This window comes from Lotus japonicus, chromosome 1, assembly GCF_012489685.1.
Source record: "Lotus japonicus ecotype B-129 chromosome 1, LjGifu_v1.2".
NCBI lineage: Eukaryota > Viridiplantae > Streptophyta > Magnoliopsida > Fabales > Fabaceae > Lotus > Lotus japonicus.
Genome location: NC_080041.1, coordinates 21,222,213 through 21,294,301, shown reverse-complemented (window position 1 = coordinate 21,294,301; position 72,089 = coordinate 21,222,213). Strand labels below are relative to the sequence as shown.

At 40.4% G+C, this 72,089-nt stretch overlaps 1 protein-coding gene and 1 long non-coding RNA gene across 4 annotated transcripts; both read right to left on the bottom strand.

Moving 5' to 3' along the window:
• Positions 1-21,809: 21,809 nt before the first annotated feature.
• On the bottom strand, positions 21,810-24,803 carry LOC130734105 (uncharacterized). 3 transcript variants are annotated; one of them, XR_009017758.1, is made up of 5 exons: positions 24,202-24,803; positions 23,932-24,013; positions 22,907-23,849; positions 22,624-22,771; positions 21,810-22,089 (listed from the first exon to the last, which is right to left on the bottom strand). It is a non-coding gene; the product is annotated as an uncharacterized LOC130734105 (long non-coding RNA). The 3 variants fall into 3 exon arrangements; XR_009017757.1 differs by having other exon boundaries at positions 23,932-24,016; positions 24,202-24,802; XR_009017755.1 differs by having other exon boundaries at positions 23,932-24,801.
• A 27,533-nt stretch (positions 24,804-52,336) lies between these two features.
• Positions 52,337-56,409, bottom strand: LOC130729776 (uncharacterized). The gene is made up of 3 exons (XM_057581616.1): positions 54,975-56,409; positions 53,327-54,878; positions 52,337-53,225 (listed from the first exon to the last, which is right to left on the bottom strand). Exons 1-3 carry the CDS (start codon positions 56,407-56,409, stop codon positions 52,337-52,339), a joined length of 3,876 nt encoding a protein of 1,291 aa, XP_057437599.1.
• Positions 56,410-72,089: the final 15,680 nt, after the last annotated feature.

Here is a 72,089-nt window from a genome sequence, read left to right as displayed (position 1 = left end):
TTCCGGTTTTCACTCTCGCACTCTCTGCTTTTCAAAACCGCCTTTTTCTTGATTTCTCTCTCGATCTCTCTTCATCCTTCAAACTTCATCTTCTACCTCAAACCTTCAACCTCTTCAAAATGGTGAGACAAACCAGAAGATCTACTGCAGATGCACCTCAGTTCCCTCACATGGTAGTCGGTTTGGCAACGGGTCAAAGGGGCTATGAGAACCCAGCACAAGAACAAGCTCAAGCTCAAGAGGAGGTTGTTCCTATTGCAGAACGGGGCTGTGCCGTTCACTGTGTATTTCCTCCTGAGGAACTCCAAGTCCTGGCAGAATGGAGATTCAACCTCGATAACTTGGCTGCAAATGGGTTTGATCTTCGTCCTGAAGTCCAAGCTCAAGGTTGGGGAAACTACTTCAATCGACTTCGAGGACCGGTGTATGAGAAATTGGTCAAGGAATTCTGGAAGCACGCAGACTGCGATGACACTCAGGTGGTCTCTCATATTCTTGGCAGGAAGATCATCATCACGGAGAAGTCATTCGTGAATCTGCTAGGAGCAGAAACTGCTTATGGGTATCGGTTCCAACTGACGGAATCGAAGCTGAAACCCAGCACCAAGGACATCGTCAACAAGGCCCTGTACACCACCTTCAAACCGGGCAAGACGAGTTACAAGGTGATGGACCTTCACCCCAAACTCAGAATCTGGCATAAGATCCTGCTCAACTGCATCAATCAGAGACCGAAGGGCAGTTCTCCAGATTACATCAACTTCAACCAGAAGGCGATGCTGTTTTTCATTCAAGACAAGGAGAAGATCTGCCTTCCCTACTTCCTGTTCTCCTATTTGAAGGAATGCATCCGGAAGTCTCGCACCACCGCCTCCATCAAGTCTGCAATCAAATATATCCCTTTTGGGAGGCTGCTCTCAGACTTTCTCATTGAAAGCAACTTGGTGCAAGATTTGATCAATGCTGGTTGCACAGAGGACTTGAGCACAATTGTCAGTGATGTCTTCACTGCCAACTCTCTGAAGAAAATGGGCTTAATCCAGAAGAAGATTGCTCCTGCTCATGAAGACACATCTTCTGAGATCAGAGGAAGAAGAATGCCTCTGAATGACTACCCTCTGTGGACTCAAGCAGACCATCCTGACGCCATCAGATGCTATGTTGAAGACCTCAGGGCTCAAGGATTCGAGATTGACCTTGATGAGTGGAACAATTTGAGCACTTGGCTAGTGGCTCAGTTTCCAATCATGATGCAGCTCCTGCATGCAGAGGGAAGTCAGGGGATTGAGGCTGCAAAGCAAAGGTTTGCTAGACGGGTGGCTCTTCATGAACTAGAACAGAGAAATAAGCTTCTTGAAGCTATTGAAGAAGCCAAGCGAAAGAAAGAGCAAGCAGCAGAAGCTGCACGTCAAGCAGCAACTCAGGCTGAACAAGCCAGACTTGAGGCAGAGCGTCTTGAAGCTGAGGCTGAGGCAGAGCGACTTGCACCAGTTATGTTTACTCCTGCTGCTTCTGCTTCCATTCCAGAACCTCAAGCTGCTCAGAACGTTCCTTCCAGCTCTACTCAGACAAGCTCATCCAGACTCGACATCATGGAACAACGTCTTGATACTCATGAATCCATGCTGATTGAGATGAAGCAAATGATGATGGAACTTCTGCGACGCACTGACAAACCTTAGTCTTAGGATCTCTTCTTTTTCATCTTTCGTTTACTTTGTTTTCCTTTTTGTTAAACTCTGTTTCTTTTTTATTTACTTATTTTAATTTGTTCGTTTGTGATTCTATATGCATATATCTATATATATTTGTGTCACATATGTTTGCAAAACTTGTTTTATTCATAATTGTTCTATGTTTACATCACATTCTTTACATCATATAACTCTAGAATGGAGGATCCTTCCTCATTCTTCTGCACTCCTGGCGCTGCTCTGACCTATTTTTCTCCAGACGTTCCAGTACATGCTGGATGTTGTTGAGTCTGACCTCTAGCTCCTCTTTCTCCAGAATCTCTTCTGAAGTCCTGAGCTTCTCTTCCAAGATTTCTTTTTCTTCCAGCAGCTTGAGTTCAAGCCGGCTGAGTTCTTGCACCTCCTCCACGAAGGCAAGAAATTCCTTCAGGTCCCTCTCCAACTCTGGACGCAGGTCCTCTTCCAGCAGTGTCCGTGTCAGCTCCGCGATGGTAGTTTCACCCTCTGGATGCCTGATGTTCAGGAACAAGTCCTCTTCAAAGGCCTTCTTCCTCAGTTCTTCTAGTGCTACGTTGTATGATGCCATTTTTTTTTCTTCTGAAAATTATTCGAGGTGTGAAGCTTACCTTTCTCTCCAACGCTTTTTATAGGCTTCACTTTCTCTCTGAAAGTTAATGCTCTTACAGTTTCTCGAGGTTAAGTTCTTGGTAACTGACCCTTCTATTTACTCACTTGACCGGTGGTAAACGCTCATCCCTTGCATTAACTCTTCTATTTATTTTCGCCTAACTCTGATTCTTCCATCGTTTTCTTTTTCTTTTAAACTTAGACCTTCTCTAAGGGGGAGTACCTTGTACTTCAAGCTGAGTTTTTCACACCCCAAGCTTTTTGCTTATGACAAAAAGGGGGAGTACACCCAGTTTTTGATGTGTAAGATGTGTTAGTGTGACTTATTTTTCTTTTGGAGATTTTAAGAGTTCCACCTTCATGACCATAGATGTGTCACTGGGCAAATACAAGGAATACATTTCACTTCTTCTGAAGTGATTCTAAGTAGACTCTGATACCCAAGACTCTGATACCTTGTCCATGACTCTGATCACTTATGCGCTCTGATTATTCGTTTTTTCATCTATGTCATAAGCTTTTCACTCTGAACTCTTATATTTTTAGCTCAGAATCTAGACTTTACTAACGTTTTCATCAAGTATTAGATTCAGGGGGAGCTAAGCTCAGAATCAAGCAGTGACTTGAATTCAGTATGAGCAAGATAAACTATTCACATCAGGATAAGTCTTATTCTATATCTCTAAACTCTGAGTGAATTCAGTTTAATGTTTAAGAATTGTTCATCAAAAATCTTAGTTTTGTCATCATCAAAAAGGGGGAGATTGTAAGATCAAGTTTTGATCTAGTAGTACAACTCTATGTTTTGATGATTACAAGTTAACCTTTTGATATGAACAATTGTGGTACTCTAACGTGTTTTTCTGAGTGTGCTATTTACAGGCTCTGACCTCAACTCAATCTCACACAAATCAGAAGCACTGTGTATAAAGGGTAACCCAAGCAACGCTTTCGCATTCACCATGTTCAGTATGAACAGTGGAAAAGCTTCAGAAGTTCTGAAGCTATACAAACTCTGATGTGGACTCAGTCGCTAGAAGCTCTGAAGATCCAGAAGTTCTGATAACCAAGAAACACTGAAGGTTCAGATGTTCTGATGGTGCAGAAGACTCTGAAGATCCAGAAGCTGAATAGTGGAAACTCTGAAGTCCAGAAGCAAGAAACTCTGAAGGCCATGTTCTTCCCTCTGAGTTCAGAATCAGAAGATACAATGGTCAGAGGATCTGTGCTTTCCCTCTGACTCTGATCAACCGGATTCACAAGTTCCAATATGAAGTATTCCCCTGATCAGAAGTCTCCTAGGTTAAAAGGTCAAGTCGCTATCCAAGTACAAAAGCAAGTGTACCTTCCTGACGACCTACCTAACGTTCTCAGCCACAGCAGAAGCTGGATTTTCCAGAACTGCCCTCCAACGGTAGCATTTCCCATGCAACGCTCAACCCTAATCCTTGGAGTATATATAGAGGCTGAAGATTGAAAGAAGCGGCTAGAAGCAACACACACGCGCAAGATATTAAAAATATTCTAAGCTTTCTTTCATCTGAAATTCATTGTGTTTACTATTAGCTTTTTAGAAGCAAATCTCTTGTAAACATTTCTTTGATAAACAGTTTGTTTAGTTCCTTTAGGAGATCAAGGTTGATCGGATCCTAGAGAAGACTAAGAGAGTGAATCTTAGTGTGAGCTAAGTCAGTGTAATTGTTAGTCACTTGTAGGTTTCAAGTGCAGTTGTAACTCTTACCTGATTAGTGGATTGCCTTCATTCTAAGAAGGAAGAAATCACCTTAACGGGTGGACTGGAGTAGCTTGAGTGATTTATCAAGTGAACCAGGATAAAATCCTTGTGTGCTTTTCTATCTCTTATCTTTAGCACTTAAGTTCTCGAAAGATTTGTCAAAATCTTTAAGGTGGTAGTTTTGTACTGAAAACGTTATTCAAACCCCCCTTTCTACCGTTTTTCATACCTTCAAATAAAAGAAAGCTTACGGAGATAACAAAGAAGAAGACGTATTCAGAAATTCATTCACTTAATCCTCTAATTGCTTTGAACATAAACACTTATGTAAAGGTTCATTTTACTTACGATGTCGAGAGCTATCCACCTAATTATCCCTAGCCTAGGTGAATCTATCAATTGGAATTCCTAGACGTAATCCCTTACCATCTAGAAAACCAAAAGGAACACTAAAGCTCAAATTCTCTCTCAAAGACATTCCCAATAACCAAATTATCCTAAGACAAGGTATCCAAGGCTTGCGAATCTCCGTTGTCACCCCGAAAACTCATGTTAGAACTCAAAACCCCACCTTTCACGTGGAAGCTCACTATTGTTCCTACCTAAGTTAATCTCACCCTAAGACAACTAGTTCATTGAGTGGTTTCTCTCTTGAACCGGACCCGCAATTATCTCCCGATCTCATGTTAGTCCATAGAAATCTAACACAAATCAATGATACTTGAAGTGTAGAAAGAATAACTTTAACAAATGGCGTGACCTAAGACATAGGCGTTCTACTTTCTTTGTTCTAAGCATACACCAACTGATATCAACCTCTCAATCTATTTATAAATTAGTGAAACTCTTTTGATTTTCAATTCATTGGTTAGAAGCATGAAGCATAGAAAGAAACACCATACATAAAATATTTCCATTTACATCAACAAATGAATTTACAACAAGCAAAGAACTAAGCTATAACATTCTAGATACAAAAATAGAAAATAACATATACAAGAGATAAGAAAGGAAGAGATGAAACCCGAAGAACGGAGACGAATTCACGGCGATGGAAACTTTCTCAAGCTTTCCATAGGCTCCAAGAGGTTGTCACCATGCTCCAAAGCTCCACTCCATCAATTCCTAGCCCAGGGACCCTTCCTTCATGAAGCCCAGCCTCCTCTGAGTGTTTTAGGGAGGAAAAAATGGTGAAGAATGGAAGAGATTCGAGAAAAATCGTGTTATGGCCTTTTATAACGGTCCAAGGTGGTTTGGCTCAAGCTCGCTTAAGCGAGAGATTTTTCTTAACACTGAAGTACTCTGCTCACTTAAGCAAGCATAAGTCTCGCTTAAGCGAAGGTTCACTTTCCTTCTATGCCACTGAATGCTTCGCTTAAGCGATAAAGAATTCGGCTTAAGCGAGATTGTCTTCCAGAATTGATACCCTCTGCCATATAATTTCCCTTAAGCGAGTAACATTTGGCTTAAGCGAGATTCTTCATTTCTGGGCCTTTTGACATCTTGTGGCACAGATCTTCATAGATTTTCACCTATCATTAAAACAAAAGATTAAATGTGAAAAATATAATAATCAACAATGCAAGCATACAAGTTAAATCAGTGCTTAAAATGATATTTAAAAACACGTAAAGTTGGCACTTATCACTTGCGAGTTAAAACAGGTTGGTGGTTTAGAAACTCAAAGCATCGTCCTCATTTTCGCAGGTTAGCAAATCGGTCAAACTCATTTTTCCACCTTTTTTTCTTGATGTATTATATAGCATGTTCCGCTCGCTTAATTTATTTATTTTCAATCTTTCCTTTCTATAGGTGTTCACAACCTATTTAACAAGAACAATTTGGTCAGAATATAAATTATCTTAGGAGTTCCTAAGTTTCTATAGGTGTTGGTGCGGTGGTATGTCGTTGGGCCTTCGTGATCTTCTGGTCTTTAGTTTTCTGATCTTTTAGTTTTTAGGTTGACTTACTTTATGGTGGTCGTTCCTTACTTTTTGGTTGGTTGTAGGGTTTTTGTCTGATGTATAGCTTTATGGGCTCTTTTCTTTGGGGACTATCTTTCACTGTGGGTGATTAGCTTTTTGATGTTACTAATCACATTGCCCTGCTTTGTCTCCTTTTTAGCTTTATTTTCAAAGCTACGATTAATATATTATTCTGCATTCTAATTTTTTTTAATGTAATGAACAATTTCAAAACTTATGTAAATAGATGTACCAATATATGAGATATGGACCCAATAAGTTGGGGTTGCCTTAGCTCAGCTTCGATGGGGCTCATCTATTGTCATCGACTATTAGGTTGATAGAACGTTTGTCGTGCTCCATCATCAAGTTGAATGCACTACAGAAGTACCTGTAAAAGACACTTCGACGCCAAGTCAGGTAAGATTCTTAGCAAGGCAAAGGTAAGGTCAAATGTGCATACATATTGAACAGTACTGTGCACTATATACATAGTGAGGTTGACTGTCAATCACCTAGTGTACTGCTAACGTTTCCTAACAGGTGTAGCATAGAAAATTCTCGATTGTGCCTCGTTGGGCGACCCTGATAGACTCCTTGGCTGGTATTTATCCGTTTCTCACTGTCACATCCAAGGTTCTAAACTTTTCACACGTAAGTATCTTCATTGAGGCTAGTGCGTTTATTCTGGATCCTTCAATTCTACTGAGATATTATAAGGAGATATTTGTAGCGAGGTGTGATTCACATTACAGACTCGGACTGTGGCCATCATACTTGGTAGGCTTCAACCACTTAGGTCAGCAAATGCTATGAAATGTACCCTTTGATGACCAATTGATGATGGACTGAACCATTGAGACCCATGTCGGAATAGGTGCTAAAATTGATTATGAAATAATCGAAGCTAGTCCAAACAAGTTGTTATTAAGATTGCAATTCAAATTCCTGCATGTGCGTCCAACTTTGAATAATTTATATCTTCACACCTTAAAAATGAGGTGTGGAGATGTGAAAGAGAAGAGAGAGATAAGAAGAAATGAGTGAGAAAATAAAAATGTGATAGGTGATTTGATTGATAAAAAAAAAAAAAATTGGAAAAGAGGTGGAGGTGTGTATATATCAAAACTCGTCCAACTTCTATGACTTATTGAAAGGTTAAATTAAAACCTACAATCCTAACCAGAAAAAAGAGTGAAGTGACAAGCTCAGTTCCTTACAAACTGTACCAATAATTAATTCAACTCCCCTTCAAAGTTACATTGTCCAATAGCGATAACTATAGTCATAGCATATTTTCTATGTGTCAGTCCTTTAATGCATGTGGCGGTGGAGGATGAAAATGGTCCAGCATCACCGTACCCGTGCAAGTAAGAAAAGTGAGGGGAGGGAGGGGGACCCTATTTGGAAACTAAGAATAAAACCCATTACGGCACTGCTACTATTCATCTTGTGTTATTGTTCTGTCAAATGTTATTATGCAATTACAAGACCACATGATATTGGCATCTTCTAGAACTTAATAAGTGTTCTTGTTATCTTCTTTGTTGGTCCTTGTACAATTGAATGATTATTCATTCTAGAGGTTCTTCTGGTCAGCACGACATATATACTTGCTTCGACTAACATGTCACATTCATAAATCAAAAGCTAAGTTTTGATGCATAACTTCATGAATTCTCTATAATTTGGAAGACCTAACATCATGGACATGAAGCGTGGAGGTCAATGATCATAACTATATCCATGTCCATCATGAGATATCTTTTATAGGGCACTCCATGTCACCAAAGAATAAATTAGAACAGCTTAGATACAACATCAATCAATATATATATATATATTAGAAAAGAAGAACTTCCATCAGGGTAATTTGATGAGGTGTCACTCCCAGATTATTCTCAGGCCAATTTGATGAGGTGTCATTCCCAAATTAATTCTCAGACCAATTTAATATTAAAAATATTTAAAAAAAAGCATATATGTACATTTTTATAAAAAAATAAAAGAAAAACAAATCCGTGAAAAAAAGCATATATAAAAAAATATTTTTTTAAAATTTTATTTTGTTTTTATTGTTATTTGTTAGATTAGTTTATTATTAGTCTTATCTCATCGATATATAGTTTATATTTGTTTCTCTATTTTAGATTAGTCTCTACTTATATAGTTAAATAGAGATAGGTTTAGATAGATTTAGTTTCTTTTTATCTCTTTGTAAGATTAATAATAAACTAAAGCTTAACAGATATTCAACAGAGTCCTTATAGAGATAGGTTTAGATTTGTTTCTCTGCATTTTTAGGACTTTCTTATTTCTCATCTTCTCTATTCGTACAACATGCTTTGTCCCCTAATTCAAGCTGAATAAATTTTAATAAGATGTCACAATTTTACAATGTAACTTCATATTAAACATGTTCTACATAATCTTTCAAAAAAAAAACATGTTCTACATAATAATATAGTATATTTTTATTTTATTTTGTTCAAATTACAGGACAAAAAACTCCTACGGGAAAGAACATTTTAGCATGGAAATGCTTTAATGTCAAACATAATAAGAAAATTACATTTCATATATGATTTAACTAAATTGTTCATACAATTTCTAATGACTTTAGGAGTAAATATACATAAAAATTATGTGAGATTTCACGAGGTCTGTGGTATTTCATTTGTGTTGTGGAGTTGTTTTATTAAATAGTTATCTTTGTTAGTTTTCTTAATTCCATCAGGTAAGAATCTCAACAAATAATGTTTTTAGCATGTCAAATTTGTATAAACCAAGATATTGATCCATGCCTCAAACACAAGAGCAAATTTCACCGTAAAAACACTAGAAATATTTGTTATGGAGATGCACACAATTTTATACTGCTTATCCTTCTGAAACCTAAAAGCGGCCGTTGTTTGTATTTGCATATAATTTTCAATTGATATGTTTTAGTTTTAAACTACTATAATGCTACCTACGTGAGATTTTATTTTATATAAAAGTACCACTATACTTTTTTATACAATCATTATATTCTAAACTAATTGATTGATATTTTTTAATAGAAAAATTTAATATAATTAATTTTAGTATTGTTTTCAAAATTTTAAGAGTGTATATTTATATATGTATATAACTATAATAATTGGATAGTAAGAAAAGTACGAGGAATAAAAAATATTAATACATATGTACTATAAAATTATGACCTAAATTTATTAGTGCTAACAAATTGGAGTTATGAGATCTCACGGGGAAGAACATTTTATATGTAAAATGAAAATTTGTACGAGTTTAAAAAAATAAAAATTCATTTTTTCTATAACTTAAGTGTATTTTTAATAATTTAAAAAATAATTATATATTTATGTATTGTTACATATTTAAACCACAAAAGCATTACCCTTTATGCAACACGAGTATACATCTTCACAAACAAAATTCAGTTATACCTCACATATGCAAAACTTAAAGCTTTTGACTGATTAACTTCTGTGTTTTTCAAAATCTTTATATTAGTTAATCCATTGTATGCATACAAAACACTAAAATTGAGTGTATGAATTTGTGCTTTTTAAATATCTCGATCTTTATTATGAATGTTGTTCCTTTGTTGTCATACATTTTGTTAAAAACAACTTGATGTCCTAGCCGATGTTGTGACATTTGCTTTTGTGAAGGCCAGGACATTTGTCCTTACTGGCGTGCAATGTGGGTCCCTTTGTTATTATTTTAGAGGATGTGATTTGTTATTACTTGAGATTTAAGTAACTTATTAAAGGGAGATATACGCGGGTTGTTTATTGTTGGAACAAATCAGTGATTGGAGATTTGTTTCTATTCTTAAGTCGTTAATCACTCATACCATATCTTGGAAGATTCTGTGCTGATATGAGTGGGATTAGATTTGTTCTTCAGCCTAAGAAACCCTAGTGCCGCCTCTGCTGAAGTATAAAAGGACAAAGAACTGAAGCTTGAAGACGCGGAGAATTATATTGAAGATTGAGTGTTTTTGAGAGTGTAAGTTGTTCTTTGTCGTTGTTGATTGTGAACAAGTCTTACTCATTGATTCTATAAAGTAAGACCTTGTTCTGTGTTGCGTTTGAGTGTCAAACAAACTTTGAGTAATTGTTGTTACCAATCACTGAGGCAGTGATTGAGGAAAAGTGAGAGGGGCTCTCATACTTAGGCTGTGGTTCTAAGTAGAAGACCACTTGGTAGATTAGGTTAAGAACAATGAACTTGATGTGTTCATGTGCGTCTGTAATATCTAGATCTTGAGATAGTGAAATTCCTTTTTTTGGGCGAAAGCTAACCAGACATAGGTGAAGTTTCACCGAACTGGGTTAACAACTTGCTGTGTCTTGTTCTTTTTATTTGTACCTGTGTTTGTGCGTTTTCAGTCATATTGTTCTAATCGATTGTCCCAGCATCGTGCAGGACATCTGTTCTAAGGGATCTAGAATTTCAATTGGTATCAGAGCAGGCACCCCTGTTCTGTTTGGGTGAGCTCCAGGGAAATACTTTCTTGATCTCATGGACAGTAAGGAGGAAGGATCGATTAACATGCCACCAATCTTGGATGGCTCCAATTATTATTACTGGAAGGTTCGCATGACAGATTTTTTCAAGTCTATTGACAACAAAACATGGACGGTTGTGGTCAAAGGTTGGAAACATCCTGCCAAAGCTCAAGCTGAGGGAAGCACATCTATTCCTGAAGAAAAACCTGAGGATGAGTGGACAAGTGCTGAAGAAGAAGCTTCTCTGGCAAACTCAAAAGCAATGAATGCAATCTTTAATGTTGTTGACAAAAACATGTTTAGATTGATTAATACTTGCACTGTGGCCAAAGATGCTTGGGATATTTTGAAAACTGCTCATGAAGGCACAACCAGGGTAAGGATGTCTAGACTCCAGATGCTTACCACTCGATTTGAGAACTTGGCAATGACAGAAGATGAGACAATTTCTGAATATCACATGTGTGTTTGTGATCTGTCAAATGCTTCATTTGCTCTGGGAGAACCCATGTCAGATGAAAAGCTTGTAAGGAAAATCTTGAGGTCTGTAACCAGCAAGTTTGCAATGAAGGTCACTACTATTGAAGAAGCTCAAGATATCAGCAGTTTGAAAGTGGATGAGCTGATTGGTTCCTTGCAGACGTATGAGTTGAAAGTGGGTGAGAAACCTGAGAAGAAGACCAAAAGTATTGCCTTTGTATCCAACACTGTTGAAGGAGATGATGCTGACAGTGAAAGTGAGAATTTATCAGAAGCATTGGCTCTTCTTGCTAGAAAATTCAATAGAGCTCTAAGGAAGATAGACAGAAGAAATAAGCCTAATGTCCAGGAAATTAAGTCAGACAACTCCAAATCCTTCACTTCCCAGCGAAAGGCCAAAGAGGAAGACAAATCAGGCCAAGGCAAGGGTGTTCAGTGTCATGAATGTGAGGGGTATGGTCACATTAGATCTGAGTGTGCAACCTATTTGAAGAAACAGAAGAAATGAATGGTAGTTACATGGTCAGATGAGGATACTGAGGATGAGGAAGAATTATCTTCCAACAAAGTAAATGCTTTTTCAGGAGCTGTTAATGACTCAGATTCCAGTGGGGATGAGATGACATATGAAGAGCTAGAGGAGACCTACAGGCTATTGCACATCAAATGGAAAGAAAATTATAAGAGGTTGAAGGAGCAAGGGGATGAGGTAGAACTACTCAAGACTGAAAATGAAAACTTGAGGGGAACCATTGATAAATTAGAGGATGATCTTGAGGAATGGAATACAAAACTGAAAGATGTTGAAACTGTAGAAAAGGCCAAACTTCTCCTAACAATTGCTGAGCTTCAAGAAAAGGTGTCCACTCTGATAGGAAAACTTGAAACTACATATAAATCAGTGCGTATGCTGAACAGTGGATCCAACATGCTAGAAGAGATCTTGGAAGAAACTAGCAAGCAAGGAAGAAGTGTGAAAGGCATTGGTTTCAGTTACAAGTATAAGAATAAGGGAAATCAGAAAGCATCAAAGAAGTTTGTGAGTGCTAAAGAAAACTCTGAGTTCAAAAATCCGGTTAACTATCGGATGTCAAACCCGATGTCACAACATGTGCCTCAGCATACAAATACTCAGAAGTTTACTGCACCAACTCCTTGGATATGTCATTAATGTGGTAGGTTTGGTCACATTAAGCCTTACTGCTTCATGCTATATGGATATCCCCAGATTCAGAAGGTCCTCAAATCATCCAAGAAGGCTTGGATACCCAAAGGTGAAGTCTCTTTCCTCATAGCCCACTCATCTTTCAGAGTTTCATCAAGTGAAGACTGGTATTTTGATAGTGGTTGCTCAAAACACATGACTAGAAACAAGGAGTATCTGGAAAATCTTAAAGAATACTCCAGTAAATATGTTACCTTTGGAGATGGTGCTAAAGGAAAAATCAAAGGCATTGGAAAGCTGGTAAACTCTGGATCTCCAGATCTGAATAATGTTCTACTAGTCAATGGATTGGCTGCAAACCTAATCAGTATAAGTCAATTGTGTGATCAAGATCTAACTGTGTTGTTTAGCAAGACAGAATGTATGGTTACTACTAGTAATCATAAGGTTGTGATGAGAGGTGTCAGGTCTAAAGACAATTGCTACATGTGGATTCCACAAGAGAAAGCACAAGTGTCTAGATGCTTGATATCAAAGGTGGATGAATTGAATCTTTGGCACCAACGTCTAGGTCACATCAATCTCAAGAGTATGCAGAAAGTTATCTCTGAAGAGGCTATTCGAGGTCTACCAAAGTTAAAAATAGATGAAGGTAAAATATGTGGAGAATGCAAGATTGGGAAGCTGACCAAAATGTCTCATGCAAAGCTCCAACATCCAACTACAACAAAAGTCCTTGAACTACTTCACATGGATCTAATGGGGCCCATGCAAGTTGAAAGCTTGGGAGGTAAGAAATATGTGTATGTGTGTGTTGATGATATTTCCAAGTACACTTGGATTGACTTCATGAGAGAGAAATCTGAAACATTTGACATATTCAAGAAGTTATGTCTAAAGCTTCAAACTGAAAAGAAATGTGTCATAGTAAGGATCAGAAGTGACCATGGAAGAGAATTTGAGAACTCTAAATTCTCCGACTTTTGTGATTCAGAAGTTATAAGTCATGAATTCTCAGCTCCCATCACTCCTCAACAGAATTGGATTGTTGAAAGGAAAAATAGGACTCTTCAAGAATCTACCAGAGTAATGCTGCATGCAAGGAAAATCTCCAACAGATTCTGGGCTGAAGCTATGAGCACTGCATGCTACATCCATAATAGAGTAACCATTAGAGCAGGAACTGCAGTCACACTATATGAACTCTGGAAAGGAAGGAAGCCAACAGTGAAACACTTTCACATTTTTTGTAGCAAATGTTACATTTTGGCTGATCGTGATCAAAGAAGAAAGCTGGATCCTAAGAGTGATGAGGGAATCTTCATGGGGTATTCTACAAACAGCAAGGCCTACAGAGTGTACAACTCTCGAACAGAGGTCATAATGGAATCAGTAAATGTCTCTATTGATGATCAACCAAGTGGAAGGGAGGACACTACTGCAACAGAAGATGAGGATGGTCCACATGTCCAAGCCAATGTCCCAACAGTTGACCTCGACATCGAGTCAGATGTAAGCTCAGATGAACAAGAAGAAAAGATGACCACTGCCAATAAAGGTCCTTCCATCAGAATCCAAAAGAATCACCCTCAAGAAAATATTATAGGTGATCCTAAAGAAGGTGTTACCACCAGGGCCAGAAGCTACATTACTCATGAATGTTTCATCTCCAAGATGGAACCAAAGAATGTCAAGGAGGCCCTAATAGATGAGTACTGGATAAATGCAATGCAAGAGAAACTTGACCAGTTTAGAAGAAATGAAGTGTGGGATCTCATTCCTAGACCTGAAGGAATAAATGTCATAAGCACTAAGTGGATCTTCAAAAACAAGTCAGATGAGAAGGGTGTTGTGACTAGGAACAAAGCAAGACTTGTTGCTCAAGGATACACTCAGATAGAAGGGGTAGACTTTGAAGAAACTTTTGCTCATGTGGCTAGGCTGGAATCCATTAGGCTCTTGTTGGGAGTTGCCTGTCTTCTGAAATTCAGATTATTCCAAATGGATGTCAAAAGTGATTTTCTGAATGGATATCTGAATGAGGAGGTGTATGTTGAACAGCCAAAAGGATTTATAGATCCACATCATCCTGATCATGTCTACAAACTCAAGAAAGCCTTGTATGGATTAAAACAGGCTCCTAGAGCATGGTATGAACGACTCACATATTTCCTGGTTAAGAATGGCTATTGCAAAGGAGGAATTGATAATACATTGTTTGTGAAGAATGAAAGATAAAAACTCATGATAGCTCAGATATATGTCGATGATATTGTTTTTGGTGGGATGTCGAACCTGATGGTGGAACATTTCGTCCAACAGATGAAGTCAGAATTTGAGATGAGTTTAGTTGGTGAGTTAAATTACTTTCTGGGACTTCAGATCAAGCAAATGGAAGACTCCATGTTCATCTCTCAAAGTAAGTATGCCAGAGGTATTGTTAAGAAGTTTGGTCTTGATAAATCTGGGCATAAAAGGTCTCCTGCTGCTACTCATATCAAGTTGACAAAAGATAATCGGGGAGAGGATGTTGACCAAAGCTTGTATAGAAGCATGATTGGAAGCCTCTTGTACCTCACTGCTAGTAGAACAGATATTACCTTTGTTGTGGGTGCCTGTGCAAGATATCAAGCTGTACCAAAGACAAGTCATCTCTTACAAGTGAAAAGAATTATCAAATACATGTGACTATGACATTCTTTACACACATGATACAAATTCTTCTCTTGTAGGGTATTGTGATGCAGATTGGGCAGGGCGTGCTGATGATATGAAGAGTACATCTGGAGGTTGCTTCTTCCTTGGGAACAATCTGATTTCATGGTTCAGTAAGAAGCAAAATTGTGTCTCTCTATCCACAGCTGAAGCAGAATACATTGCAGCGGGGAGTAGTTGCACTCAACTTGTTTGGATGAAGCAAATGTTGAAGGAGTATGAAGTCAAGCAAGATGTCATGACATTGTATTGTGACAATTTAAGTGCCATTAACATTGCAAAGAATCTCATTCAACATAGCAGAACCAAGCACATAGATATCAGACATCATTTCATCAGGAAGTTGGTTGAGGACAAAATTGTCAGCTTCTGGAACTAAGAGTGTTCTTTCTGAATTGGAAGATATTTCTAAGGAGTTGCAAGAAACCATCAGGGTTGCTGTTGCAAGGAAGCTTAAGGTGGATGCGTTGATTCAAAGTCTCAAGGAGGAAGTTGGTCAAGAGGGTGAGCCTGCAGCTACTGCTGAGAAGGAAGGATCTGCAGACAATGAAGAGGAGCATTCTTCTTCTTCTGATGTTTAGTACTTGTCCTAGTAGTTGTAATAGTTGACTCTTATTTGGCTGTGCTTTAATTCCTTCGATCTTTGCCAAATTTGTGCTAAAAAGGGGGTGTAGTGTTGTTGTTGTCGTTTTTGTTGGTTGGTTTGTCGTTATTTCATTTTGCTTTGAAGACTTGGTATTCTGGTTCTGTTCTGTAATAACCATGAAGACTTATTCAAGACCGGTTATGTACTAGTTCTTCAAGCTGTTTGTTCAAGTATTCTACTGGTTCTGTTCAAGCATTATTTGGTGTGTCAGTTTGTGTGTGTGTTGCTATGCATATGGTATTTATACTTCAAGCAGTCTACATGGATGCATCATTTGAGGGGGAGTTCCTCTCTGGTTGGCTACAAAGATGCATTGTTTTGAGGGGGAGTTTTTTTTTTCCGCTGCTGACTCTATGTGGTTTACCCTCTCTGGTTGTGAAGTTGTTTTTAGACAAAATTTGACAAAGGGGGAGATTGTTGTTCCTTTGTTGTCATACATTTTGTTAAAAATAACCTGATGTCCTAGCCGATGTTGTAACATCTGCTTTTGTGAAGGCCAGGACATTTGTCCTTACTGGCGTGCAATGTGGGTCCCTTTGTTATTAGTTTAGAGGATGTGATTTGTTATTACTTGAGATTTAAGTAACTTATTAAAGGGAGATATACGCGGGTTGTTTATTGTTGGAACAAATCAGTGATTGGAGATTTGTTTCTATTCTTAAGTCGTTAATCACTCATACCATATCTTGGAAGATTCTGTGCTGATATGAGTGGGATTAGATTTGTTCTTCAGCCCAAGAAACCCTAGTGCCGCCTCTGCTGAAGTATAAAAGGACAAAGAACTGAAGCTTGAAGACGCGGAGAATTATATTGAAGATTGAGTGTTTTTGAGAGTGTAAGTTGTTCTTTGTCGTTGTTGATTGTGAACAAGTCTTACTCATTGATTCTATAAAGTAAGACCTTGTTCTGTGTTGCGTTTGAGTGTCAAACAAACTTTGAGTAATTGTTGTTACCAATCACTGAGGCAGTGATTGAGGAAAAGTGAGAGGGGCTCTCATACTTAGGCTGTGGTTCTAAGTAGAAGACCACTGGGTAGATTAGGTTAAGAACAATGAACTTGATGTGTTATGTGTGTCTGTAACACCTAGATCGTGAGATAGTGAAATTCCTTTTCTTTGGGCGAAAGCTAACCATGCGTAGGCAAAGTTTCACCGAACTGGGTTAACAACTTGCTGTGTCTTGTTCTTTTTATTTGTACCTGTGTTTGTGCGTTTTCAATCATATTGTTCTAATTGATTGTCCCAGCATCGTGCAGGACATCTGTTATAAGGGATCTAGAATTTCAATGAATGTTCTTACATTCTTAGCATCTTAAATATTTTATAATTTAAAATATTAATCGATGTATCAAATACAATAAACAAATTCTCCGTGCAACGCGCGGGTAAAAAACACTAGTATATTAGAATTTGGGAGGCCTAACTTCTGATGCCTCATAGATACCTCAAAATTCACTTGATTGTTTCCTACTAAGCTTTTCCTGAATTTTCCATAAAGGCTTAAAAGCACATTTGGTCCCCCACGTTTCACCTTCGTGCAAAAGTGATCCTTAAACTATTTTTATAGCATTCCTCGTCCCCCACGTTTTCTCCCGTTACTACAGTGGGTCCTTCTGTTAGATTTTTAACAGTTTTTGCTTAGGTGGATTATTTTAACTGATTTGGAAGAGAGAGAAGGTTAGTATGAGAGAGGGCATGCATGTAAAAATATTCATCATCTTCAAATGTTTTTCCATCATCTTCATAATTGTCTCCAGAAAACCCACAAAAAAAAATTATGATCAGAAAATATAATTTATTATCAGATTTATTCTCAACTGTTTTTTTTAAGGAAAAGATGAAACTCCATTGGATTGCAAAACATGAGAACAAATTGTAGCAACAGTGCTTCCCCTGCAAATGCAAGGAAATCTGTGTGCTGCTACCACCAAAGCTACAAGGCCTATACTCACACATCCCAACTTCTTCACCCAGATCTGCACTAGCAAGAAAACTTGTTGCGACATCAAACCCGCAAGGAAACATGCCCCGATCTCAAATCCAAGACAACAGTCACCAACACCCAATCCTATTATCCTTTTACCCACAGTGCACATATCACCAACGCACAATATCAGTTCAATAGCAGTTCAAAAATTTCTCTCCACCACATCTGATTCTTCTCCGAACAAGAAGGAAAACAACTCATATTTCCCTTCTCCAAACAAACCCACATGAGGGTAAACCCAGATTGTAAACTAAGATCCAGGCACACCTAGATCCATCAAAGCAGATCTCTCATCATCTTCAAAAATTTCAGATCTGAAAGCAAGTTCTCAGACCACCATAGCCAACATGCCCAAACCCATATGTGATTTCTCACGATTTCTTCTTCACCTCCTTCCATTTTTCCATCTCGAGTCAGTCTCCACCGCACCAAACCACCACAGCCACCGCTCCAGGTCGAACCTCCACCGTTAGCACCGTGAAGCTATTTCCATGTCTCAATCTCTCTACTTCTTGAAATTGTTCCTCGCCTTTTGCTATGTGAAACAGCTTCTCCTCTTTCTCTTTGAACGCGTGTGTGTGTGGGTGATTGAAAAGGGGAGAGGAGAAAGGGAGTAAGGTGGGTGTTGGGTTGGAAAGACAGTGTGAAGATGATGGTGAACACGAAGTTGATGGTGGTGGGCGGAGAAGTTAGGGTTTAAAGTTGAAGGCTGAAGGTTTGGATGGTGGTGGGTCAGGAATTGCAGACGATGAAGGTTCTGGAAAGTTGGGACTTGGGAGAGGTTAGGTTTTTTATTTTTAATTAAATATTAGATTTATCAAATAAAGTAAAAAAAAAAAAAAGAATTCTGATATATTTGTAAATTTTAAACTTCTTCTCTCTTACTAACCTTCTTCTCTCTCCTCCACGTCATTTAAAATAGTCCACCTAAGCAAAAACCGTTTAAAATCTAACAGAAGGACCAACTGTAGTAACGGGAGAAAACGTGGGGGTGAGAAATGCTATAAAAATAGTTTAGGGACTACTTTTGCACGAAGGTGAAACGTGAGGGACCAAATGTGCTTTTAAGCCTTCCATAAACTTGCTTACAACTCTCGTTGCATGGCCAAAGTTGGTATAATACAGACCATTGTATGTGTTTTTTTTTATAAGCAAAGAAAATATATTGAATGAAGTACAAGGGGTACTTCAACCCAATACAAAGATGAAGTGTGAAAAAGAAGAAGCAATGGAAAACCTAAGAAAGGAACTAATATACAAGGAAGAAATATCTCAGAACCTAAAGACCCCCTGCCCAATGGAGGCACAGCTTAATAAAATATGCCTCATTAAAACCTTACCAGGAAAACCCCCTTGGAAAAAACCTGGAGAAGGAAAAAGAGATCTTAGTCTTGAAGTCTCCTTCTTTCAATGTCTTATGCTTTGCAAATTTTCAACATGGGCAGGCCAGTCATTTTCGACTATCCAAGGTTTAATACCCTACTACGCGCATACCTACAATCTTAAATAATTGCTCGTTAACAAGGTAAATATTAACAAGGTTTTTAAGAACATAATTCTTAAAAAAATCTTTATGTGAAGGGACATCAAAACATATATGTTCTCTTGTTAGAAGAAAAAAACATCATTTAATACTCTCTTAAAGTGCTAAGTGTACAGATATATAGAAACAATATTTTTCTTTTTTTCTTGAAAGTTAACAGTTAATAAGAAACTGAGGTAGTATTGAATATAAATCGACCTCATGCATGCACATAAGTTGAAAAGATAGATTATTGACATACACTTTCTATCACACATCAAAATCTTGGGTTTCTTTATTGAGTGTCTCATCTCTAATTTCCTGGTAGCGCTGAGCAAAACTTTGACTAGCAGCATCCATCACCATTGTCTCGTAAGAATTCAAATTCTCCCTATGAGCAGTTTGTTCTTGATCCAAAATTGGAACCGGTTCTTGTGGAGGTGCCATAGGAGTTTGTTCAGGAAATTCTTCACCATGTGACGTCCAATAGAAATACTTTGGCCTAAACCCTTTCCTATATAAATGAACCCTCACTTCTTCTGCCGTTTGCATTTTTCGACAACGGGCATCTAATTGTTCCTTCACTCATAAATTGATCTAATCCACAAGCATGTGAAATAAAAGTTTTAACACCCACATAAAAAGCATCTGAAAGCCCTGCTCGATTAGGTAGAACCCTATTATACATCCATTCTCTATATGCAGGCCCTTTCATCGTCTATAAACAAGACACATGTTTTATTTTAGTTTAATCACCAAACCTTTAAAAAATTACATTTCAGCACTACATGTAACTAAGCGAGTAAATCACACGATTAAAGAAAGTTAATAAAACATCAAGACACAAACATTTTATATTTTAGATTAATCATTAATAGTGATTAAAAGTAAATTACAAGGACTAAATATGATGTGAAAAAATCAACGTGGACATCCTCAACTGACTAGGTTCGCCACTAGACCATTGACTAGTCAAAATTGAGCGAAATGACTTAATTTGATTAAAAAAATATTTCAGGGATAACATTTGATGCAAAAAATTCCAGGGACCCAATTTAATTCTCTTTACAATTTCAGGGATCAAAAGCTTATTTAAGCCTTACAATTAAGTATAGTTTTTTGAAAGCTCAATTAAGTACATATTTCTAGTATTTTAAAATATATTAAATGATATATTAATATATAGTATTAACAAAATAAATCAAATTAGATTTTAAATTTACATAAAATGATCATTATGTATGTCTTACTAGTACTTTTACCCGTGCGATGCACGGGGGATTTTCAATTTAGTTTATCGTGTGAATTTTTTTAAAATATGTGTTGTTTTTATTATGTATTTTTTGGTACATAGGAAATATTAATTGCACCCCCATGAGATCGGTCTCTGGACCTCACCCACTCAACTCATATGTCCCCTAGCTCTTACATCTTGAACTATCATTCCAGAACAAATTTTATTATATTTATTGAAAGATAATTTAAGAATTTAAAGAAAAAATTAATTCTATATGTAAACAAAATTAATTTTAGATATAAGGAAACATAAATTTGTAAATAATTTTGTTTTGTTTTGTTTTGTCAAATTTGTTTTATTTAGTTTTGATTTTTTTCATTTGTTATCTTAATGTTGCATTATTTAATTTTTTTTATATATCAATTTAATATTTTATTGCAGAGAGATGAAGTAACATTTATGAGTTAATAAAAGAAACTTAGAAAATCTTCATTTAATTTGAAAATGGAATAATTACATAGAAAATAAAACTGAGAATAATGATTTTTTTTGAAAAGGAGAATAATGATTAGCTTGATGAATTTCTTGAAATAAAACGAAATAAATAAGGATTAATAATAGCTAGTTTAATGGGGTTCATTGTTTTAAAAATTCATTATTTTAAGTGAAATTTTAATACAATAATTTCATGTATGACGAAACATCTGGTTGGTATTATTGTTTCACATTTCCTTAAAATAAAAAATACTTATATATGAGTAGAATTTTGAATTGGCTTGCGCGACTCGGTGCCCATTCTCCTCCCCCTCGGGTTTGAGTGTTGGGTGTTTCTAATGTTGAGTTAGAGACCCTTTTGTTGAGGGATTCTTTTTTGTTTCTTAATTTTCTTTGCCTGTGTTTTGTTTTCCAATACATAAAAAAAATGAATCGAAACATAAAAACTTATTTATGAATTCTAAAAATAACTTATATAATTTAATATTTCGCAATCTCTAAAAGTATATTGATATATTTTTCCAAAAATAATTAAAATCTTACTATACTCAAGTGCAAAATGTTTATTTTTGTGCAACATATTTCCACTCCTAGGTTATTATTATTTTGTAAATTAATACTGATAAATTTTTAAAATAACTATATAAAATTACATAAAATAGTAATTTTATTATAATAGTTTAAATGTTAATAAACCTTTCCTAGTAAAATCATGTTTTTAATATGTAATTTTTAATTTTCCAAATTATATATAGATAAGAATAGAAAAGAAAGAATAATTAGACAAAATGAAGATACATGGATATGGATTTTGAACAGAGTTTTTTTTTTTTTTGACAGCTGAACAGAGTTAATATCTATAGTTGACGATAATGTGATTACCACATTTCAAATGAAGCTCCTCCTTTTTCAATGTAGACATCTGAGTCATAAAGAATTTTTGGTTAGAATTTTTCGTGTCACGCTGATTCATATATTTGCAATTCACTACTAACACTAACAAATGTTTATACATAGAAAAAGGGAAAAAAAGAGGATTTTAATTTTATAGAAAAAACTATCAATGTAAAAAATGTAAAATTAAAACAGACAATTTCATTCCTTGAGTTTTCTATAAATTGGAAAATATCCAAATCAAATGTGGACACATTAGTGATTGAAAACAACCCATATCTCATAAGCCGCCACCAAACATTCCCATCATGTCCTTAGTACATCCGATCTGCTTTTTCAAGCTCTTCAATCCACCCATACCCAATTCAAACTTGAAGTGGAGCAAGTTCTCTTCATTTCAACTCATATTCTGTCATGCAAATTAAACCAATTTCAGTAAGGGCTGCAACCCAGAAAAAATACATAAGATCAATCCATTAAATATATCTTAGCCATCTATTCTGTGATAGTAAATGAGAAATCCTATTATTTTGCCACACATCCTGCACTTGCTACATGAGATGCTGCTCCATTTATTAAAGAGTAATTCATAACTAATACGCGCGATCAATTAAAAATACTAAATAGACATAAAGCTAATGCTTAGCGGTTACACAAAAAATGATGGCCCTTAAACACACTTAATTCTCCTTAATGCATAATAACTAATAACCATTCATTTTTTAACCGTGAAACCTTTATTTTCTAATTAAAAGTCATTTTACTTCTAATAGTAACTCCATTTTTAATCTTCCGCCACTCCATTCTCTCTCTTTTTAGCACTAAAAGAGAAAACTAAATCTACAAAAAAACCAAGAACAATTTCAAACCCAGTGGAAGATTGTACATTAATAGAGAAGTAAGATGCAAATAATAAAGAGCTATAACTAAAAAGCTAAATCACCTCAGGTATAAAAAGAGACAGGAAAACACAATTACATAACAAAGTTGAGGGCACCTCCATGTAATGGCTATTACTTTGGTGACAACCACAAACGTTCAAATATTGAAGTTAACAACCCTCGAAAGCAATAAGGGCCTGATCTCCCACCCTAGTAATTTAACAAAGAGATTAAAGGTAGACACAATCCATGTAAACAATATAGAATATATTCATATCTAATCTAGAGTATGCAAATTGAGTCAAAAAGACACTACAGAAGAAAATATATAATCCTGGAGCATACCTCCAATAACTGATTGAATGGTCCCCCAAATTGCATATTCTCCATGATTATGTTGCAGGTTGCTTGTCGTAGACTTTCTCATCTAATGCTTCCACTTGTTGTTTCAACATCCCCAGTAGTAAGAAGATTCGTGCCAATAGTTTCTCTCAAGATACAGGGGCATGAAAGATAAGAACTTAAATTTCTCAATTCTAAATCCCCCAAAAAACAACTTAAAATAACAAAACTCTACGCATTTCAAAGGGTAGTAAGAAAATTCATGCCAATAGTTCCTAAGAAGAAAAAGGGGCATGAAAGATAAGAACCTAAATTTCTCAATTCTAAATCCCCCAAAAAACAACTTAAAATTACAAAAACATGTGCATTTTGAAGGGTAGTAAGAAGACTCATGCCAATAGTTCCTTTCAAGAAAAAGGGGCATGAAAGATAAGAACTTATATTTCTCAATTCTAAATCCTCCAAAAAAACAACTTACAATAACAAAAACCTATGCATTTCGAAGATGTCATTGTGAATCAAAACTCCAAATCCTTGTCTAGTGTGTATACCTCCATGACAATGATTACACCAAATATGACCATGAGTAAACCAAATAATTCAAATAATCCAGACAGCCATACTTTCAAGACAAATTGTTGACACATACCACCACAAAGTACTGCAAAATAGTTACAGCCAGAGAAGTTCAAACTTATTGGAATAATACCAGTATACCACACCATATTCCAACATCAAAAGGGAAAAGCCCCCAATCAACAACCCGCTATGAGATCCAGCTAATCTTTCAGATAACTTGAAACAATGATTTTAGCCAATCCATCTCCTGACAGAAACGTTATGCCCACATAGTCATGTGTAATTGATAAAATCATCTTTATATTTCAGGGTCACTGTGACCAAGATCATCATAGTCATGTGTAGTGTTTCCTCTAATCATGGACACCTACATTAAATGTAACTATTGATCTAAACAATACAAATGATTTAGAAGAAAATAACATTGAAAGATCGAAGAGGCAACTTACTCATAAGCAACCTTTTTCAAAGGATAAACCTTTTTCTCCAAATTCACCACCATTGCTGAGATGATAGGCTTCCATATCCCCTCTTCTACAAAGAGAGAAAATCAGTATATATATAGCCCCTAAACTTTTGCCTAACCACATCAACAATCAAATCAACTTGATTCTAAACTTTTCCTTAAAAATTTAATAGAAACTAAAGAGAATGAAGAAGAATATGATAAATCACTGACATATATCAGAAAAAGAACATAAGTGCAGAATTAGAAATACCTGAAGAATCCATCTCATTGTTCCTTAAGTTACAAATTTTAAGAAGAACACAGTAAGCTCCATGACCCAAAGATATTAAAGTCTTAAATCTTAATACTTGAATCAAGTATATAAACTAACACCAAAATCTGGTATTTAATCAACTAACACCAAAATGAACCCTTTTTCTCACTAAACATGAACAACGGAATGAGAAAATCTGTTTTGCGGTTTGCAATTGGCCCCTTCATTATACGCCTTATTTCTGCAATTTGAGCTCGATCATATTTGGCCATCGATTTTTCTCAGTATTTCATTTCAGATCCTGCAAGATTATCTCTCTCGGGCACAAATCATATTTTATAAGGAAATAATTGAGAAGCGGAGCAGAAGAACGGCGCATGGCGGAGTCTGTGAGCGAGACTGCTCAGGGGGAGACAGGGAATAAAAAGGCGCTCAGCAACAAAGGTGAAGCATCTGAAACGTTAAGAGAGTACAGAGCACAAAACGGCTCATAGTGGAAGCTACAACAACAGAAACCGTAGATACCAAGAGTCTGCGACAGAAATGATCGAAGGGAATGAGCACAAAAGAATGAATGGTCTAGATCAAAACCAATGGATGGCCATGATTGATCTCCCATGAAATGAAATAATATACCCAATTCCAAAAAAATCCATGGTAAAATATATATCAATGAGCCATGCTTTGTTGAATGACTGTTTTATCCTTCAAGCTTGCAAAACTTCTCCTTTATAGATAGTATAGATAGATAGATAGATAGGAGTATAATGAAAAACTCTAAATAACAAAAAATATGTCTGCTTTTCTAACTTGGAATTTAACCTCTTATTTGAACAAATTATTTTTATTGAATTTAAAACAAAGATAATAAAAGAAATTTGTAAAATCAATTCCGGTCTGTTCTATAGGGCAATTTTGTCTTGGTTTCAAACATTTCTTTACCAATTCTCAAAAGAGATTAATTTTTATGCACTGAGTGTAAATAAGTTTTACACAGTCATTCAATCACAACCTTCCATTTCCTATTTTAAATATTATTAAATTCAACATTAATCATGAACTAGCAAAATGGAGGATGTAATTGAATGATTGTGTAAAACTTATTTACACTTTCAGTGCATAACAAATAATTTCTTTTAAAAATGCCGCCTATCTGTACCTTTTTCGTTTCCCTATAAAATTTTCTCATCAATTTTAGGTCCAACCGGTTGATTTTGGGTTTATGGTTATTATGACCATAAATAAAGCAACATTGTGATTTATATAATATTTATATTTATAATAAGTTTAACTGAAAATTTTGAACTGGAAGAATAGTAATTTAAATAATATGATAAGGAAAATGCTGTGGGGCACGACCTTAGGCCTCGTGCACCACGCACGAAGCAATTTCTGATGGTTTTAAACTGCCAGAAACCGTAGCTTTTCTTTTTATTTTGACAGTTGTAATTTTGTGGCGGTTTTAAACCGCCAGAAACCGTAGCTTTGCTTTTCTTTTTTAACAGTTGTAATTTTGTGGCGGTTTAAAACCGCCACTAAATTACACTCGTGCACTAGTCGTACATATTCTCTCGTACCATATAGCATTACTCATATGATAAAGATTTTATTTGTGATACTATTGAAATATAGACATATATTTAACTGTGAGGATTTATTCTTCAAAAACATTATTCCGGGAGAAAGAAAGTTATTATGGGCGAATTTCTTCATGATATAGAAAAGAACGATCGTGGGGTTATCAGAAAAGTAAAAGTGCATTGATCTTTGTTCTTTATGCGCATATCAAGAGGAAACAATACATCTCTTGTGAAAACCATGTCACATTACATGCTGTAAGATCAAGTTTTGATCTAGTAGTACAACTCTATGTTTTGATGATTACAAGTTAACCTTTTGATATGAACAATTGTGGTACTCTAACGTGTTTTTCTGAGTGTGCTATTTACAGGCTCTGACCCTGACTCAATTTCACACAAATCAGAAGCACTGTGTATAAAGGGTAACCCAAGCAACGCTTTCGCATTCACCATGTTCAGTATGAACAGTGGAAAAGCTTCAGAAGATCTGAAGCTATACAAACTCTGATGAGGACTCAGTCGCTAGAAGCTCTGATGATCCAGAAGTTCTGACAACCAAGAAACACTGAAGGTTCAGATGTTCCGATGGTGTAGAAGACTCTGAAGATCCAGAAGCTGAATAGTGGAAACTCTGAAGTCCAGAAGCAAGAAACTCTGAAGGCCATGTTCTTCCCTCTGAGTTCAGAATCAGAAGATACAATGGTCAGAGGATCTGTGCTTTCCCTCTGACTCTGATCAACCTGCTTCACAAGTTCCAATACGAAGCATTCCTCTGATCAGAAGTCTCCTAGGTTAAAAGGTCAAGTCGCTATCCAAGTACAAAAGCAAGTGTACCTTCCTGACGACCTACCTAACGTTCTCAGCCACAGCAGAAGCTGGATTTTCCAGAACTGCCCTCCAACGGTAGCATTTCCATGCAACGCTCAACCCTAATCCTTGGAGTATATATAGAGGCTGAAGATTGAAAGAAGCGGCTAGAAGAAGAAACAATTATACAAGAAGCAATACACACGCGCAAGATATATTCTAAGCTTTCTTTCATCTTGTAATTTATTTTAGTTTACACTCAGCTTATTCAGAAGCAAACCCTTGTAAACACCAACCTCAAACAGTTGTTTGATTTTCCTTTAGGAGATCAAGGTTGATCGGATCCTAGAGAAGACTAAGAGAGTGAATCTTAGTGTGAGCTAAGTCAGTGTAATTGTTAGTCACTTGTAGGTTTCAAGTGCAGTTGTAACTCTTACCTGATTAGTGGATTGCCTTCATTCTAAGAAGGAAGAAATCACCTTAACGGGTGGACTGGAGTAGCTTGAGTGATTTATCAAGTGAACCAGGATAAAATCCTTGTGTGCTTTTCTATCTCTATCTTTTGCACTTAGTTCTCGAAAAGATTTGTTAAAATCTTTAAGGTGGTAGTTTTGTACTGAAAACGTTATTCAAACCCCCCCTTTCTACCGTTTTTCATACCTTCAATTGGTATCAGAGCGCAAGTTCTGATTACCACACCTAACAGTGTTCAGTGATCCGGGCCGGTGTGAAAAACAATGGCTGCCACCACCAGTGAAACTCAAAGAGATGGTTACAACGCAAAGCCTCCTATGTTCGATGGTCAAAGGTTCGAATATTGGAAAGATAGACTGGAAAGTTTCTTTCTGGGTTTCGATGCAGATCTCTGGGATATTATTGTGGATGGCTATGAGCGTCCAGTTGATGCAGATGGCAAAAAGATCCCAAGGTCAGAGATGTCTGCAGATCAAAAGAAGCTGTACTCACAACATCATAAAGCAAGAGCAATTCTTCTAAGTGCTATCTCCTATGAGGAGTACCAGAAGATTACAGATCGTGAATTTGCTAAAGGCATTTTTGATTCTCTGAAGATGTCTCATGAAGGAAACAAGAAAGTCAAAGAATCAAAGGCATTGTCTTTGATCCAAAAGTATGAATCCTTCATCATGGAGCCAAATGAGTCCATTGAAGAAATGTTCTCCAGATTTCAACTGCTTGTAGCTGGCATACGTCCTCTCAACAAGAGCTACACAACAAAAGATCACGTCATAAGGGTCATCAGGTGTCTTCCTGAAAGTTGGATGCCTTTGGTAACTTCAATAGAGCTCACGAGAGATGTTGAGAATATGAGTTTAGAAGAACTCATCAGCATTTTGAAATGCCATGAGCTGAAGCGCTCAGAGATGCAAGATCTGAGGAAAAAGTCCATAGCCTTGAAATCCAAATCTGAAAAGGCTAAGGTTGAGAAGTCAAAGGCTCTTCAAGCTGAAGAAGAAGAATCTGAAGAAGCATCAGAAGATTCTGATGAAGATGAGCTGACTCTGATCTCCAAGAGACTCAACCGCATCTGGAAGCACAGGCAGAGCAAGTTCAAAGGCTCTGGAAAGGCAAGAGGAAAGTCTGAATCCTCAGGTCAGAAGAAGTCATCAATCAAGGAAGTCACTTGCTTTGAGTGCAAAGAATCAGGGCACTACAAAAGTGACTGTCCAAAATTGAAGAAGGACAAGAAGCCAAAGAAGCACTTCAAGACCAAGAAGAGTCTGATGGTGACATTCGATGAATCAGAGTCAGAGGATGTTGACTCTGATGGTGAAGTCCAAGGACTCATGGCTATTGTCAAAGACAAAGGAACAGAGTCAAAGGAAGCTGTTGACTCTGACTCAGAATCAGAAGGAGATCCAGACTCTGACGATGAAAATGAGGTATTTGCTTCCTTCTCTACCTCTGAACTGAAACATGCTTTGTCTGATATCATGGATAAGTATAACTCCTTGTTGTCTAAGCATAAGAAGCTGAAAAAGAACTTATCTGCTGTTTCTAAAACTCCTTCTGAACATGAGAAAATCATATCTGATTTGAAAAATGATAACCATGCTTTAGTTAATTCTAACTCTGTGCTTAAGAATCAAATTGCAAAGTTAGAAGAAGTTATTGCCTGCGATGCCTCTGATAGTAAGCATGAATCTAAGTATGAAAAATCTTTTCAAAGATTCCTGGCTAAAAGCGTAGATAGAAGCTTAATGGCTTCAATGATCTATGGTGTAAGCAGAAATGGAATGCATGGCATTGGCTATTCTAAACCAATTAGAAATGAGCCTTCTGTGTCTAAAGCTAAATCCTTGTATGAATGCTTTGTTCCCTCTGGTACCATATTGCCTGATTCTGTACCTGCTGAAGTTGCTAAAAACCCTCTTAAAAAGGGATCTTTCTCTATGACTAAATATCATGCAAATATTCCTTTAAAATATCATGTTGAGACACCCAAGGTGATCAGAACCCTTGGGGTAACTAACAAAAGAGGACCCAGAAAGTGGGTACCTAAGGACAAGATTATCTATGTTGCAGATATCCTTGATAGCTCCACTGAAACACCAATCATGGTATCTGGACAGTGGATGCTCGCGTCACATGACGGGAGAAAAGCGTATGTTCCGAGAGCTGAAACTTAAGCCTGGAGGCGAAGTTGGCTTTGGAGGAAATGAAAAGGGTAAAATTATTGGTACTGGTACTATTTGTGTAGATAGTAGTCCATGCATTGATAATGTTTTATTGGTAGACGGCTTAACACATAACTTATTGTCTATAAGTCAATTAGCTGACAAGGGTTATGATGTTATATTCAATCAAAAGTCCTGCCGAGCTGTAAGTCAGATCGATGGCTCTGTTCTGTTTAACAGCAAGAGGAAGAACAACATTTATAAGATCAGATTATCTGAGTTGGAGGCTCAGAATGTGAAGTGCCTTCTGTCTGTTAATGAAGAGCAGTGGGTATGGCATAGACGGTTAGGGCATGCCAGTATGAGAAAGATTTCTCAGCTGAGCAAGCTAAACCTTGTCAGGGGCTTACCCAATCTGAAGTTCGCTTCAGACGCTCTTTGTGAAGCATGTCAGAAAGGCAAATTCACAAAAGTCCCTTTCAAGGCAAAGAATGTTGTCTCAACCTCAAGGCCGTTAGAACTTCTGCATATCGACCTGTTTGGACCAGTGAAAACTGAGTCTATAGGTGGCAAGAGATATGGGATGGTTATCGTTGATGACTATAGCCGCTGGACATGGGTAAAGTTTCTAACCCGCAAGGATGAGTCTCATGCTGTGTTCTCTACCTTCATTGCTCAAGTGCAAAACGAGAAGGCTTGTAGAATTGTGCGTGTCAGAAGTGACCATGGTGGAGAGTTTGAGAATGACAAGTTTGAGAGTCTGTTTGATTCCTATGGAATTACACATGATTTCTCTTGTCCCAGAACTCCTCAACAAAATGGTGTTGTTGAGAGGAAGAATAGAACTCTTCAGGAGATGGCTAGAACCATGCTCCAAGAAACTGGCATGGCTAAGCACTTTTGGGCAGAGGCAGTAAATACAGCATGTTACATTCAGAACAGAATCTCTGTGAGACCAATTCTGAAAAAGACTCCTTATGAATTGTGGAAGAACATAAAACCCAACATTTCTTATTTTCATCCTTTTGGCTGTGTTTGTTATGTTCTCAATACTAAGGATAGATTGCATAAATTTGATGCTAAATCTTCTAAGTGTCTATTACTTGGTTATTCTGATAGATCTAAAGGTTTTAGATTTTATAATACTGATGCTAAGACTATTGAAGAATCTATTCATGTTAGATTTGATGATAAGCTTGACTCTGACCAGTCAAAGCTAGTTGAAAAGTTTGCAGATTTAAGCATTAATGTTTCTGACAAAGGCAAAGCTCCAGAGGAAGTTGAGCCAGAGGAAGATGAACCAGAGGAAGAAGCTGGTCCCTCTAACTCACAAACTCTGAAGAAGAGCAGAATCACTGCAGCTCATCCTAAGGAATTGATTCTGGGCAACAAAGATGAACCAGTCAGAACCAGATCTGCCTTCAGACCCTCTGAAGAGACCTTGCTGAGTCTGAAAGGATTGGTGTCCTTAATTGAACCCAAGTCCATAGATGAAGCTCTTCAGGACAAGGATTGGATTCTGGCCATGGAAGAAGAATTGAATCAATTCTCCAAGAACGATGTTTGGAGCTTAGTGAAGAAGCCTGAGAATGTCCATGTTATTGGAACGAAGTGGGTATTCAGAAACAAGCTAAATGAGAAAGGAGATGTAGTCAGAAACAAGGCAAGGCTAGTTGCTCAAGGCTACAGCCAGCAGGAAGGAATAGACTACACTGAAACATTTGCTCCAGTAGCAAGACTGGAAGCAATCAGACTATTGATTTCTTTCTCAGTAAATCACAACATAGTTCTACATCAGATGGACGTAAAGAGTGCCTTCCTAAATGGTTATATCTCAGAGGAAGTCTATGTTCATCAACCCCCAGGTTTTGAAGATGAAAAGAAACCAGACCATGTGTTCAAATTGAAGAAATCACTCTACGGTCTGAAGCAAGCTCCCAGAGCATGGTATGAGAGACTTAGCTCATTCCTTCTGGAGAATGAGTTTGTAAGGGGTAAAGTAGATACAACTCTCTTTTGCAAGACTTATAAAGATGATATCTTAATTGTGCAAATTTATGTTGATGATATTATATTTGGTTCTGCTAATCAATCTCTATGCAAAGAATTTTCTGAGATGATGCAGGCTGAATTTGAGATGAGTATGATGGGAGAATTAAAGTACTTTCTGGGAATACAAGTTGATCAAACACCAGAAGGAACATATATCCATCAGAGCAAGTACACTAAAGAACTTCTGAAGAAGTTCAATATGCTGGAATCTACAGTGGCCAAGACTCCAATGCATCCAACATGCATTCTGGAAAAAGAAGATATAAGTGGTAAAGTATGTCAGAAGCTCTATCGTGGCATGATAGGTTCACTTCTGTACTTAACTGCATCTAGGCCAGACATATTATTTAGTGTTCATTTATGTGCTCGTTTCCAATCAGATCCAAGGGAAACCCACTTAACTGCTGTTAAGAGGATCCTAAGGTATCTGAAAGGCACCACTAACCTTGGCTTGATGTATAAGAAAACATCAGAGTATAAGCTTTCAGGTTATTGTGATGCTGATTATGCTGGAGATAGAACAGAGAGAAAAAGTACTTCTGGAAATTGTCAATTTCTGGGAAGCAATCTAGTCTCATGGGCAAGCAAGAGGCAATCAACCATTGCTCTATCAACTGCAGAGGCAGAATATATCTCAGCAGCAATATGCAGCACTCAGATGCTCTGGATGAAACATCAGCTGGAGGATTATCAGATCCTTGAGAGCAATATCCCAATCTATTGTGATAACACTGCTGCAATTTCGTTGAGCAAGAATCCTATCTTGCATTCAAGGGCAAAGCACATTGAGGTAAAGTATCACTTCATTAGAGATTATGTGCAGAAGGGCGTACTTCTTCTGAAGTTTGTTGATACTGACCATCAATGGGCAGATATCTTTACAAAGCCCTTAGCTGAAGATAGATTTAATTTTATTCTGAAAAATCTAAACATGGACTTTTGTCCAGAGTGAAGATAGATCAGAACCTCTGACTATGATACTTCTTGATCAGAAGATGTCTAGTCCAGAAGGTAACTCAATCAGAGTGTGTGTGCCCACTGGTACTGACTCTGAAGCTGAGACAACAACACGTGCGTCAGAATTTCTGATGCATAGTTCCTTGTGCCCGTGTGACAGTCTGTTGTGATTGCGTGTAGATATGCTTATCTTCTGTGTGTGATTGTGTATTTTACTGTTACTGTCTATCTTTAATTTTCAACCGTTGATCTTAAAGTGCTTTTTGAATCAACAACGGTTATTTGATAAAACCCACTATACACACACGTTCTCTCTCACTTCCGGTTTTCACTCTCGCACTCCCTGCTTTTCAAAACCGCCTCCTTCGTGATTTCTCTCTCGATCTCTCTTCATCCTTCAAACTTCATCTTCTACCTCAAACCTTCAACCTCTTCAAAATGGTGAGACAAACCAGAAGATCTACTGCAGATGCACCTCAGTTCCCTCACATGGTAGTCGGGTTGGCAACGGGTCAACGGGGCTCTGAGAACCCAGCACAAGAACAAGCTCAAGCTCAAGAGGAGATTGTTCCTATTGCAGAACGGGGCTGTGCCGTTCACTGTGTATTTCCTCCTGAGGAACTCCAAGTCCTTGCAGAATGGAGATTCAACCTCGACAACTTGGCTGCAAATGGGTTTGATCTCCGTCCTGAAGTCCAAGCTCAAGGTTGGGGAAACTACTTCAATCGACTTCGAGGACCGGTGTATGAGAAGCTGGTAAAGGAATTCTGGAAGCACGCTGATTGTGATGACACTCAGGTGGTCTCTTACATACTGGGTAGGAAGATCATCATCACGGAGAAGTCATTCGTGAATCTGCTAGGTGCAGAAACTGCTCATGGGTATCGGTTCTCACTGACGGAATCGAAGCTGAAACCCAGAACCAAGGACATCGTCAACAAGGCCCTGTACACCACCTTCAAACCGGGCAAGACGAGCTACAAAGTGATGGACCTTCAACCCAAACTCAGGGTCTGGCACAAGATCCTGCTCAACTGCATCAATCAACGACCAAAGGGCAGTTCTCCAGACTACATCAACTTCAATCAGAAGGCGATGCTGTTCTTCATTCAAGACAAGGAGAAGATCTGCCTTCCCTACTTCCTGTTCTCTTATTTGAAGGAATGCATCCGGAAGTCTCGCACCACCTCCTCCATCAAGTCAGCCATCAAATATATCCCTTTTGGGAGGCTGATCTCAGACTTTCTCATTGAAAGCAACTTGGTGCAAGATTTGATCAATGCTGGTTGCACAGAGGATTTGAGCACAATTGTTAGCGATGTCTTCACTGCCAACTCTCTGAAGAAGATGGGTTTGGTCCAGAAGAAGATTGCTCCTGCTCATGAGGACACATCTTCTGAGATCAGAGGAAGAAGAATGCCTCTGAATGACTACCCTCTGTGGACTCAAGCAGACCATCCTGAAGCCATCAGATGCTATGTTGAAGACCTCAGGGCTCAAGGATTCGAGATTGACCTTGATGATTTCGTCAGCAGACTTCCACCAGCTCCAGAGTTTCCTTCTCCCCCCAAGAAGAAAACCAAGAGGAAGATGGTTCTGGACGAATCCTCAGAGGAATCTGATGTCCCTCTGGTCAAGAAGGCGAAGAGCAAGCCTGATGATGATGATGGTGATGATAGTGAGGATGGTCCTCCAAAGAAGAAGCAGAAGAAAGTCAGAATTGTGGTGAAGCCTACTCGGGTGGAACCAGCTGCTGCAGAGGTCAGAAGGACTGAACCTCCTGCCAGAGTGACTCGATCATCAGCACATACAAGTAAGCCTGCACTTACCTCTGATGATGATTTGAATTTATTTGATGCACTCCCAATTTCTGCCTTACTCCAACACTCTTCAAATCCCCTCACTCCTATTCATGAATCCCAGCCAGCCGCACAAACCACCTCTCCACCACATTCCCCAAGATCTTCATTCTTTCAACCTTCTCCTACTGAAGCACCACTCTGGAATTTGCTTCAGAACCAACCCTCTAGGTCAGAAGATCCAACCTCTCTCCTTACCATTCCATACGACCCATTAACTTCTGAACCCATCATCCCCAACCAACCAGAACCCAAACCAACAGAACCACAACCCAGAACGTCTGATCACTCTGCTCCCAGAGCATCAGCACGTCCTGCTGTCAGAACCACGGATACAGACTCTTCATCAGCCTTCACACCTGTATCCTTCCCCATCAATGTCTTTGACTCTCCTCCCTCCAATACCTCTGAATCACTTAGAAAATTCATGGAGGTTAGGAAAGAGAAGGTATCTGCCTTGGAAGAATATTACCTTACCTGTCCAAGCCCTAGGCAATATCCTGGCCCTAGACCTGAACGTCTAGTTGACCCAGATGAACCTATCTTGGCCAATCCTATCCAAGAGGCAGACCCCTTAGTCCAACAGGCTCACCCTGTCCCTGACCAACAAGAGCCAATTCAACCAGACCCTGAACCTGAACAATCAGTATCTAACCAATCCTCGGTTAGATCACCTCACCCTCTGGTTGAAACTTCAGACCCTCACCGTGGAACCTCTGAACCCAATGCTCCCATAATTAACATTGGTTCTCCACAAGGTGCCTCTGAAGCTCATAGCAGCAATCACCCAGCCTCTCCTGCACCCAACCTCTCCATCATTCCCTATACTCACCTTCAACCCACATCTCTCTCTGAGTGCATCAATATTTTCAATCATGAAGCCTCCTTGAGGCTCCGCAATGTGCACGGTCAGACTGACCTCAGTGAGAATGCTGAAAATGTGGCTGATGAGTGGAACAATTTGAGCACTTGGCTGGTGGCTCAGTTTCCCGTTATGCTGCAGCTCCTGCATGCAGAGGGAAGTCAGAGCATTGAGGCTGCAAAGCAAAGGTTTGCTAGGAGGGTGGCTCTTCATGAACTCGAACAGAGAACCAAGCTTCTTGAAGCCATTGAAGAAGCCAAGAGACAGCAAGAACAAGAAGAAGAAGCTGCCCGTCAAGCAGCAGCTCAGGCTGAACAAGCCAGACTTGAGGCCGAACGTCTTGAAGCTGAGGCTGAGGCAGAGCGACTTGCACCAGTTCTGTTTACTCCTGCTGCTTCTGCTTCCATTCCAGAACCTCAAGCTGCTCAGAACGTTCCTTCCAGCTCTACTCCGACAAGCTCATCCAGACTCGACATCATGGAACAACGTCTTGACACTCATGAATCCATGCTGATTGAGATGAAGCACATGATGATGGAACTTCTGCGCCGTACTGACAAATCTTAGTTTTTTAGGATCTCTTCTTTTTCTTCCTTTTCCTTTTTATTTAACGTTGTTTTATTTAAACTCTGCTTATTTACTTACTTTAATTTGTTCATTTGTGATTCTATATGCATATATCTATATATATTTGTGGCACATATGTTTGCAAAACCTGTTTTATTCATCATTGTTCTATGTTTACATCATACATTATTCCCTATATCTAGAATGGAGGATCCTTCCTCATTCTTCTGCATTCTTGGCGCTGCTCCACTCTTTCCTTCTCTAGACGATCCAATGCATACTCTATGTTGCCAAGTTTGATGCTCAGATCATCTTTTTCTAGACTATCTTCTGTCGTCTTGAGTCTCTTTTCCACAGTCTCCTTCTCTTCCAGCAGATTCAGCTCCCGCTGGCAAAGCTCCTGAATCTCTTCCACGAAGCAGAGGAACTCCTTCAGATCTTTCTCCATCGCTGGACCAAGATCTTCTTCAAGCAGTGTCTTCGTCAGCTCTTGTATGGTCTTTGTACCATCGGGATGCCTAATATTGAGGAACATATCTTCCTCAAACGCCTTCCTTCTGAGCTCTTCTAATGCCATTCTGTATGATGCCATTTTTTTTCTGAATATTATTCGAGGTGTGAAGCTTACCTTTCTCTCCAACGTTTTTATAGGCTTCACTTTCTCTCTGAAAGTTAATGCTCTTACAGTTTCTCGAGGTTAAGTACTTGGTAACTGACCCTTCTATTTCCTCACTTGACCGGTGGTAAACGTTCATCCCTTGCATTAACTCTTCTATTTATTATCGCCTCACTCTGATTCTTACATCGTCTTCATTTTCTTTCAACTTAGACCTTCTCTAAGGGGGAAGTACCTTGTACTTCAAGCTAAGTTTTTCACACCCCAAGCTTTTTGCTTATGACAAAAAGGGGGAGTAAACCCAGTTTTTGATGTGTAAGATGTGTTAGTGTGACTTATTTTTCTTTTGGAGATTTTAAGAGTTCCACCTTCATGACCATAGATGTGTCACTGGGCAAATACAAGGAATACATTTCACTTCTTCTGAAGTGATTCTAAGTTGACTCTGATACCCAAGACTCTGATACCTTGTCCATGACTCTGATCACTTATGCGCTCTGATTATTCGTTTTTCATCTATGTCATAAGCTTTTCACTCTGAACTCTTATATGATTTAGCTCAGAATCTAGACTTTACTAACGTTTTCATCAAGTATTAGATTCAGGGGGAGCTAAGCTCAGAATCAAGCAGTGACTTGAATTCAGAATGAGCAAGATAAACTATTCACATCAGGATAAGTCTTATTCTATATCTCTAAACTCTGAGTGAACTCAGTTTAATGTTTAAGAATTGTTCATCAAAAAATCTTAGTTTTGTCATCATCAAAAAGGGGGAGATTGTAAGATCAAGTTTTGATCTAGTAGTACAACTCTATGTTTTGATGATTACAAGTTAACCTTTTGATATGAACAATTGTGGTACTCTAACGTGTTTTTCTGAGTGTGCTATTTACAGGCTCTGACCCTGACTCAATTTCACACAAATCAGAAGCACTGTGTATAAAGGGTAACCCAAGCAACGCTTTCGCATTCACCATGTTCAGTATGAACAGTGGAAAAGCTTCAGAAGATCTGAAGCTATACAAACTCTGATGAGGACTCAGTCGCTAGAAGCTCTGATGATCCAGAAGTTCTGACAACCAAGAAACACTGAAGGTTCAGATGTTCCGATGGTGTAGAAGACTCTGAAGATCCAGAAGCTGAATAGTGGAAACTCTGAAGTCCAGAAGCAAGAAACTCTGAAGGCCATGTTCTTCCCTCTGAGTTCAGAATCAGAAGATACAATGGTCAGAGGATCTGTGCTTTCCCTCTGACTCTGATCAACCTGCTTCACAAGTTCCAATACGAAGCATTCCTCTGATCAGAAGTCTCCTAGGTTAAAAGGTCAAGTCGCTATCCAAGTACAAAAGCAAGTGTACCTTCCTGACGACCTACCTAACGTTCTCAGCCACAGCAGAAGCTGGATTTTCCAGAACTGCCCTCCAACGGTAGCATTTCCATGCAACGCTCAACCCTAATCCTTGGAGTATATATAGAGGCTGAAGATTGAAAGAAGCGGCTAGAAGAAGAAACAATTATACAAGAAGCAATACACACGCGCAAGATATATTCTAAGCTTTCTTTCATCTTGTAATTTATTTTAGTTTACACTCAGCTTATTCAGAAGCAAACCCTTGTAAACACCAACCTCAAACAGTTGTTTGATTTTCCTTTAGGAGATCAAGGTTGATCGGATCCTAGAGAAGACTAAGAGAGTGAATCTTAGTGTGAGCTAAGTCAGTGTAATTGTTAGTCACTTGTAGGTTTCAAGTGCAGTTGTAACTCTTACCTGATTAGTGGATTGCCTTCATTCTAAGAAGGAAGAAATCACCTTAACGGGTGGACTGGAGTAGCTTGAGTGATTTATCAAGTGAACCAGGATAAAATCCTTGTGTGCTTTTCTATCTCTATCTTTTGCACTTAGTTCTCGAAAAGATTTGTTAAAATCTTTAAGGTGGTAGTTTTGTACTGAAAACGTTATTCAAACCCCCCCTTTCTACCGTTTTTCATACCTTCACATGCCTCTCTCTTCTTTTTGACAATCTATATCAAATAAGATTTGTCTTGTAAAATTCTCAATATTTTCAAGAGTTAGAATATGTCAATCCCACTTTAAGAGAAGTAGGTAACATTGTTTCAAAAAATAAAGTAGGTACATATCCTTTGAATAAATGATTCTTGTAATATGACTACAGTTCTTACTGGTACAAGCAATCAATCAAAAGTTGTAATAATTAATATTAAAGTTCTTTCTTTCAAAAAAAAAAATATTAAAATAACTTTTTCTTATTGTTCCTGTCTAAGGTATGGCAATGATAATAAAGTACCATTGAAAAACCCTAGCAGAACTAAAAGAGGTAAGTAATACGTAAATAAGGAAATAATCTCATTAATGATAAAAAAGGTCTCTAGTACAAGGTGAGGACATCCTTTTTATAGTAGGAATGATCCTTATCTAGAATGTTCATGGATTTGGGCCTTACATGCAGGACCCAAATCCCTATGTTGAGTAAAACAAATGCATGTGTACAATATAACAAGACAAAACAACTCGGGCCCACATCCTCCAGCTGGGGTCCATGTCCTAATCACCTTTCTGCTGGCCTTATCGGGCGGGTCAGTGGACTTATAACGACCCGCCCGGCCCATAAGCCCACAAGACATGAAGCTCCATCTTTTCTGGAACTGAAATGTCTTAGTCAAGATTGAAATGTTCCTGCCGCCTTTCCCGTGGTAAGCTCGCCTTGTCTGACCTAGCCCACAAGACAAAAGACCATTTCTTTTGGGAGTCTGCTTGTCTTATGAAATTCACGCCTGGTCGCCCATACTGCTTGACTCGTGCCGTTTCTTCTACCATTGCACCGTTACCAAAAAATTGCCATCATTATCTCTCAACAGCCGCAGTCTTTTCACGCGGAATTCGAGGGATTGCCTCGATTTGTGAAAACATTTTAAAATGGTCGCGTCTTTTCCACTTTCCTTCTCTCTCCTTACTTGGCTTCCCTATATAAAACCCCAAATCTTCACATTTTCCTTCTTTTACTTCTCCTTACTTTCAACCCTTGCATTCGTTGAAGTTCTCTGCCCTCAACAGCCGCTTGCTACTCCGGTGACCTTTCAGTGTTCCGACCACCATTGCTCGCTGCGTTCCCATTACCTCACTTATCTTTGGTCAGTTTCTCTCTTTTCTCTTTACTTTTCTTGTTGTTTTTCCATTCCTCTCCCTTTTCTGAAGCTTCTCCAAAATGTCTGCCAAAAACCCCTCTTGTTCTTCTCCTTCTCTTGATCCTGTTTCTGGTGATGACAAAATTTTTAGAAACCAAAAGGTTATTACGGTTGAATCTGATTCTGAGTCCCACACCTCGCCCTCTTCCTCGGAACCCGCCCAAGAAAGAACGCCCTCTATAACCTCTCACCTTTCCACCGATAACCCCTCAACTTCTGAAAGTTGGCGCACTAGTGACAAGTGTATTGATGACAAGTGTCTCCTCCGTTCCGTTTGGAACAGTGTTCAAGCACTGAATAACAATCGCCTTAACGCCCGAGGTTTTACCAGGGTGAACCCCGAGACCGGCCATAATGACGACCTATCCTTGAACGTCGCCCCTTGCGATGACAGTGAAGTCGTAACACTTAAACCTAATGGAGCCAACGGAGAGCCCGTCTGGTTCTGTCTTCATGGGTATATTTTTACCGAGCTTTTCATGAAGCTTCCTTTTTCCAGCTTTATCTGTGATATGCTTACTTTCCTAAATGTCGCCCCCTGCCAGCTTCTACCGAACGCCTGGGGCTTCATTTGTTGTTTTGAATTATCGTGTGAGCAGCTAAACGTTGTCCCCACTTACCCTTTATTTTTCTTTTTCTATAAAACTAGCATCGCCAAACCTTCCTGCGTGTCTTTTGTTCCTTTATCGGCCCGTCCTAACATGTCCATTTTCAAACCCTTGAAGAGTAACTTCAAACATTGGCAAAAAAAGTTTTTTAAGATCGTTCATTCGCCTGACATTCCGAACCTCATCCTTGACCAAAAAGACCGCCCCCTGTTTCCTCTTCACTGGACCGTGAACCCTCGGCGAGACATCACTGTCGTGCTTGAGGCGCTGACCAAAGAGGAGAGAGAGGTCGCCTTTTACATCCTTACCCTCCCTCAAATTTCCTGTTCCGACCTTATTCAGGCTGCCAAAGATGAGAAACTTCCGCAATTTTTTTGTAAGTTTGAATTCATTATGCATGCCTTGTAATGAGCTTTTCTTGGTCGCCCATTGCTAACCCTTTTTTTTTTTTTTTACTGTTTTCAGCTGAAATGGGCAAGGCCAAAGGCAGTGTTAGTGCTGACAGCATGCAAGCCTTGATCGCCAGTCAAGTCGATGCTGCTAAGGGGCAAAGGAAGAATGAAAAGAAAGACTTGAAGAGTGACAAGAAACATAAGTCACCCTTGATTGATGAGCGCGACCCCAAGCGCCAAAAACCTGGCGGTTCTTCCAAGAGTGACCCCAAGTAGCCAACATTGAATGATGCCTTATCCAAGGTTTCAAAAGACTGGAGGTCTTCCAGCAATATTCCCCCGCCCCCACTTCACACTCCTGGCGCCTTTGCCAACCTGATAGCTGCCGCCAGCCCTGCCCCTCAATCATCTCGGGACGCAGTACCTGGCAGCGACACCGGCGCTCTTCACAGCGTCTTTGATCCCAAATTCAATGGCCTTAACTTTATAGAGAGGAATTTTAACACTCAAATTCCGCATGATGTGGCCGCTAAGGGCGTTCGATCTGCTATGACCCTCGTCGTGAACCAAGCGCTTGCCGCTGCCAGCTGTGCCGCCGGTCTTCTTTCTCATTTGAAGAATATCGAATCTGACAAGGTCCGCGCCCAGAAAAAATTTGAAGATGCTAAGGTGGCCTATGCACAATTGAAAACTGAGTCGGACACCGCCGCCAAGCGCGCTGAACTGCCAAAAAGCAAACTGAAGATGCTTTGGCCGGCGTCTGCCGTCAGCTTCAGGGGGCGACTGAGGATCTTGCTAAGGAGAGGGCTACCAAGGGGACTCTTGAAACCAAACTTCACTCTGCTGAAGAAGAAATTAACAAGCTAAAGGCAGAGTTGCAAAAAGCTAACGAGACACTTTTAGTGAAGAGTTCTCGCCAGTATGTTTTCGGTCATCTCAGCGCCAAAGAGCAACTTCAGATTCTTTATCCGAAACTTGATTTTTCTACGTTTGGTTTCATGAAGAAGGTCGTGGATGGAAAAATTGTAGGCGACCCTGATCCTGAAGTAAGCAGCCTTCCTTTTATGCAAGAGTCCGACGATGAGGAAGAGGGCGAGGATGCGGAGAAGGTTGCTGCAAGTGAAACAACTCAGGGCGAGGGCGTGGAGAAGACTGTTCCCACTGCCAGCGCAAATAACCAAGCATAGGATCAAGCATAGGATTTTAAGAATATTTTCCATGTTTGTAACTTAAACTTTTGTTGTTTCCATTTGGATTTCGGGCTCCGCCCTTTATTTTGTAATGACGTATGATATTTGGGCGTTCGTTCCCTTTTTATTTTCAATCATATTTTGCTCAATCATTTTAATTTCGTTATAGCGTGTTTGCTGAGACTTTACTCGCCTTTTGGCGAGGTTCTTGACTTGGTTCAATAACCAAGGCTTAGGCACATTTTACTGGCCTTAGTCGTTTTACGGACGAGGCTTGGTTTCTAGTGGCCACTAGAATTGCCAAGGCTATGTTTGCTCAGTGATGACACTTTCTGATTGCGAAAGTTTTTTGTCATTTTGGGTCATCGCCATAAGAAATTTGTTTAGCCAAGTTTATGAGTTAGATCTCGTCAATTGTGACAAATATCAAACTTTAAAACATTTTTCATTTATGTTAACAAGAACTAGGGTTTATAGACCCGTACATGAGAGTTTCCTCCCTTATTTTCATTGGTCGCCTCATTAAAAACCTTTTTCAAGGAAAATGTTAAGTTCAAACGTGTTACAACGTGTTTCAATCTTATTTTGATCCTAACAATTTTTATAAATACTTTTCTCCACTAAAATCTAATTCCAGATGTTAATGACATTTTTCAGGAAATATATATTATAAGGTCGCATGCTTCAACGAATATGTCTAAGCCTTATAAGGAAAAAGAAGTTTACGCAAGATATGACCGCATCGTCCAGTAAACAAGGAAGACACTTATTCTGTATCGTTTCATGCCACGTCATACCTCAGAATTTCAGAAGAAGTCTTTGAGCGGGAAAGTCAAAATTGTATCTCAACTATTTGCCCCATGCTTTAGTCAGAAGGAAACCAATCTGGTCACGTGCAAACTGATTTACCTTTGAAGAGAGAAGTCTCAATGACCAATGAAGAGGAAAAAGGACAACACGTCAACATCACTTTTCCAAAATGTCTCTCTTCTGCAAAGTAGCCCAAAGCTATCACCACCTACTAGCTGACAAAGTACACCTTTTTGGCTAAAGGATAGTTTTGAACAGCAGCATGCATTTAATGAAGCTACCAACCGGAGATTTGAATCAATGGTTAGATGACACTCACAACGGCTACAAACAACGGCCAGATTTTGTGTCTCAACGGCTACACAACTAGCAAGATCATATATAACGAGTAATTTTTAAGAACACAATTCAAACCCCCCCTTTCTTGTGTCACTTATTTACATATCAATTGGCATCAGAGCTTAGGCTCTAGAACTAACATCTTAACAGGTGTAGAGTAAAGATCCATGGCAGAAGATCAAGCTATCGCTACGAGCTCATCCACCAACAAGCCTCCTTTCTTTGATGGAACCGAATATCCCTACTGGAAGACGCACATGCAACTTTTCATAGAATCCTCAAGCTACAAGTTGTGGGATATCATTGAAAATGGCAACATCGTCTATAAAGATGACGCTGGTGAACCCATCAAGAAAGATCAGCTGACAGAAGCTCAACGCAAAGACTATCAACTCAATTCAAAGGCAAAACTATTTCTCTTATGTGCCTTAAGCAAAGCTCAGTTGGACAAAGTTGATGGACTCGCAACTGCCAAAGAAGTATGGGAAGCTCTAGGGCTTGCCTATGAAGGTACAGCAAATGTACGTCAAGCCAAAGTAAGTTTACTAGTGGCTGAATATGAAACCTTCAAAATGAAGGAAAATGAAACCATTGATGAAATGTTCGCAAGATTTCAAACCATTATCAATGGTCTTCGAAATCTCGATCGCACATACGCACACATTGATCAAATCACAAAAATACTGAGGTGCCTTCCTAAAAGATGGAGACCCAAAGTTACTGTTATCCAAGAAGCAAGAGATCTTAGCACACTAAAACTTGAAGATCTCCTGGGATCTCTGAAGGTTCATGAGATTGAACTTTCTCAAGATGAAAGTCTAAAGAAGCAGAAAAGCATCGCCTTCAAAGCTAACATCTCCAAAAACAGTCAGACGAAAGAAATGTCTGATGAAGAAGATTCCTCAGAAAAGCTGTCCGATGATGAGCAAGCACTGTTCAACAGAAAGTTCAAAAAGATGTGGATCAAACAACAAAGAGGAAAAGGCCTGAAGAAGGACAACAAAAGAGAATCAAGTCAGAAAAAGAAATCCTTTCCACACAAAGGTGAAAGCACCTCAACTGCAGACAAAAGCAACATTACATGTTTCGAATGCAAAAAGCCAGGTCACATCAAACCAGACTGTCCTAGACTAGCTAAAAAGCCTGTCAGGAAACCATTCTACAAGAAGAAGAAAGCTCTAGTAACTGGCTGGGATGATTCTGAAAACAACTCTGAAGATGACGAGGAAGAAGAAGATGAAGAATCTCTATTCGCTCTCATGGCTTCAGTAGATGGATCAGATGATGATGAAGATGATGAGGTAAGATCTGAAAACCTTGAAGAAGAGTTTAATGAACTGCTTGAACATTCTTACACTTTATCTGAAAAATACAAGAACCTGAAGAAACAGTTTTCCAAGTTGCAAAAAGAACATGAGAAAGTTTTAAAAGAAAAAGATTCCATTATTCATGAAAATGAGTTTTTAAAGAAACAAGACTCCACAATGGAAGTATCTGCTTTAAAGAAAAGAATCAAAGTCTTGATTGATGATTTATCTACTTTCACAATAGGGCATGACAACTTAGTTAAACTATGTGGAAAAAGTAGAGACTTATATGATAAAAGTGGTCTGGGTTTTGACAGCAGTGAACCGTCTAATGAAACTATGTCTGATATATCGTTTACTTCTTCTATTGATAGTGAATCTAAATTTGTTGTGAACTGTTCAATAGAAAGGGAAGGAAAGAAAATCTTCTATGAGAAGAAGATTCCTCCCAAGCATGCAACTAACCCTATAGGACCCAAGAAAATCTGGGTACCTAAGAAATCAATAATTCCTGTTGCAGATTTACTTAACAGAACGAAGGAAACGCCAACAATGGTACCTGGACAGTGGATGCTCGCGTCATATGACGGGAGAAAAGTCTATGTTCCCCAAGATTCAAGTTAGATCTGATGGTGGATTTGTAACCTTGGTGGAAATCAAAAAGGATTCATTGTTGGAGAAGGTACTGTTGGTAAGGAACCTCTTCCAGTAATTAATAATGTCTTATTAGTTGAAGGGTTAAAACATAATCTACTTAGCATAAGTCAATTATGTGATAGGGGGTTCACTGTTTCCTTTAATAAAGTGAAGTGTAGTGTTACTGATTCCGATGACAAAATCATCTTTGAAGCTCAGAGACAAGGGAATCTATATAAGACGAACTTGGAAAACCTAGCAAATCAAAATGTAACTTGTCTAGTATCATCAGAGGATAATACATGGCTTTGGCATAGGAAGCTAGGGCATGCATCCTTAAGGACCATTACTAAAATCATAAGTAATGACTTAGTACGTGGTTTGCCAAAACTATCTATTAAATCTGATGCTACATGTTCTGCATGTACTCAAAGCAAACAGCATCGTACCTCCTGTCGTGCTAAAAACTTTGTCAGTACTAGCAAACCTCTGGACCTCTTACATATGGATTTGTTTGGTCCCACTAGGGTAGCTAGTGTTTCTGGAAAAAGATTTTGTTTTGTCATTATCGACGACTACACAAGATTCTGTTGGGTCTACTTCCTAAGAAGCAAGGATGAAACATTCCAAGCATTCAAGATCTTCAGCAAAAGAGTTCAAAATGAAAAGGGCTACTGCATCACAGCCATTCGCAGTGACAGAGGAGGAGAGTTTGTGAATGAAGATTTTGAAAAATTCTGTGCACAAGAAGGTATCAGCCATCAGTTCTCAGCTCCAAGGACACCACAGCAAAACGGTGTAGCTGAACGGAAGAACAGATCACTTCAAGAAATGGCAAGGACAATGCTCAGTGAAACTTCCCTACCAAAGTATTTCTGGGCTGAAGCTATTGAAACTGCATGCTACATTCAGAATAGAATATCTATGCGACCCATGTTGAAAAAGACTCCATATGAACTATGGAAAGATAGAAAGCCAACTGTATCATAATTTCATCCATTTGGATGCAAGTGTTACATTCTCAACACCAAGGAGAACATCGGAAAATTTGACAATAAGCCTGATCAAGGAATTCTCCTTGGATATTCTTCTCACTCCAAAGCCTATAGAGTTTACAACTCAAGAACAAAAGTTGTTGAAGAATCTATCAATGTCAAGTTCGATGATAGTTCAATTAAGGCCGTTGATCGTTTAGAAAGAGATTTTCTCAATCCAGACCTATCAGATCATGATGAAGCAGATGACGACACAACAAGAGCTCAACCATCAGAATCAGTTCATGAAGATCAATCTCCGTCACCTCCTGGTACTATTCCTGAACAGTCTGACCAAGTCATGACTTCAAGCGGAATCTCACTTCCAAAGGAGTGGAAGTACAGAAGTGATCATCCACCAGAGCAAATCATTGGAAGTGTATCAGAAAGAGTAAAGACCAGATCAGCATTCAGAGAAGAATCAAACAGCGCATTCATCTCAGAGATTGAACCAAAGAACGTTGAAGAGGCTCTACAAGATGAAGGATGGATTCTGGCTATGCAAGAAGAACTAAATCAATTTGAAAGAAGTCAAGTATGGACCCTAGTTCCAAGACCAACTGGAAAATCTATCATTGGTACTAAATGGGTCTTCAGAAACAAGATGGATGAAAATGGGAAAGTCACTAGAAACAAAGCGAGACTAGTAGCACAAGGTTACAACCAACAAGAAGGAATTGACTACACTGAAACGTTCGCACCAGTTGCAAGAATTGAAGCAATAAGGATACTCCTAGCTTTTGCATGTCAACATTCCATCAAGCTATATCAAATGGATGTCAAAAGCGCCTTTCTGAACGGAGTAATTGAAGAGGAAGTCTATGTGAAGCAACCTCCAGGCTTTGAAGAACCATCCACTCCAGACTACGTGTACAGGTTGAAGAAAGCTCTGTACGGTTTAAAACAAGCCCCAAGGGCTTGGTATGATCGTCTAAGCAACTTTCTCATGAAGAATGGTTTTTCAAGAGGAAAGATTGACAACACCCTCTTCAGGAAGCAATTGAAGGACGACTACATCCTTGTACAATTGTATGTTGATGATATCATCTTCGGTGCAACTAGCGATAAACTGTGTAAAGAATTTTCTACTCTCATGCAAAGTGAATTTGAAATGAGTATGATGGGAGAACTGAAATTCTTTCTGGGACTTCAAATCAAGCAAGAGAAAGACAAGATCTTCATACATCAGTCCAAGTACATAAAGGATATGCTCAAGAAATACAACATGCACAAGTCAAATGAGATGAGTACTCCTATGTATCCCAACACTGTTCTGGACAAAAGTGATGAAAGCTCACCTGTTGACCCAACATCGTACATAGGGATGATTGGTTCACTTCTTTATTTAACGTCCAGCAGACCAGACATAATGTTTAGTGTGTGTCTATGTGCAAGGTTTCAGGTAAACCCACAGCAATCTCATCTTAGTGCTGTTAAGCGAATCTTTAGATATTTAATTGGTACTGCTAATCTTGGTCTATTATATGAGAAAGGTGAAGATTTCAGGTTGAAAGGATTTTGTGATGCGGATTATGCTGGTGATCGAGTTGAACGGAAAAGCACTAGTGGAGGATGTCACTTTCTGGGAAACTGTTTAGTATCCTGGACAAGTAAACGTCAAAGCACTATTTCCTTATCCACTGCTGAAGCTGAATATGTGGCAGCAAGTTCTTGTTGTACACAACTCCTATGGATAAAGCATCAACTTGAGGATTACAACATTCATGAAAACAAGATACCCCTTTTATGTGATAACACAAGTGCCATCAATATTGCCAAGAATCCAGTTCAGCATTCAAGAACAAAGCACATTGAGATCAAACATCATTTCATTAGAGACCTTGTGGCAAAGGGAAACATTGATATATCTCATATACACACAGAAGATCAACTTGCTGACATACTCACGAAACCTCTCTTAGAAGGCAGATTCTCAGATCTAAGAACAAGGATAAATATGCACTCTGCTCAATAAAAGGTATGGAAACAAATGTTTCTATTTTGCAGGTTTCGTTCTTCGAAGAACATCCGCACTGTTCTGTCTCCTCACTGTTCAACCAGTAGATCAAATCGTTCAACAACTCTCTGTTCAATGAAGTTGCTCTCAGGAAATCTATATCGTTTGGTTAACAGCTGGCAAAGGCATTGTTTAGTTCAATGCATCATTACTCTTGCACGTGCTACAACAGTGAACTTTGAAAGGTCTCATCACATTAAATGCGAAGCAGTTATCTCTCTTACTTTTAACGCGCGTGGTCTCAACTGCTCAATTGTTTAATAGTTTCTCTCTCATGAAAAGAAAACCGCCATCTGCACACCACCCAAAACTGCCATTCCTTATTCCAAATCAAATATATCCAAAAGATTTCCTTCTCTCTCGTTCACCTCACTTCATTTGATACTTACTCTCTCTCTCTCTTCCAAGTAAAGAAACCCTAAGCCTTCTCTGAAACTTCCTCTCATTCCCAAATGGCCGGAGTTCTTGCTACCTCTTCCAAAGCCCCTTCCAAATCTAAGGCCCAATCCAAGAAAGGTGGTAAAACACCTTACTCTGCTGAAGAAATGGAGATCATCCAGAGGAGATCAGAGAGGATCAACCGCCAACGCTCTGTTCAACTCAAGGAGGTTGGAGCCGTGAAAACTGAGAAACTGGGTGACAACTCTCTTGTGTCCCCAAGGTACTTTGATCTGAAGGTGTTTGCCTTCGTGAAGATGGCTGGGCTTGCAGACTTACTTCATCAGGACTGGGAGACGGTGTACACCATGGCTCAGCGCGAAGTGTATGTGCCTTTGGTAAAGGAATTTTATGACTGTGCCGTTGTGATAAATCACAGACAAGTCATTAAGTCCAAAGTAAATGACAAGATCATCTCAGTGACTCTCAACGACATGGCTGAAGCACTGAATGTGAAGTTGGAAGTTGGTGAAAAATATTCCCCAAATTGGTTTGCGAAAGTTGATGACTGGAAGTGCATTTGGAAGAACCAAGAGGAACCACTGACTGTGGAAGTGGGCAATCTCATTGATGATGTAAAGTTCAACAATGATGTGATTAGCAAGGTTGTCTTACCAAAGGATGGTGCAAGAAATTATGTAAATGCGCATGCAAGGTACGCATTGTACAAGATCTTGAAAAGAGTGAAAATTAACCCTGCACACTTGATGTGGAACTACTTGATCAACTATCTGGAGAAAAGCCAAGGATACCTTCCTTTTGGCTCGCTGCTGACCGTTATTTTCGAAAAGAAAGGTGTTATCAAAGAGTTTCTGGAATCAGAGGATCGCTTGAATGAAGATGTGATCTTTCCTTCACCGATCAGACTGGGAGATGTGAGCAAAATGAACATTCCCTTTGATGCCTCTGATGTTCCTGAAGAATACTTGTCCAGAACAAGGAAAAACACCAGAGGAAAAGAAAAGGTATCTGATGAACAGACTGTCCAGACAAGGAAGAAAAATCTGACAGAACTGTCCGATGTGTCAAAGAAGGAACCGTCCAAGAGAACTGTTCCTGCAGCTCTCCGCATTGCACCGTTCCCTGAGGACGAGGAAGAACAGTCTGTTCGAATCAAGATTGTGAAGAGTGGTGAACCATTGCAATCTCAATCCAACCCCATCGCTTCAAGAACCAGATCAGGAAAAGGTTCTCCGCCTGTCAAGAATGCTGAACCCAAAAAGCTAAAGAGATTGAGGAAGCAATTTGAAGAATCTCCAGTTACTATTGAACCACAACCTGCATATCAGAAAAGGAAGATTCTCTCTGCTGAACCTGAGGAGCCCTTCTTTGATGAGGACATTGTCCTTCACACAAGGTTAGCAAACTCTCTCTTACCTTATCAAGAAATTCCTTCTGAAATGTCCAACAAAGAATTTCTGGATTCACTGTTTGTTGACAATACTCAAACACCACACTCCTCTCCAACACATTCACAACACCACACTGAACCATTGCCAAAACTCCCACCAAACACAAACCTCAATGAATCCTTGACTGAAACAACAAATGAACCACTCACATCTCAACCAACCTCTACCATGAACACTGCTTTCATCACTGACCAAACTGTCGTTGCACAAGAGAATGCCTCTGCATTCCAACTTGTTCAATCTTTGCCTAAGTCATTGATTGCCGATGAGCATATGACTCCTAAGAAGGCAAGCAGATCCGGTACTGTTCTCCATTTTTCTCAAGCAAGAAAGAGGCGCCTTCAGACGCTAGTGTCCTCTGCTATCCAACGCAGACGCACCTTGAGGACTACCAAGGGATCGTTCAAAAGCTACCTGAACCTTCTGGCAAGAAAGATTGACAAGTCGTCAAGCAATCAGCTCACCGCTACATGGAAACGACAAGAGGGTGACAACTACTTGTTCCAACTTCACGCTTGCAAAGTTCCTGATCCAGAGTTCTGGAAATTGAGTGTCTCTAAGGGATATGTTGGTACTCTGCCATATTCTCTCATGAATCGGACCTCCGCGCTCTCACTGAAATTTGGAACTTGGGTGTTTGTACTCCTACCCACTCACATTCCTGAAGTTGTTTCTCATTCTGAGAAAGCCAACACTGACAAAGGAAAGGAGAAGATGCTTGAAGAAGCAGATGATACAGAGTCACAACTGAACAGTTCTGCTGATGGAAAAGAAGAAGATGCATCTGAGGGACTTCAAGCTGATTCCAAGACTGAAGGTGGAAGCTCAAGTGCTCAAGTCTTGGCGACTCAATTTGTCACCAGAGAAGACTTTGAAGACCACCGTGACCACATCAACCAGCAGTTCATGACTCTTGCCCAGAAAATCGATCAGCTGCTGACACGCTTTGGCTAATGGCCAACTCTCTATCCTGAACAATTCGCATTTACTTTTATGTTTTCAGACAATTGTTCACTGATTATGCATATTTTATCGTTCCATCATGCTTATCGTTTTATAACTAACGTTTGCCATGTTTACTATGCATATTATACCTTTCTACTAAATTCTTTTCCCTTTCTTTTTAATAATGCCAAAGGGGGAGAAAATAGGAATTAGGAATTATAGAAAAGTTTAAGATCAAGTTCAAGGTTGTTTCCTTAACCTAACACCAAAGTTTTATACAACTCAGGGGGAGTAATATGATTTGAATAAGTTTTTTTAAACTTTTATCTTACCCAATTTAGGGGGAGCATAAATTCTTTTTACTCTTGATCATTATCCTTTTCAATAAAAATTGTCATTATCAAAAAGGGGGAGATTGTTAAGTTCAAACGTGTTACAACGTGTTTCAATCTTATTTTGATCCTAACAATTTTTATAAATACTTTTCTCCACTAAAATCTAATTCCAGATGTTAATGACATTTTTCAGGAAATATATATTATAAGGTCGCATGCTTCAACGAATATGTCTAAGCCTTATAAGGAAAAAGAAGTTTACGCAAGATATGACCGCATCGTCCAGTAAACAAGGAAGACACTTATTCTGTATCGTTTCATGCCACGTCATACCTCAGAATTTCAGAAGAAGTCTTTGAGCGGGAAAGTCAAAATTGTATCTCAACTATTTGCCCCATGCTTTAGTCAGAAGGAAACCAATCTGGTCACGTGCAAACTGATTTACCTTTGAAGAGAGAAGTCTCAATGACCAATGAAGAGGAAAAAGGACAACACGTCAACATCACTTTTCCAAAATGTCTCTCTTCTGCAAAGTAGCCCAAAGCTATCACCACCTACTAGCTGACAAAGTACACCTTTTTGGCTAAAGGATAGTTTTGAACAGCAGCATGCATTTAATGAAGCTACCAACCGGAGATTTGAATCAATGGTTAGATGACACTCACAACGGCTACAAACAACGGCCAGATTTTGTGTCTCAACGGCTACACAACTAGCAAGATCATATATAAAGGACATATCTGAAGATTGAAGAAGACAAGAAGAGAAAAATTTATTGCAAGAAAAGAAAGAACTCAGAGCAATTAATCAAAACATTCTTCAAAGCATTAAAAGCTCACAGCAGATTTCCTAAGAGTCAAATCCGATCTCATACCTCTGCTAAATCAAGAGAGAATACCAAACCTTAAAAGAGTCAAACCTCTTCTCTTACTTCTCTCTTAGATTCTGAACTCCTGTGTGTTCCAACGTCCTTTCAGAACCCAAAACACTTGAGAGTTCCAGTGCCATAAATTGTCTACACCAACTCTTTTGAGAAGAGATTTCTTGTAGAGCCAAACAATCTTGTTGATTGTAGGAGGAGTCCTGTACAATACTTGGAGAAGTCCGTGATAATACTAGGAGGAGTCCTGTACAATACTTGGAGAAGTCCGTGATAATACTAGGAGGAGTCCTGTACAATACTTGGAGAAGTCCGTGATAATACTTGGAGAAGTCCTGTCTAATACTTGTATTGGAGAAGTCCTTGATACTTGCTAGTGAAAATCTTGGTGGTGGCCAAGTACTGGACGTAGCCCAATCGTTTAGGGTGAACCAGTATAAATTCCTGTGTGCTGATCGTTCTGCTTTATTTACTTACTTCCGCTGCACTAAACAGTTTTTGAAAAGTCACCAGAACAATTTTCTTAAGAACTTATCTTCTTTTCATAAACTAAAGTTTTAACGAGTAATTTTTAAGAACACAATTCAAACCCCCCCTTTCTTGTGTCACTTATTTACATATCAGAAAAAAGAGTGCGACCTTCTTTTTCTTAACTATAGTATTGCTTCAAACTAGAGGCGTTCCACGTGCGACGCACTGCCACGCCATCCAATTGTTCTAACTTGTACGCCCCCGCGCCTACTTCAGCTTTAACCCTAAAAGGGCCTTCCCAATTGGGTGTCAATTTGTTCATTCCTGAAGTTAGCGTCCTTTCGCGCAACACTAGGTCTCCCGCCTTCATTTTTCGAGGGACGACCTTAGTTGCGTACTTTCGGGCGACCCTAATCTTTCCAGCTTCATTACGCAAGTGCGCCTCTCTTTGCAATTCTGGGAGCATAATCAAGTTTGCAATTAAGTTATCATTGTTTTCTTCCTCATTCCTGTTTGTAACCCTCCAGCTTTGGTTTTCTACCTCAACGGGTAACATGGCGTCTGAACCATAGGTTAGTCTATACGGCGTTTCTCCAGTGCTGGTTTGGACCGTGGTATTGTACACCCATAAAACACCGGGCAACTCCTCCGTCCACCAGCCTTTCGCCTCATCAAGCTTCTTTTTCAACCCATTTAATATAACCTTGTTTGCCGCCTCAGCCTGACCGTTCGTTTGACGGTGTTCAACTGAAGTGAATCGCATGTCAATCCCAAGATCAGCACAGAAGTTCCTCATTAGTGTGCTGGTAAATTGAGTGCCATTAACCATAACCAGTGCCATTGGGACTCCAAAACGGCACACAACACGCCTCCACAAGAAATTCCGCACCTTGGCCGCAGTAATTGTGGCGAGTGCCTCGGCTTCTATCCACTTGGTGAAATAGTCCACTGCCACCACAATAAACTTCAATTGAGCCTTTGCTTTTGGAAAGGGTCCCAAAATGTCCGTTCCCCACATGGCGAAGTGCCATGGGGCGGTCATTGTTGTGAGTTGCTCTGGTGGTGCCCTGTGTATATCGGCAAAAACTTGACACTTTGAACATTTTTTCACATACTCCATGCAATCTTTCTTGACGGTTGGCCAATAGAATCCCGCCCTAAGGACTACCGCCCCCCAATGTGGCTTGAGCATACTCCTTCATGAACCTCCGCCATTATTTCTTGAGATTTGGCGGTATCCACACATTTAAGCATTGGAGACATAATCCCCCGCCTATACAGCTGTCCACCCACCAAAGTATAAAAACTAGCCTCCCGCCTTCTTTCCTTTGAGTTTTTGCTTTCATCCTGCGGTTGCTGACTTAAAAATTCAATGATTGGATCCATCCAAGATGGTTCTCCATTCCCTATAGCCTTCGCCACTTTGAACTCTACCATGTCTGTACTTGGATGAGGCAAAACCTCTTGTATTACAGTTTGGTAGTTTCCGAGTCGCCCAGTGCTGGCTAGTTTAGCCAATGCATCAGCACGCTCGTTTTGACTTCTTGGTATGTGCTCGATCCTTACATGTCCAATCGCCTGCATAAGCCTTTGAACAATTTCAAGGTATTTGGACAATTGCGGATCCTTCACTTGGTATTCACCACGCACTTGCTTTACTACCAATTGAGAGTCGCCCTTTATATACAGTTTTTGCACTCCCAATTCAATGGCGAGTCTTAAACCGGCTATTAATGCTTCATATTCGGACTGATTGTTGCTCGCCCTGAATCCAAACTTAAGTGACTGTTCAATCAGCATTTTGTCCGGACTTTCGATCGACACGCCTGCACCACTTCCTGATTCATTGGACGAGCCATCCACCGAAAGTACCCATTCTGCATTTTCTTTATCACCCTCTGTGGGTGTTAACTCTGCTACAAAGTCAATCAAACTCTGGATCGTGACTTGTCCTCTTGGTTCATAGCTAATGTCATATTCCGACAGCTCAACCGACCAACTCACTAGTCGCCCTGACAAATCAGGCTTTTGTAAAACTTGCCTCAAGGGAATGTCTGTCTTGACCTTTATCTGGAAACTCTGAAAGTATGGCCGAAGTCGCCTGGCCGTCTTTAGTATTGCTAGAGCCGCCTTTTCTATTTTTTTGTAACGCGCTTCCGCCCCTTGCAGCGTGTGACTAACAAAGTATATGATTTTATACTGCTTGTTTTCTTCTTGAAGCAAGACAGTGCTAACCGCCGCCTCGGTGACTGCCAAGTAGAGAATTAAAGGAATCCCAGGTGTTGGCTTAGCTAACATAGGGGGTGAAGCTAATAACTCCTTAAGCTGCCGGAAGGCCTCCTCGCACGCCCCTGTCCACTGAAAAGTTGTATTCTTTTTCAAACACGCAAAGAATGGCGCCGCCCTATCACCTGCTTTTGGCAAAAAGCGAGATAAGGCCGCCAACCGTCCTGTTAACCTCTGGACTTCACGAATATTGGATGGGCTTTTCATGTTTACTATAGCTTTGCATTTGTCGGGATTAACCTCAATCCCCCTTGAAGTGATCATGAATCCTAAAAACTTGCCACCTAAAATTCCAAAGGAGCATTTTTCAGGATTCAACCTCATATTGTACTTCCGGATCTGCGCAAATGCCTCAGCTAGGTCTTCATGATGGGCGCCCCCTTTGGCAGTTTTGACAATCATGTCATCCACATATACTTCCATGTTTCTTCCCACTTGATTTACAAAAACCTTGTCCATCAACCGCTGATAGGTCGCCCCCGCATTCTTCAAACCAAAGGGCATCGTTTTGTAGCAATAGTTCGCCTGACTCGTCATGAACGCCGTTTTTTCCTCATCAGGGCGGTACATCATTATTTGGTTGTATCCGGAGTATGCATCCATTAAACTGAGCAGTTCATTCCCGGACGCCCCGTCTACCAACTTGTCCACATTTGGGAGCGGATAAGAATCCTTTGGGCAGACATTGTTCAAACTTGCATAGTCTGTACACATTCTCCATTTCCCATTAGCCTTTCGCACCATAACAACATTTGCCAACAATGTTGGATACTGAACTTCTCTAATGAACTTTCCTTCAAGTAACTTTTGAGTTTCTATTTGTACTGTCTTGTCCTTTTCCTCGCCCATTCGCCTACGAGCTTGTACAACAGGTTTTGCTCCTGGTTGGATTGATAAATGATGGGATATAACATTGGGATCAATGCCTGGAACATCCTTAATTGTCCATGCGAATAAATCCAAATTATTTTTGAGTAGCTCAACCAATCGGTCCTCTTGTTCCTTTGACAAGGTGCTTCCAATTTTCAAAGCACGCCCAGACAAGTAAACCGATTTCGTTTCTTCCGCCGGCTGAGGTCTCAACTCCTCTGAGTCATCACGCGGATCCAAATTGAAATTCTCGTGTGGAAAAATTTCCGTGACGCGATGTACTTCCTCGGCTGCCCTCTTGCCATAAAGTTCAAGACTTTGTGCATAACATGCTCGGGCGGCCTCTTGATCCACCCTTAGAATTCCCACCTTTCCATTGCAAGCTGGATACTTTACTGTTAAATGGGCGGTTGAAATTATTGCACATATTTTGTTCAAAGTATCACGCCCTAGAAGCACATTATACATCGCCTTACACGGAAGAACCAAATACTTTACTTGAAATTTCTTCACGTATTCACCCTCACCAAAAGCAGTGTCCAACTCCACGTAACCTCGGAGCTTGGCCCGATCGCCTGTGAATCCAACTAGACACCCCGTATATGGCTTTAAGTCCGACTCCTTTAAGCCCAATCTTTCAAATGCATCACCATATATGATGTCAGCAGAACTGCCTTGGTCGAGAAAAACTTTCTTGGTAACATAGTTATTTACACGCAGAGTCACCACTATTGGATCGTTATCATGTGGAATCACATGGTCAAAATCCTTTGGCGAAAAAGTAAATGGAGTATGGTTCAGCCAACATTCCCCCTCGTAAGCGTGGTGAACCGAGTTCATTGCCTCCACATATCTTTTCCTTCCCTTGCTGGATATACGCCCACCGCCAAATCCCCCTGCAATTGACAAGCAAGACCCGGCGGGTACCCCTAACTCCTCAACGACCTCCTTTCCCTTTGCCGATTCACCGCCCTTGTTCTTGACTGCATCAAGCTGTGTATGGTCTCCTGAGACAAAATTGGACAAATGCCCCGCCTTGATCAGTCGTTCAATCTCCTTGCGCAAAGTCCAGCAATTATCTGTATTGTGTCCCATGGATTTATGGAATTCACACCACTTTGTTGTGTCCACGTTCGCAGGAGGACGCATGGGTGGCCTTGGGTACTGAACCACATTAGTTTGCCCTACGGCCCGCAGTATTATGCTGAGAGGAGCGTTTAATTTGGTTTGATGACCCTGGGCAGGAGCATGTCCCCCTTGGGCCGCCGGACTCGCCGAAGCGGGTTGACTGTTCCGATGCCAAGTGTTACTTTGTGGCCCCTGTCGCCCTGCTGGATAGGGCGCTTGAAGGTATGAAAAACGGTAGAAAGGGGGGGTTTGAATAACGTTTTCAGTACAAAACTACCACCTTAAAGATTTTGACAAATCTTTCGAGAACTTAAATGCTAAAGATAAGAGATAGAAAAGCACACAAGGATTTTATCCTGGTTCACTTGATAAATCACTCAAGCTACTCCAGTCCACCCGTTAAGGTGATTTCTTCCTTCTTAGAATGAAGGCAATCCACTAATCAGGTAAGAGTTACAACTGCACTTGAAACCTACAAGTGACTAACAATTACACTGACTTAGCTCACACTAAGATTCACTCTCTTAGTCTTCTCTAGGATCCGATCAACCTTGATCTCCTAAAGGAACTACCACTAAGATTCACTCTCTTAGTCTTCTTAAGGATACTGACCTACCCGGTCCCTTAAGGAAAATCAAACAACTGTTTGAGGTTGGTGTTTACAAGGGTTTGCTTCTAAATAAGCTGAGTGTAAACTAAATAAATTACAAGATGAAAGAAAGCTTAGAATATTTTTGAATATGTCTTGCGCGTGTGTATTGCTTCTTGCTATTCTTCTTGCCGCTTCTTTCAATCTTCAGCCTCTATATATACTCCAAGGATTAGGGTTGAGCGTTGCATGGGAAATGCTACCGTTGGAGGGCAGTTCTGGAAAATCCAGCCTCTGCTGTGGCTGAGAACGTTAGGTAGGTCGTCAGGAAGGTACACTTGCTTTTGTACTTGGATAGCGACTTGACCTTTTAACCTAGGAGACTTCTGATCAGGGGAATACTTCATATTGGAACTTGTGAAGCCGGTTGATCAGAGTCAGAGGGAAAGCACAGATCCTCTGACCATTGTATCTTCTGATTCTGAACTCAGAGGGAAGAACATGGCCTTCAGAGTTTCTTGCTTCTGGACTTCAGAGTTTCCACTATTCAGCTTCTGGATCTTCAGAGTCTTCTACACCATCAGAACATCTGAACCTTCAGTGTTTCTTGGCTATCAGAACTTCTGGATCTTCAGAGCTTCTAGCGACTGAGTCCTCATCAGAGTTTGTATAGCTTCAGAACTTCTGAAGCTTTTCCACTGTTCATACTGAACATGGTGAATGCGAAAGCGTTGCTTGGGTTACCCTTTATACACAGTGCTTCTGATTTGTGTGAGATTGAGTTGAGGTCAGAGCCTGTAAATAGCACACTCAGAAAAACACGTTAGAGTACCACAATTGTTCATATCAAAAGGTTAACTTGTAATCATCAAAACATAGAGTTGTACTACTAGATCAAAACTTGATCTTACAGCGCTGGCCTTGGCTGGCGCGGTGTCTGAGCGGGTCGTTGATCTTTAGGAGCGCGGCCTTTTTCGGATGAGACATCTGGTTGAGCTCGCCAGTCGTCCCTATCTTTTTTAGTTTGCTCATCCTGTTCAACCAAGATAAACTCTTGTACCCGTGCCCGCAAATCCATCATATCCTTGGCAGGCCGCCTAATTAAATCTTTGTTCAATGAGCCGCATCTGAGCCCATTTTTTAAGGCCGCCACACACACATCCGGACTGACGTCCTCTAGCTGCACTAACACTCTGCTAAATCGAGACATATAAGTTTTAATGCGCTCGCCCGCATGCCTGACTGGCCGGGAATTGGGTTAGAAACTTGGTTGACAAATCAATGAAGTTGGAGATGGAATATGGAGGTTGTTTAATGAACCAAGTCATGGCCACGCCCTTAAATGTTGAAGGCAACAATCTGCACTTCACAGCATCAGTCGCCCCTCCAATGACCATTTTGGTATTAAAATACCGTAAATGATCAATTGGGTCAGTATCCCCCCCATACATGTCCAAAGTCAGAGTTTGCAGATGCTCTAGAATCTCAACTGCGGCGACTATGGGCGCAAAGGGCTGAAAATCCACCACATCCTCAGCGTCCACACGTTGCCCACGCCTTAAGTCACGCATTTGATTAAGGTACTCCACCTGAGCCTGTAAATGCTCATTCTGACGTTGAACCGCCTGGATTGTGTCCAACACCTGCTTGAGCTCCGCAGACGAGGCTCCTACCACATTGTCTGGTGCTCGCACAGGTGTGTCAGCCTGCTGATCTAAAGCATTCGCTTCCGGGGTGGGAAGCTTAGCTTTAAGATCCAGTCCCGATCCAGCAGCCGCACCTGGCCGTGCCTGGACATCTGGAACCGTTGTGGCATGAGATCGTACCGCCACCGAGGCTTCATCTGAAGAAGCTTCTCCTTCCAAGTCAGGTTGTCCTACAGGAGCCTGACTCTTGACTCCAGTAAGACGACCTCCACCACGACGGCGGGGAGCTCGCCCACCACAAGAACGTGTCTCCATAACCAAAAATATGCCTCTCACGTCAGCAGAAGAATAATCGCTGAGTCAGAGCCACAGACGGTGCCAATGTTCCTGTCTAAGGTATGGCAATGGTAATAAAGTACCCTTGAAAAACCCTAGCAGAACTAAAAGAGGTAAGTAATACGTAAATGAGAAAATAATCTCATTAATGATCAAAAAGGTCCCTAGTACAAGGTGAGGACATCCTTTTTATAGTAGGAATGATCCTTATCTAGAATGTTCATGGATTTAGGCCTTACATGCAGGGCCCAAATCCCTATGTTGAGTAAGACAAATGCATGTGTACAATATAACAAGACAAAACAACTCGAGCCCACATCCTCCAGCTGGGGTCCATGTCCTAATCACCTTTCTGCTGGCCTTATCGGGCGGGTCAGTGGACTTATAATGACCCGCCCGGCCCACTTACAAATATTAAAATATTTTTTTGTGGTAATATTAAAATAACCTCAATGCTTTGAGCATGACACGAAAAAGTTATGATAATGGCATACAAATATTAAATTTGGGGAGGTGAGTAGATTATATTTCTGGACGGGGTGAGCCCTTGAACTAACAAAGGGTCTCGCCCAGGAGGAGAGTAAGTCTATTGGGATGCCATAAAAGAGTAAGGGCGAGAGATTTACATAGCGGAATAAATGGCACACGTCCTCCCAAGGGGCGAGCGAGGGACATCAGCTTGAGATAGAGGTGGATACTTAGTAATTTTAGAGAATTAATGTCGGTTTATGAGAGAATTTTAGAATTTGTATGGACTCTTAGGTCGAAAGGTTGCCCAAGAGTCCACTATGATTAGGGTTTTTGGCCTCCCACTATAAAAGGGAAGGCCAAATCTTGTATGAGGGACTTTTGGTCACTTTAATTTATACACTTGGCGGCAAGGTTATTACAAAGTCTTACCTCTGTTAGGGCTTTGGATCTATATACCTGTAATTATTTTTCTCTATACATGAACAATTGGTGTCGTTTGTGCGGGATCAGGAAATTCACTTTCAGATCGCGTGGTTGTTGAGTTAGGTTTGAGTGATGGAGACGACATATATCTCTGTCGCACCGAGTGAATCAAAGGAAGGAAACCTTATGTGTTAACTAAAATCTCAGTTGGTGGGAAACCTTCTTCAAGGAGATCCTCTGGCGCTCCTACCTAGGAGCGAGTCTCTACTGGTCTCCCCAACATATCATTAGTTCTCTATTGGGATAGCTTTGAGGTGTTTTCTCTCGTTATACCACATTTTTATAAAAGTAATGTTAATTGATAAGTGATAATTTTTTTGTTTGAAGAACTTTTTTTAAATGACCACTGACCATTTGTTCTGATCAGCCTAAATGGCTACAAAATCAAGTGATTGTCAAGTTGATCATGCATTACAGTCAAATACAGAACTTCCACTCTCAATCGATGGGCCTAGCATAAGTTTAAGTTGATAGAATTGACGGTCAACTATGTCAAATTAAGGTTGATATCTCAAGTGCTAGTTACGCAATAAGCATGGAAAAAGATAAATGATGAAAGGAATATTGATGAAAATAAGGTTTCCTCCACTAACTATTATCAAATCTCTTTCAAGACTTAATTGTAGTATAGTATCACTGTATCAGGTTATGTCGTCTCCACAAGGATTGTGTTGTTACGTACTAATCTCACTAGCTAGGCATTATATGAGCAATTCAAAGATGATAATTATTCAAATGAGAAAGATAATAAAGATAACACGAAAAGAACATGATAGATGTCAAAGATGAAAGCATACCTATGAAGTAATTTCACTTGATCTACAACTTTTTCTCAACCCTTATACCAGATGGATTTAACATTCAAGATGCTGATAAAAGCTATTCACCTACTAATTCCTTAGCTAAGAGAACTTACCTTGTTCTATCCAAGAACATAGAGGTGAGGTATGGTACCTAGAGTGGAGGGATTGCAATGTGAGAATTTAGTGAGAGAGAGAGAGTGCGTGTAACCGCTTAGAGAAAGAATGTAACTGAATTTCAAGTTTTTATTTCTCAAATGAGCTAAAAGTCCCTTACAATTGGTAACCGCCCCCTATTTATAGGCTTAGGGTTGGGCCTAGCGCTCCTAATCATACTTAATGGGCTAGTTGGGCCCCTCGGGGGAGGCCCAAACTTCTTGGTTCACTCACCGCCCTGAGGCAAGCGCCCCTGGGCGAGGGCCCCCGGGGTCTCACCCAGTCCACAAGACACCGAGTTCGAAGTATGAGAACTGAGAGTGTCTTAACAGTCAAACTAGCTAATGCTAAAGCCTAGTGATCTAGAACGATTGCCAACACGACATAGTAAGTAAAGCTAAAGCTAAGACTCTCTTCACGAGCTTTCCCGAGTCCACGAGTCCACAGGTAGAGCTGGGCGATAGGGCTCGTGATCGCCGAGAATCATGGTTGCCTGACGTGTGTAGGCTACATGTAACATATTGAAAGAATGCAAAGGCCAGTGAATCTACAGAATCCCAACCGCTGCCCTCAAAACGTCCTCTCAAATTACATTAAAGCCTGTCAATTTGAATCTGCGCCAATCAGCGCCAGCCATTGCAGCTTTTCATTTATTGTGTCGGTTCCCATCCCCCAAGATTCACGCTACTTTTCAAAAGTAATCATTTCATCTTGTCATTTGGGACACGATCTCCCACAATCCTCCACACGTGGCCACGATCCCAACCGTTACTCCTATTAACCTTTAAATTCCCTCTTACTCCATCATTCGCCACTTTTGGAATCCTCATATCCTACGAAAGAGCTAACAACCTAGCACCCCTTCCCATCCTCGCTCTTACTTTGATTTTAGCGAAAATGACTTCCCAACGCCACTCTAAGAAATCCTCCCGCTCTCAAAGTACTGCCCATGCATCTCCGTCCCCGGTTGTCCTTCCCTCTCCTAGAGGGCTTCCTCTTGGCGATGGGGACATCGAAGCCTTTTGGCTCCAGGTATTTGCCACCCTTCTTGAGCCCACGGACCAGATCCCCACCCAGGAGTTCGTTTGCCAGCCTTTCGAACAAGCCTCTGACGACTCCACCATTGAAACGGCCCTCCAAGCCGGCGGGCTCTGCTACGAGAAACTTCTCGAGGACGTTCTGGTCACCGGGAAATGCCCATGCGATCGCCGGCCCTGGAAGCACCGTACGATCGATCACGGGGTGAAGAAACCTCATTTCTTTTATGTCTACGAATACTTGTTCCTCGATCTGGGAATCAAGCTACCTTTTTCTCATTTTCTTCGACAAATTATGAGGGAGATCAATCTGGCTCCGTGCCAACTTCACCAAAACGCCTAGGCCTTCGCCCGGTGTTTTGAGATCCTGTGTAGCGCTGTCGGTCTTGAGCCAAAGGTTACACACTTCTTCTACTTCTACGCCGTGGAGCCGAAGTCCTTGAAAACCCAAGGGTGGGTTTCCCTGAAATCCCGCACGGGCCGACAACGCCTTCACCCTTACAAGAGCAACGTCAAGATGGGGCCCGGGTGCCGGTACTTCCGCATAGTCGTGCATCCCACATACCCTGAGGCCTTCACCCTTCGGGACGGGACTGCCCAGTTCCCCTTCTACTGGACCAAAACTCCCTGTGTCGTTTCGCAATCCTCGGATGCGTCGCTGAGTGACGAGGATAAAGTCATCCTCAGCTTTCTTGTCGGCATTCCTGTTCTCGAATCGTCACAACTGCTTGAAGCCTCCCGCAAGAGCACCCTCGATTCATTCCTAGGTTAGACTTTCCTCCTTTGCTGCAACATTATATTCCCTGTGGGGTTTATCATTAATCATATGTTTTCCCTGCTTCTCTCAGGGGAAATGAAGTGTACCAAGGCTGAATTGGAGCGTGCTCTCACTGCCAAGGTGATCAAATTTCCCCTCACTTTCAATACTAGTGGGGGTAAGAGAAGGCGTGCTACTTGGGGTGCTGGCGCCGAGGCCACCGTTCCTCTTCTCAGGAAGCGGGTCAAAACGTCCGTCGAGCCAGCGCCAGGAGCCACAAGCAGTATTGCTCTTCCTGAGGCCGGCGAGGCAATACCAAGCGTCGCCGCTCCTGAATCCGACGAGCCAACACCAGGCGCCGCCGTCCTTCCTGAGTTTGGTGGGGCAGCGTTGGGTGTCATCAATGATGCTGTTCTTCCCCCCCCCCCCCCCCCCCAACAAAGAAATTTCCTAAATCCAAAGAAGCTGAGACCGGAGAGGACGGAGGGGGCGGAGCCGCGACTCCTTTGTTAAAGAAGGAGAAGAAGAAGAAGATCAAGAGAAACAAAACCGGTGAGACAGCCATTCCTCGCCGGAGACCGGTTGGCGAGGGCGAGGCAAACCCTAAAGGCGGGGCAGGGACCCCGCTCTCTCCTAAGGAAACTTTTGACAGCCAGGGTGCGCCCGAGGATTCGGCTATCGTCACCCTTCAACAAGACCATCCGACTCAACAAGCCGAAATGGGCTCACCCCGGGCTCCGCCCGTTCATGAAATGAGTCGTGATGATGAGGATCAAGCTCCTGTCGTATTGCCATCTCCTCACCACTTTTCCCCTGCTCTTAGCCGCCCGACCACCGAGGAAAAAGAAAGCTCCCCTTTGAATCAACAACCCACTCCTGTCAACTTCATGTTGTCCGATCCTTTCTTCAGTAGTTTGAAGGAAGCTAGAAATCCCGATCTCGATGGCATGGCGCAAGAAGCCATTTCGAGCCTCCTCCGCGCGGGATGCCTTTTTGCCATGTTATCCAAAGATTCAGCCTCTGCTGCTGAAGGTGAGAAGCTCCGTCAGAAAGCGAAGAGTTATCGTCTTGCCACGCTCGAGGCGTACGACGAGCGCGACAGGTTGCTAACCCAGGTGGCGGCCCAGGTAATCAAACTGAACAACCTAGGTATCGAGATGAGCGGTCGCGAGGATGATTTACTCGCTTAAGAAGGGAAGGTGGATGAACTAGAGGATGAGCTGGACGATATGCGGAAGGAATTAGAGGCGAGAGCCGAGGCGATTGCTGCGAGCAAGGCAGCTAGTGATGCCAAAGATGAGGAACTTGCGTCCTTGCGTAGTGACTTGGCGGCATCGAACGAGGCCCTCGCCACTATGAGAACCCAGCTAGAAGCAAAATACAGAGCTATCGCGGAGGTGGAAACCCGGGCGTCTTCTAAGGCCAAGGCCCTTAGAACAAGGTTGGAGATTGAAGCTGCTGCTGAGGCCATGGAAGAGCGTGGTCGCGGTTTCTTCCTTGCTAAAGCCCAGGTCTAGTACCTTTATGAAGGGCTGGATCTCAGCGGGATGGGGGCCTTCAAGAGGGTTACCCCTGAGGGTTTGGTCGGCCCTGATGATCCTCTCGGCTTCAATGCGGAGTACTTTTTGGCTGCTAAAAACGCAAGGAGAGATGAAAATATTAATGCAGTCTGACTACTTTGTAATTATTTTCCTCTTACCACTTTTTTAAATAATATTGCCCTGCGGGCTAGCTATTAATGAAAGTTTTTTGCAGTTTTATTCTGCCTTCTTCTATACATCGCCCTACCGCGTTTCATTCTTTGGCGCCTGTTTAACGATTTAAGTTTGAGTTTCGTGTAGCGATTTTAAATGTGTGCCAAAGAAAACTAGGACTTCACTCAGCTTTGAACTGAGACTTTGTTCATACCATATTTCCCGTAAGATCAGGTATGACCTTGCCAGTTTTGTCCTGTCGAGGACTTACAGTGGCTGGGGTCCCAATGGCCACGTGGGTTGCCCGAGACTTAGCCTAGTCGCTCGCACATATTTTGGGGAGGCCTTTGGGATAAGAAGCTTACCCGCACACGTCGCCAACGAGTGATCAACGGTTCGCACCGGACTTTCCGGAGCGATCCTTAGACATCAAGGTCGTGTTGGGATCGCCGCCTTCAGGGAATTTTCCCCACTGGGCGACCGTGATAATTCAGTTTGTGAGTTAGGAGTATTGCTGAGAATATCCTTGTGTATTTGATTTGTAAAAAAGTTTTTATATTTTGAGGAATGCCTCATTAAAAAACTCCCGTGGTGGAGAAAAAGAGTGCATCTTTATTTTTGTCCTAATCCCTGCTTTGCTGCGCCCTTGCTCCCGCCATTGGCCCTTGATCAGAGCACCACGCCAAACACCTCATCCTTCAAACCTGATGTGCTCGCTTCCCCCTCTTGGTCCTTGCGAGGCCAGTTACCTCGCCAAACCGCCCCGCGGTAAAGAGGATCTTCATCTAACTCGCCCCTTTGCTTGTTGCGCTTAGCTGGCCCTGAAGATTTAAAAATCGCCGATCCTATTGGCCTCTAATACCCCGCCTTTCCTTTTTCCTTGCTCTTGCGGCGGTGCGCTCGGCCCCGTTTTCCCACCTTCTCCGGTTTGCCCCGGGGTTGCTCAAGTGTTCTCCATCCACTTCGCTCAACGCCACCTTGTTTTAGATTCATTCGAACCACATCTTGCGTCACCACTCCCTTTTCTCTGTTCTTCTCTTGGCTCGTGCTTAAAAGAGTCAGCTTCCAAAACCTGGGCAATCCCCAGAGCGCCGCATCTTTCTGACTCCAATTAAAGAGGTCAAAATTGTCCTCCACCAGTTTCTCTAGGCGCTTCTCTTGACTAACCGTGAGCCTGGGCTCAATCGCTAGCACTCCCCTGCTAAATTTGTACATTTCCAAGTCCTCGATTATGTTCGCCCAGCGTTCCTCCGCCTAGGCGTCAGTGAACTGCCCATATCTTCCCGTCCTACCATCCAACCTTCCTTGACCTTGGCTGTTCCTCAGTCTCTTACATTTTCGAGCAACCATCTGCTCCAATCTCCCTGCGCCGCTTCGCCCTCGGTCCTGAAAACCCTGCTGGCCTTGACCACCTTCCAAGATCTCGATATCGTGACACCTGTGTCCATCACTGGCTCCCTTTTTCCCATACAGACTAAGGTAATTATTATAGCATTCTCTCGCCCTCCGCTGATCGACCGCGATTTTCCCCACCTTACCACAGGTTAGTGGGTACTTCACCGCTAGGTGAGCCGTTGAAATTACTGCGCAGAGACGATTTAGCGTGTTCCGCCCGATGATGACATTGTACGATGCCACAACCTACAACACCAAATACCTTACACGCAAAAGCTTGGCGTTCTCGTCTATTCCAAAAATCGTGTATAAATCCAAGTAGCCACGCAACCAGACTTGTTCTCCCGAGAAGCCTACCAGAGTCCCAGTATACGACATCAGGTCTGTATCTGTTAATCCCAACTGCTCGAACGCAACACCGTAAATGATATCCGCAGAACTTCCCTGGTCCAAAAGTACTCTTCGCACATTAAAGTTATTGATCCTTACCATCACCACCACAGGATCGTCTTTGTGTGTCTTGATCCCCTCGAAGTCCGCTGATGATATTACTATGTCTGGGTGATGAAAACTGAATGGGGTCGCATACTTTTGCACTGATGTTACCGCCCTAACATGCCGCCGTCTCGCCGAACGTGTGTCGCCGCCTCCACCGAAACTCCCTGCGATTGTATTTATCGTCCCAACCGGTGGATCGAGATCTTTGTTGAAGGTTTCTTCAGCTCCCTTGTTTCTTGTTGCCAACGTCTCCTTCTTGTCGGCTGTTGGCGTTTGACTACGACCGTCCCGCCTGCGATCATCCAAATGACACTCCCCTTATATCGATCTCCCTGTTGTCGATCGCCTCGCCAGCGATCACCTCGATCATTCAACTGTGAGCGTCCCGCCCTGATTAATCTTTCAATCTCGTTTTTTAGCGTGAAGCAATCTCCGATATCAAGACCCGCCGAGCGATGGTATTCGCACCACTTGGTTTTATCCACTGCCGCCCGGGGCGGGTTAGCTTCCCTCACGCCCTCTTCGGCTGCGTGCGTGGCCTTGACTTCTCGGAGCAATTCCGTCAGATTGCGCTCAGACTTTTTCCCGATTCCTCTCGCCGGCGGGAATCGGCTTGATGCCACGGGTGTCGACGCTCGAAACTTTCCTTTTTTGGGTAGAGTTGCTCCTTTGCAAACTTTTCCACTGACTTTGCCTTCTTGTCCTTCCGCTTACTGCTTTTCCCTTTTCCCCGACTTTGTTTGCGCGTCGGCGAGACATCCCTCTGATCACCATCCCTCTCCATTTTTGCGCGCTTCCATTTGAAAGTGTCATCCTCCTCATCCAAGATGTAGGTGTTCGCTCGAGCTCGTATTTCTGCCATTGATCAAGCAGGCTTACAACTCAGCTTACTGTTCAACTTCCTCGGCTGCAGTCCGTTCTTGAAAGCTCGCGTACAGGCATGCGGTTCTGCCTCTTCAATCTTAGCAGACGCTACACTGAACCGCCTCACTTATTGTTTCAAACTTTCACCCTCTGATTGGCGAATGTTGTACAGATCGTCGATCGTTACCTGCTTGATCTTGCTCGCAGAGAATTGAACAAGGAACTTCGACGAGAATTCGCGAAAATTTGTGATGGATCCCCGAGGCAGAGTCGTGAACCAAGCCATTGTTGTGCCCTTAAACGTCGACGGGAACATCCTGCACTTCACCGCGTCGGAAGCTGAGCTTATGACCATCTTCATGTTGAAATAAAGCAGATGATCGTTCGGATCGGTCTTTCCACTATACGTCTCGAGAACAAGGTTCTTCATGTTGTCCGGGATGACAACTTCCCATACCGCCGCTGAGAGCGGCTCGAACTCCGCGACGGCCTCTGCTTGCCGTTATCCTTCGTCTTGTTGCTCAAAGCGATAATACTCTAACTGTTCCTGCAAGTAATCATTCCGCTGACGTATGTCATCAACATTGCAGATCAGGCGTCTCCAATCTCGGTTAGTGATCGGAGCTTGAGGTAGCGGTGTTCCATCTCCTGAGAACTCCGGGGATTCCTGCCGCTCAGGTGAGGACGGTGGAGAAGGTAGCGGAGGCGTCAGAGAAGGAGGAGGAGGAGGCGGCGGAGGTGGAGGAGGAGTCGGTTGCTCAGGCTACTCGCGACGGACCTTTTCCCTGCGCGGCCTTCCTCTTACACGACGCGGTGGTGAACCGCGCCTCTGTTCCAGCTCTCCGTCGCGTCGACAATGATGAGTTTCCATCGGATTTCGATCGCAAACCAGAATTTCAAACCGAAACTCGAAAAATAGAGAAAATTGCACAAGATTTCAAACTTCTCTCAACCAAAAACACAATCCACGTAGTCCGGGAATCGAAATCTACCAATCCCCACAGACGGCGTCAAATGTTCTATCCAAGAACATAGAGATGATGTATGGTACCTAGAGTGAAGGGATTGCAATGTGAGAATTTAGTGAGAGAGAGTGCGTGTAACCGCTTAGAGAGAGAATGTAACTGAATTTCAAGTTTTTATTTTTCAAATAAGCTAAGAGTCCCTTACAATGTGGTAACCACCCCCTATTTATAGGCTTGGGGTCGGGCCTAGCGCTCCTAATCATCCTTAATGGGCTAGTTCGGCCCCTCGGGGGAGGCCCAAACTTCCTGGTTCACTCACCGCCCTGAGATAAGCGCCCCTGGGCGAGGGCCCCCGGGGTCTCGCCCAGTCCATACCTGTTGAAAACCTTGTCTTAATTCCTTACGTCCTAGCAATCACAAAAGGAGAATTATCGTCTAAACTTTCTCGTTGAGACATACCCAAAACTTTGTTCCTATCCCAAGAAGTTCATGTTTAGGTGGATGAAACCTAACACTATCACTCATAAGATCCCTTTAGTTCATAACTAGGTAATCCTATCTTATCGGTGAGTGACTCAACTGTCACTCGGTTCAGATCTCATTTCCAGCTCATGATATTCTTACCTAAGGGTTAATATTTCTATTGTCACCTAGAAAATCTCAACCCTACCTAAAGACAAACTTTTCCTCAGATGACTAATGCAAAGAGCGTGTCCTCTCATTTACTAAACTCGCACCAACTTTCCAATTGTCGTGTTAGCCATGGAAATCATCAAAGAGGCTATTGATACATGAAGCATAAAGAGAATTAAAAAAACCTAAGACATATGAGGATCTTCCTTTTATATGAACTAAGCATACAACAATCCATATCAACCTTCCAATATGTTTATGAATCAAAGCTTGTAACACATTTTGACCAAAAGAAACATTAAGCATGGAAAGGAACTCCAAACGAAGAAAATCTATCATTTTAATTGTATAAAAGTATGTTGAATAAGAGTTACGTCACAGAAACAGAAACAACCTACATAGAAGGAAAGAAAGGAAAGATGAAGCTCAAGGTATATTTGAGACATGGTCTTCCGGAGGAGCTGTCACCTTCCTCCATGGTGCTCAAGCACCCACCTCAAAGGGCTCAACTTTCTTCTCCACCAAGCAATCATTTCGGCTCTAGAGAACCTCCTTATTAGGTGCAGAAATGGTTCTAAGTTCCTCCTAAGGTATGATATCAACTACGATTACAAAGTGTGACATTTATAGCAGAAAACTAATGAGCCACGCACAGGCACGGACCCACGTCCAGCACCATGGGGTCATATGCCCCCACCATCTTTTTCCCAAAAACTAGTTTCACAAGAGTAAAGTTAAAAAAAAAAAGTTTCACAAGAGTATAAGATTTTCATAAGACTAATTTATGCCCTCACGTATTTAATTCTACATGTTGTCTAGCATCAATATTAAGTAATTTCAGGCACTGCAAATTGGTCTATTGGATAATGGATAATTTTATTTTATTATTGAGGAGTGCTAATTACAAATACGTTAACACCTCTTTCTTCAATACTCTTGTTTATTTCTTGAGATTCATATATGTTTAGTAAAATTGTAAATATAACTCATATTTTTAATAGATTTTGTATGAATTCAATTAATAAATAAAATAGTGTTTAAAAATAAGTATTGTTAGCATTTTTCATAAGTCTGATATTTCTTGGCATAAATGCCTCACCTATGTAAATAAATACAAATTTCTCTAACTCAAGAATTTAATTAAGGAGTCATTTTTTTCTTTTAAGTGATAAATCACATTTATTTCTCTTTTTGAGAATATTATTAAGAACTGGATGTGAAATTATATAGAAGATGAATAATAGAGTGTGATTAGAGAGAGAAAAGTTATTTTTGTCTAGCACAAGTATTTCCACTAAAGGAGCAAATTTGTAGTATTTCTGCAATACTGAAGACTCGATACTAAAAACTAACTATATCCAATGGAAGGAGTAGGTACTATAGGAGGAAACAACTCCTCTCAATTGAAAATTATTTAACTATGTCAAGTTTCACCATCTAACTGTTGAATTTTTTGTTTGATAATTAAAGAAATTCAATTAAAAGTCAATAGTTCAATGATAAAACTTGACATGGCAAACTTCTTTCACAATTGAGAAGATTCCCAGGAAAAATAATCATGTTCAAGCCAACCCCTGATGGAGGCTACAAAGAAAAATGTTTGATAGTGATGAAAATCAAAAAAATATGCAATATTTTAAAAAAAGAAAACTCATAAAGAACATAAATATATTTACTAACTTCTGATAGTAATATTATATTTTCAGTGCTATATATTTACAATTTTATATGTATAAGTTTCCCCCACAACTTAAATTTCCTGGATCCGTCACTGGTCACGCATGTGCGTGCACCGGTGACACGCACATGCTGCAAAATGGCCACGCTATTGACTAGCTATACGCACATGTACTGGAAGCTTCGACCACTTTTCGTAAAATAGTTTGCGTGGATTCCTTAACCGTTAGATCGAGCTGAAATTTTGATATGTAATTCACAATACATAGATCTTCAATTTGACTTGTCGGATCGTTAAGAAAATATTTTTTCTATGAGAATCATCCCATGCAATATGCAACTCCTCTTCTTCCATCAGCTCAAGTTCTAGTCTTTAATGCACTTAAGAGCCTTCATGAGCCTTCATTCACTTCAATGTGAATCTGAAACCTTTCTTCAACCATAAAATTCATCACCTCTTGCTCTTGGGGTGGGGTGGGTAGCTCACATGATTGAGTTAAGGGTAATTGCAGATGAAGGGTCAGGTTCGAACCCTGAGGAAGGATAATTTGTACTAATTTACTAACAATTAACATTTTCTATCAAAGAAATCACCTCTTGCTCTTTACCACCAAAGAAAGATTCCCAAACACTCCATCATGAGCATTAATTAGGGCTGCACACTTAATACACTCATCAAAAATCACATTTAACAACAAACACCCAATTATGCACATAAAGCTTAAAAGAATTCAGACCATGTTCAGGTCAAAGATCATATCCAATAATGCCCTCAAATTCTCTAACATGCCAGACCAAAGACTAAAAGCTAAAAAGATAAGTTTTAAGGCTAAAAATGCAATAAAGACACTAAAAATGACTAAATTGCAAATAACGATGTTAAAAATATAAAATAACACAACTAAGCCTAAAAACACTAAATGATACTCAAAAAAATTAAAATAAAGACTAAAAATAAAAATAAAAACATAGTAAAAAGATTATATGATCTCGGGTCATCAATTAACATTCTTACCACTATATAAACAGGTTTGGTCACACTATAAGCTAATATTACTCTAATTATGCTTTGATATGGATTTTCTAAACTTAAAGATTTGATCCATTACTGATTTGAGAGTCAGAGTGTCTTTACAAGTACCTTCTTGTCATGGATTTTCATTGCAGCACCATCTCAGCTAGCCAACATAGAATCCTCTTAACTATGAATCTTTTGGACCACTGGAACAAGTTACAATCGTATTTTAATTTAATCATCCTTGATAAAAAAAAAATGCCATAGAAATAGATACTTTACAATTCTCTTAACCATTGTCATATATAGTTTCTTTTTGTGGTAAATATTGTCATATCTAGTATATTTTTGCATATCCGTACAATATAAGTAGCGAACCAAAAATATGATAAAGCAACCGTGAAATAAAATGTAGATACCATACTACCCATTATAAAGACAAATCTTTCGCACACGTCTATAAATATGGAGTAATAATGCGGACATGTAGTAGATTTTATATATACAAGTTGAAAATAGAAGATAGGGTGATGATGAGAATTGAGAAGTGTTTCAATTCAAGCACTGGATAGTGAAAGGAAGAAGAAGAGGACAAGTTGGACTTTCATGCGTTTCCCTTTAAGTGCAAAAC

Coding starts and splice junctions, on each gene's coding strand:
- LOC130729776 (XM_057581616.1), bottom strand. CDS start 56,409: ATGGGACACAATACAGATAATTGCTGGACTTTGCGCAAGGAGATTGAA. Junction 54,879..54,974: donor AAAAACGGCGTTCATGACGA/GTCAGGCGAACT, acceptor TTGTAAATCAAG/TGGGAAGAAACATGGAAGTA. Junction 53,226..53,326: donor TCAAGCCACATTGGGGGGCG/GTAGTCCTTAGG, acceptor CGATATACACAG/GGCACCACCAGAGCAACTCA.